Genomic DNA, 72089 nt, shown 5'->3' with positions numbered 1-72089 from the left:
ATATATACTTATTAAGTAAGACATTCTTACATTAAAAAGATTAATAGTTTGGCTAATTAATACTTTTAAATAGAGGGCCTAGAAGTATTTAAGATTATTATATATACTTATTAAGTGAGATATTCTTATATTAAAAAGATTAATAGTTTAGCTGGTTAATGCTTCTAGATAAGAGGTCTAGAAGCACCTAAGGTTACTAAAGATATAGATTTCTATATCTATTAAATATTATAGCACAATAATAAATAGATTAAGTTAATAAAATATCTAAATCAGCTATGTTCTCTTTAATCTACTCTATTATATCTTATGTCTAAATTATATATAGATCTAGTCTAGTTACTTATTATTATTTTTATTCTTTATTATCTACTTAGTATAAAACTAATAATTATATATAAATTTAAATATTGCTTCTAGTATTAGCATTTATAATAAATAATAAAGTTATGCTAAAATAAAAAAAGAAGAAATTTAGAAATAGATAGATATAATAGATATATATAAGAAATATATATATATAGATAATATATAAAAAATATATAATAAAATTATATATAATAAATAAAGTCTACTTCTAGAGTTCTAGTAGAGACTAGAAGGTATAATAAGTAATCTAGATAGTATTAGATTCTTTAATACTAAAAATAACTTATTTTTATCTAAGCCAGAGTATATATATAGTCTTTTTAGATTAAAAATACTTTTTATCTAGCTTGAAGAGAAATCCTTCTCTTTAGGTCTTTCTTTAATAAATAGCCTAATAGGCTTATATCACTAGATCTAGATACTAGTATATTCTCTAATCTTACTAGAAATATACTATTTATAGATTATAATAATAAAAATATCTAGCAAATTATTAGATCTAATTATTATATTAGGATTCTTTTTTCTATATTTACTTTTTTATTTAGAGAAAAGTCTAGTATTAGAGATTATAATATTAGATAAAGAAATAAAGGCTAGGATCTATAGATAATGAAGAAAAAATCTAATAGATTAGATAAATATTATAGAGTATTTAGAGATAATCTTTATAGTTATAGAGCTATTAATTATCTTACTATATCTATTATATCTACTAAAAAGATTTAATTATTAAATTTAGACTAGGATTATCACTAGATTTAGATAGATCTATTATAGTAGAGGATAGAGGATTAATATTATAATAGTAGTATTAGTTATAGAGAGGATTAAAAGTAGTATATATTTTAATAATTTTATTAAGAAAGAAGCTTATAATTATTATCTAGTATTAGGGCTAATTAAGGATAATATATATTATCTAGACTTCTTAGAATATAGCTTAGTCTAGTTATAATAAAGATTAAGTCTTTTATAATATAGGAAAGAGGATAATAGAATAATCTCTTTATTAATTTTATCTAAGATAATTAGCTTTTTATATAAAATTAATTAAGCTTAATAAAGTATTAAAATAAATTATTAACTAGATATAAAAATAATTAATACCTATTCTAAAGACTAAAGTGGTAATAATTTAATTAAATATACTATAATACTAGGCCTAGAGAATCTTAGCTTTCTTATTTTAGATTCTAGATTTAGTATAGTAGAATAGATATTATAAGATTCTAGTAATCTTTTTAATAATAGCTTAAATATAGCAATAGATAATTGTATAGTCTAAGAAAGGGAGTTGGATCTATTTATACTAAATCTATAAGATAATAGATCTATTAAGAAAGTCCTAGTAAGAGGGACTAAAAAATATATTATAGATAAGATTATAATAGATAGTTAGATTATAGATTAACTAGAGATAAGAGAGAAATATAGTATATTAGAATTCTTTTTTTATTATTAATAATAGTATATCTATTAAAAAAATTATAGAATATTAAATTTTTTATAAGATTAAGACTAGAGCTATCTGTTTCTAATATACTATGGCAGTTAGAATAAGATAATACTCATTAAAGATAACTTGATTAAGCTATTAGGTAAGTTATAGTTAAAGAAGAAAGATATAGAAATTTAGATATATAGTCTGTTTAACACTTATTAGAATAAGAGAACTAGACTTTAGATATGTTAATTTATAAGTCTGATCCTATAAAATAGCTTTAATCTTAGCATCTTAATATTGATAAAACATATCCTGTTTAAAAATAACTAATAGAAGGATTATTACTATAATTTATATATCTAGTAATTAATAGAATAGAAGATAGAGTAAACTTTTATCTTTATTTATCTAAAGTATTATAATTATTTTATTTAAGCTTTAGAGAATATATTTAAGCACTTAATACTAGTAGATAGATTAATATTATATTTCTAAACTATATATCTATTCTAGAATAGACTATATTTATTTTATTATCTATTAGCTCTATATAAGTTAAGGCTTTTAATAATAATAAAATTATTAGATAAGAATTAATTCTATTATCTAGCTTTAGACTTATTTAGTAGGGCTTTTATCCTATTTCTATTCTATAGCGGGCCCTAGTTTATGAGAGAACAAGATAAGTAACAGGCTAGGCCATAGTCTTTTAAAAGGATTGGGGATAGTATATAAGAAGGGCTATCAGATTAGTTAATATCAGGCTTTACTGGCTTACTAGAATTCTTAGAGACTAATATTAGTAAGACTAGCTTAGAAATTAATAGTACTCTTATATATCTGATTATTAGTATACAGTATATATATAGTTTAATAATAAAAAATAGCAGTTATACTACTATTATAATTTTTAGTCTAGTTATTATTCTTATTATTAAGGAAACCTTTAATAAATTATAATATAAAAGTCCTAAATTTCTTAATTATAATCCTAACTATAATTTAGTATTATATATAAATATAAATTTATTTATTAAGAATCTATTATCTAGTTTAAATTATTACTTTAGTAAGATAGTCTTTTGATTATAAAATAATACTAGATACCTATAAATAGTTATAAAGTAGAGTAGGTATATAAGAATGATTTTAATAGACTTTGTAGTATAGTTATTGTTAGAAGAGTATAATTAGGACCAGATATTAAATTATTAACTGGACTATCTCTAGAAGAAAGAATTAAGCAGATTAATAAAAGATATTACTATAATAATAAGTCTTATAATAATCTAGGATAAATAGTATTTAGTTATTATAAAGGAAGAGATTTTATATATAGAATAAGGTATTTTATTAATAAATCTCTAAAAACTTAGTCTATTATATCTACTAACTAGATCTAATAAAGAATAATATTATTAGTATCTTTAAAAAGTATTAAACTATAGCTTTATACTATTTCTTTATATTATATAAAATCTACTAAATCTAGTCTGTATCCTAGGTTTAAAAAAAAGGAAATAATATAGAATCTTAATTAATATAATAAAAAAGCTATTTCTAGTAAAGATAGATATAGATATAATTCTAAATATTAATAAGGAAAAAGACTCTTGCTTTTATAATATCTTAATTATCTATTAGCCTATCTAAATAAAATTGAGGGATCTCCTCTCTAGATTAAAATAGATCTAAGAGATAGAATTCCTACTTAAAAATTACTATTACTTAGAAGATTCCCTTTTATATAAATTAGAATAATTCTAATAAAAATAGACTTATATCTTAGAAAATAATAATCTAACCTTCTTAATCTTATTATATTTATATAAAGAATACCTCAGTCATCTTAATCTAGAATTTATAAAAATAATTCTTTAGCAATTTAGCTACAGATCTAGAAATATTATTTAATAACTAGTAATTTTAATATCTAATAATAATAATAGCTAGATTAATCTTTAAGTAATACTAGTATTTAAAAATAAAGAAAGTAAGAATCTAGATTTAATTATTATAAATTAGCTGTAATAAAAAAAAGATATAATTATTAATTATTATCTACTATTTCTAGATAAGACTTTAGAAGAAAAGTATAATAAAGAATATAAGAATAAAATTAAAGGCCTAAGATAAGATTAATTATTAAATAATTATTAAATAAAAATAAAAGATCTATTTCTCTAATCATTATTTATATTTAGAGACCTCTATATAATCTAGCTTTAATTTATTAGAGTTATCAAGCTCCTAGATTACACTTATTACATTATCCTAGATAGTTGATTAGCTCTTAGTAGGCTGAAATAATAGAATAGGCAATATATAGTTATTTATAATTTAGCTTTAGTAATAGATAAGCTTCTGTTAGATCTAGATATACTATATCTAGCTCTAGATATTTTATAATAGCTAGATTAAATCTTATAAAATCTCTTTATAAAAAAATATATTAATAAACTAGGCATTCTAATAGCTTAGCTATAATATATAACTATAATAAAGAAACTACTTAGTCTATCTCTAGAGTTGATCTATATAATGATAAATAAATAATAATAGTATTTTCTTTGATTTTAAAAGTTAATATAGATTTTTAATAATATTAGGATCTACTCTAGTAAGATAAGTATAAATATTTATAATTTATAACTAGGATATAATTTTAAAGATATACTAACTATTTTAGATAATATATAGAAAGAAATCCTGACTTTAGATTATATAATATTTATTTAGAAGTACTTCTAGAGATGATAGATAATTAATAATAATAAAAAGGAATAAAGCTTAATACTTAAGTGCATTAGTGTATAGATATATATATAGTAAATAGGAATATAAAGAGATAATAAATAATATAATTAAGTAAACTAAAATAATAATAAAGTATTAGATCTATTCTTTTTCTTAAAATAAGGTCTAGAGATAGATATAATATTAAGACATTAGTCTTTAAGACTTTCTCTATCTATATTTCTGATTATAATATTGTTATATATAACTAATATTATAAGAATAATAATAATAATGCTTTATATAATAGAGAAAGCTAAGATTGGTAGGAAGATTATAAATTTTAATAACACTATTGAAAGGCTAAATTATTTTATTTAAGCTATTAGTAATACTATAATATTAAGAGTGCTATTTAATATTCTATTATTAAGATTATCTAATATAATATTTTCAAAGAAGGTGTTAGAAAAGATTATAATAGGTATAGTATAAGTTATATTTAATATAAAGAATCATCTATTATTAAATAAGGATATAAAGATAGGATAGAAAGTTAAATTCTTTTATTAATATAAAAGATCTAGTTAGATTATAAGAGTGAGATATTTATAAAGAGAAAAAGAATATATTAATATAAAAAAATCTAGAAAATAATAACTATAAAAGAGCTTTAAATAAAAATAAATTATAATACTAATTTTCCTTAAACTATAAACAGAGCTAACTATATGCATTCTAGCTCCCGAGAACTTTGTTAGCCATAATCCTAAACTATCCTTTGGTTCAACGCAAACTAATGATAGTAATGCTTATTAAAATACTAGATAAAAATCTAAATCTATGTTTATTAATACTACTAAAAAAGTATATAATTTAAAGAACTTTTATAATATTTAGATTAATTTAATTATTTTTTTTAAGCTAGTAAATCTTATTTATTATATTTATTAAATTATAAAGAACCAGACTATATAGCTTAAACTATCTATTATTTAGAATAAGGAGGAGCTTATAGAAAAAAAATGCTATAATTAGCTAGATTATAGCTTTCTAATCTAGATAAGATAAATAATTTTTATTATTATCTTTAATACTTAAGTCTTTAAGAATTTTAATATTAGTATTTACTTTAATACTTTTAGTGGTATTTATAAAGACTTATATATCTCTAAATAGACTGTTTACTATAGTACTATAATTCTCTTAGATCTTTATTATATAGTGTAGTATTATACTAATTATAAAAATTAGAAAAACATTTATTTCTAGTAATAAGTTAATTATATTCTATTATAATTATATAATATAGAACTAGGCTATTTATATTAATTTATATTTAATTTATTTTACTGTTTTCTTAATTTTTTAATTTTACTTCTCTATTCTCTAAAAAATCACAATCTTATTCTTTATCTTCTCCATCATAATCATCATTATCATCCCTATCATCATCCCCATCCTCATCCCTATCATTATCCCCATATATAGACATAGTATCTATATCAATATAAGCAGGATCACCAGTTTTAATCTATTCATATTCCTTCTTAGATATAGACAACTCCCTCCTATTAGTAATATTACTAAAGCTTTATTTATAATAATATTTATCTTCTATGTGCTGAATTTTTATTTATTATATTTATAAGATATACTATACAAGGCTATGCTAATTTTATATATATAACTATATAGCATCATAGTTTAGCCTAAGTAGAAGAGTAATAATAGATATAATATTAGCTCTTTATAGCTGCTAGGCTAAAATAGTTTAATTTAAATTATTAATATTACTAAGAGGGATAAGATAAGATAATCTATAATAATTTAGTATCTCTATAAACTGCATAATCTATCTATTAATATTAATATATAATAAATGATAATTAGTGTAGGCTTTCTTTAATTAAGAGTAGTAGATTATATCTTTATATTCTAGATAAGTAAAATAAATCTAATATATAAAAATCTATTTATTCTTATAATTATAGGATTTTAAATATAGTATTATAAGAATATATTTATTCTAGATTACTATACTTAATATAGAAACTATTACTTTAGTAATAAAAAATATCTAGGTCTAAGACTAATATATCTTTATAATAATATTAAGATTTACTTAAACTAGTATAGAGGTAAATTTAAATAAATTATTTAATTTTTTATATTTTTTTATAAATTATAAAATAATTATCCTACTAGTTCTAAATAATATAGTATAATATTATATACTAGCACTATCCTAATTAATAATAAAGATAATATTATATAAAGAGATATAGTATATATCCTTGTCATCCTAGTTTAAATTATATATCTAAATAGATAAGAATATAGTTTAAAAATGTATATAGATAGTTGGTAGGGGAATTACTATAATATAAAGATTGAGTACATTCTTTTTATAAAAGAATAGCTGAAGATAATGCTATATAATAAAAAGAACTAGATCCATTTATATAAAATACTAGGTAAGAGTGTACTAGAAGAAGACATAGACTAGAGATATATTATTTTCTAGCTTATATTTAGTCTTTAAATAATATTTAAAAATATTAAATTTCTTCTAAATAATTTTAGCTATAATAGATATATAATTATTATTTTATTATAAAAATAACTTCTTTAAGATAATCAAGCTTTTAATACAAAAACTATAACTAAGATTATTATCTGTAATATAACACTAACAAAAAATATCTAATAGAATATCTACTAGACTTGCTTTAGTTACTATAATATTAAAGAATATAAAAGATAGTTCAGTATTAATATCTTTAATAGAAACACTATAAAAAGATTCTAATTTATTAATTAAAATCTTATAATATTTAATATAGCTATAATAGAATTATTTAGACTAAGTTATATAATAAATATTTTTTTAATATTACTTATCCTAATTACTAATATATTTAGTAATTATATAGAACTAATAGATAATTATAGAAAGCTTTTAATATTAAATATTTATATTAATAGCTATAGCTAATATATTTATATAATTATTATATATAATTTTATTTTTTTTAATTATTAGAGAATCTTTTATAATCTTAAGATTAGTAGTAATTATATAAAATATTATAATTATTTAAACTTTATTATAGAGATTCTATTTATTATATTTTACTAAGCTAGCTATAGCTTAAATATTTATACTATTTATTATTTATATATAGGTATACTAATCTTTTATATAATAGTTTTTATAAGATTTTATTTAGTTAATATTAGTTTTTATTATATTAATAGTAGATTACATAATAAAGGCCAATATAGATTATATATTAAAAATTAGTATAGATTATAGTTTTTCTCTCTATTTCTTATTTTAAAGTATATCTAATAACTAGTAAATAATATTAGTCTTAGAGATAAGATTATCTTCTTTATAATTCTATACTATATTATAGGTTAGTCTATTTCTAAGATACTCTAGGACAAGGGGTCTAGAAACACTTAACTTATTATGCTTAGGGTTTATAGATTTAACTATTAAAGTATTATCATTATCTATATACTCTAGACTAAAAGGCCTAAAAGCACTTAACTCATTATACTTAAAATTTATAGATTTAATTATTAGAGTATTATTATTACTTATATATTTTAAGATAAAAAGCCTAGAAACACTTAACTTATTATACTCAAGATTTATAGATTTAACTATTAAAGTATTATTATCATCTATATACTCTAGGACAGAGGGCTTAGAAGTACCTAACTCGTCATGCTTAGGATTTATAGAATTAATTATTAGAGTATTATTATTATCTATATGCTCTAAAATAGAGGGCTTAGAAGCATCTAACTTATTATATTTAGGATTTATAGAATCAACCATTAAAGCATTATCATTATTTATATGCTCTAGGATAAGGGGCTTAGAAGCATTTAATTTATTATACTTAGAATTCATAGAATTAACTATTAGAGTATTATTATCATCTATATGCTCTAAGATAGGGGGCCTAGAGTTTATAGTTAAATAAGGCTTAAAATTATTATATATTAATTTATAGTTAGACTAGATATTATTATTTTTAATTTTATCTATATTGATATTATTAATAAAATCATTATTATTATACTTAATTATAGTGTATTTAGATCTATTAGATAAGGATATAACTTATTTATCTCTTTTATAGTTAAATTGCTATAATAAGCCTAAGTCTATATAATCTAGTCTAAGGGTATTAGTTTTAGTAATTTTACTAATAATCTCTACATATCCTAATTCTTTATTATATAATAATATAATAATAAAGGAATTTATCAGCTATATTTTAATATAAGTATAGATAGTAAGTAATTTATATTAGTTAAAATTATATATTTCTTTAGTTATACTGTTTAAATACTATAATTTATTGCTATTTAATATTAATAGCTGAGTATTTCTCTAAGCTAGATCTTATATACTTTTAGTATTAGTAGTGCTAATAATTATGCTAAATAATTAATTATATTAATAGTTTATATAGTGATTATATCACATATAGTTAAAATAATGCTATATATCTTTCTATATTAAGTAAGTAGTTACTAACATATTATAATATATAACCTTATTCTTTAAGATATCCTTATTAATTAGATATAAACTAATAGCATCTTATATTATTATTACTTTACTTATATAATTGCTAGTCCTTTATACTTAATTTAATTAATATTTTCTTTTAATTTCTAATAGTTTTTTTCTATATATTATCTAACTCATATTATTTTTATTATTCCTTATTTTTAACTCTAAAAGAACCCTTTTACTAACTTCTATAAGTCTGATTATAAAGTTATTAATTTTATAAAATATATTATAGCGTCTATCTAAGATCTTAATTATAACTTATATAATAAAAGTATTTATTATATTATAATTAAAGGTCTTATTCTCTATAAAGTCAAATATCTAATTATTATTTTTAAATTTTTATCTTATTATTATTATTCTAATAGTACTAGATAAAGATATAATTATTAATTAACTAGATAAGTTAAATAACCAATAATTAGCATTTACTAATATTAAGTTGAATAAGATATTATCTTATTTTATATTAATTAAAAATAGCTTATCTTAATATATAAATTAAGATATAGATAATTAATCCTAGATTTTTACCTAAAATTATAATCACTAATATAAAGATTAAATATAAGGATTAAAGAAATTAAGAGATATATAATATTAGTTGATATATTATTAATTTAAGCTTATTTATAATTAAATCTAATATAGTAATATTTAATAATATATTTTATACTATTTATTTTTTATAATAATAAAAATAGGCTTATTCTTTTTATTAAATCAAGAGCTTTTAACTAAAGATAGATATATAATAATTAGATAAATATTATAAAAGATATTAAGATAAAAAATAATTAAGTCAAGAGGTAAAAGAGAAAAGAAAGAAAGATAAAAAAAAGATCTTATAAAAATTAATACTATTTTGTACTAAATCTAATCTAGTTTAGCTTATAATTAAGTTATTAATTATAATTAAAAATTTAGCAGAGAAATTTTTTAAGTAGATCCTATACTCTAATTTATATTTAAAATAAATAACTAATAAAGTATAATAACACTAGTTTATATTTAGATTATAATACTTTAATAGTTTTTTATATTATAGCAATTTTTTATTATTAATAATATTAGCTATAAATATATCAGTCATTTCCTTTAAAGCCTTAATTATTAGATTAATATTATATAAACTAAGATAAAGATATTAATTAAGTTTATAATATTTCTTTAATAATCAATCTCTACTAAATTTTAATATATACAATCCTATAATAATTAACTATATTTATAATAAATATATAATGCTTATTTTTACTAAATCTAAAATATCATTAAATCTAATTTAACCTTATTTCTAGGATTTATTTATTATCTATATTAATATACTCTCTTAAATTTTTTGTGACGGGGGTTGCAAGAACATAGCTGGGATTCAGCTTCAGCCTAGGAATAGATTCAAATATATAGCATATATACACATATACTCAGCAGCTAATTACTACTTCACAAAGGCCTAAGACCACCCACAGTTATAAGATAATATATGCCAAACCACTAGTCTAATTAGTAGTAAGAAACTAGACAAGATCATATACCCACTATACTTTAAAGCTATTCTTAACTCTATCTAAGATTCCATCTTATAGCTATCCTTCTCTTTATAAGGACATATCCCTAAGCCTAAAACTTTATAGACTTATAGAATTTAATGCATAGAATTAGTAGTTTAAGTTTCATAATAAAATCCTTGCTCTTAGTAGAGAAATTAAAGATAGATAATAGATATTAGATAAAGGATTAAATATATAAAAAGTAGTTAAAATTAATACTAGTAATAAATATATATAAATCTTTATCTCTCTTATTTTAACTTCCTCTTCTTTTCTTTTCTCTTCCTCAGCCTCATCTTCTTTCTTAATAATAAGTATTATTTTAATACCATATTTTTTCATCAAAATTTCATTAAATATGGATTTAATACATCTTATATTATTAATTTCTTACTTTTTCTATATTAATTTAATGCTTAAAGCAATAATAAGATGATTTTAACTATCTTACAATTAAATATAGTAGTTAACTTAGAATATCTAATTCTAATAATTTAAATCTACTCTAGCTATTCTCTTCTTTAAAAGCAGTGTTCTAATATTTAAGAAAATATTAATATAATAATAATTTATTATTATTAATCTAGATTTATTTTTATATTTAGAGTACCTCACAAAAATATTATTTATATAGGTAAGTTAGCTATATAAGATGAGTTATAAAGTTAGGTAAATATTAATATAATTATTAATAATATAAATAAATAAGTAGCTTAAACCTCTATATACTTCTAAAAGTCCTCTGGTTAAATCTTTTAATATAATCTCTACTTCTAATATTATATCTGACAACTCCCAGCCTTCTATATCTTCAAAAAGCATAGTAAGTAATAATATTTTATATATAGGGTTTTAATACTAATAAGATATAGGAATATGTAATTAAGTTTTTATATAAGCTTTTATATTTAGTCTATTTTTAATTATAAACTACTTCAAATCTTTATAATTATATTGAGCAGTAATATACTTATTATAATATTATAACTTAGTTATATATATATTATTAAATGCTTAAATATAAGTATATCTTTATAAATATATATTTATACTTTAATTTAGATATCTATACTATTAAACATCTCTTATTTTATAACTAATACTAATAATTTATAATATTTTAAATCCTTATTAGACTATCTAAAAGCTTTAGCTGATAAGTTCTATTAAGATTTAATAATAGAGGACTTTAATGATTAATACTATATATTAAATAAAGTACTTAAAGCTTTAAATCATATATCTAGAAAATATACTATTAAGATAGACTTTAGTGCTAAAACTAATAATAAAAATATAGCCTTAACTCAGCTTAGTCTATTTAAAAAGTATTTAATTATAACAATTTATATTATCTTATTAGAGGAACTTTATCCTCGCTATTCTTATTCCTAGTTAATATATTTAGCTAATAACCTTACTAATTTTAATAGAAAAAAAAGATCTTCTTTACTTCTTTTTATTAAATTTATTTATAGATAGATATTTATATCTAGACTTTTAGGCTCTTAATCTTATAATTTATTCTCTTAGCTTTTATAATTAATTAGTCAAGTTTTTATTAAATATATAATATAAGTTCTTTTTAAATCTTATTTTAAATAACCCTCACTAATAGTTTATAATATAAAATAAATCCTATATTTATCCTTAATTATTATAAATTAAGCTTTTCTTTATCTCTTTCTTCCTTACTTTAAGTCATGAATAGTCTTATAATTTTAAAAATAAATTTCAAATATAGTATAATCATTAATATTCTTCTTAAATTCTTATATATAATCTTCTTTAAGATAATCTATCTACTTAATAAGATATATTTTATTCTTTTTAAAGCTTTTTTCTATACAAATTTTTTTAATCTTATATTCTCTAATATTATTTATAACAAGACTATTAAATAGAATTTTATTTCTGATTATATTCTTAAATAATTCTAGTAAAAAGATATAGAATATTAAATATAATTATTAATATTATAAAGATATTTTTAGCTTATATATATTTATTCTCTATATATCTAGTATTTAGAAAAGTTTAATAAACTTAGAATTAAACTTTAATTTCTTTTTATCTGAAGAGTAGATATTTATGATTTATAACATCACTTTATCATTAATTCAAAACTACATTACTATACATTTCTTATTAAAATATTTAGACTAATTCTCTAATACTTTCTCTAATAGCTTTTAAAGTTCTTTATATTTAATCTATAATTAAATTACTTATTTAATTGCTAGTATTCAATCCTTTTTTATTCTTAAGATTTCCTTATTAAAACCTATATCTAGGGGATCCTAATTAATATTGATATAAATATCCCCCTGAAAGCCTATTAGTGCTTTGATAGATAATATCTTAATAATGCTATACATATTATTATTATATATATATTAAGCTAGCGCTAATCATTATATTTAGTTATCTTGTGATAAATTAATATATGATTAAAGGTAATATTCCAATGTCTGATTCTGTTATTTTATTTAGCTATCAGTTTAAGGATAATAGGCTATATTAATTCTTCTTTTTGTACTAAGATATTAACAGAGTATTTTTTAAAATATAGCTGTAAATATTATTACTTGATTATTTACAATATTTTTAGATATAGTGAAGTATTTAACTACTAATTTATATATAGTCTCTGCTAGTTCTTTTATTAATATAGTAGTAGATATAGATTTATATATAATATATTTTATTAATAATTCTATAATAACTATAATAGTATTATATATTTTTCCTCTCTAATTTAAAGATAGAAGCTCTACTATAAAATCCAAGATAACTAACTCCTAAGATTTTATAGGTTTTGGTAATAGCTTTATTAGTCTATATTCTTTATGCTATAGCATGTGATTATATTAGTATTTTATATATATTAAGTAATAGTATTAAACTATATTATAAAACCCTTACTAGAAATATTTTAATAATATTATTTTATATATTCTTTCAACACTAAAATAATCTTCTTATAGATTATTATGATTAACTTACAGGATTTCTTATCTAAGTGTATAGTTATATAATATATATATTATATCTTTAAATCTGAGTAGATTATTAACTTTAATATATTAATAGAAATAATCTATCTTTAAATTTAGATTTATTATCTATTTTTATATATTTCTAGTTTATATATCTACTTGCTGGCAATAATAAATAATAATAATAAGCTTTTTAGATATATTTAAATAAGCTATCTTAATTATAGTGATTATTATTATTTTAGACTTTAATATTAAGAGTTCTAAATCTTTTATAATGCTAATAATTATTCTTTTTTAACTGCTAGGTACATTTTAATATCTAGAGTTTAAATTATTATTAACTTAAAAAGTCTTTATTATCTTTTTTAAATATATAAGTTTTATACTATTAGAACTATATTTATATTTAAAGGATTTTATTCTTATTAAATAAAATTCTTAGCTTAATTTTTTCTTTAGCATTAGTAGTAAGATTTATTAATTATTTTTAATTTTAATATAATCTAGCCTTCAACTTAGTATATCTATAAAATTTCTATACTCTAGCTAATATTTAATATTAAAATTAAATACTATAAATTTTTCAGTCTATCAAGCCTATTTTTAATTTAATTTTTTTATAATTATAAAATATTAAAGATTATTATAATCTAAAAGAATAATTATAAACTTATTACTATTTTTTAGATAGTATCTCTAGTATTTAAAGACTTTAATAATAACTAATAGCTTTTTATTATATATTTTATAATTAAATTTAATTAGAATTATTTTTTAAGAGTAGAATACTATTAAATATTATAATTTATCAGCTTTTAACTAATTTAAGATTATTACTATAATAAAGTTTAATATATTAGTTTCTACTCTAAGTAAGAGTTCTAATTTAAAATATTTAAGTATAGATATTTATATAAAGTACTTTTTAAAGATTTTAAAGATGTTTTGTGCCTTTTTAATAAAAATAAATTTTATATTAGTTTCTTATTCTGCTTTTAATCTCTTTTATATCTATTTATGACTCTTAGTTATATTTAATAATGATATAGTAATTGCAGAGTATCTCTTAATAAATTTATAATAGAAGTTAGTAAAGTCTAAGAATTAAGTTATATCTTATATATTTTTAGGTTTGGGCTATTCCTAAATGATAATAATATATTTAGATTTTATTTAAATACCTTTTGTTCTAATTATAAAATCTAAAAAATATACTTTATTAATTTTAAAAATATATTTTAATAGTTTAATATATAACTTATACTACTATAAGTAGTTTAATATTTTATAAATATTTTTTTTATAGATAGCTTTATTCTTTAAATATATAATAATATTATCTAGATATATTATATAGCTTATATCTAGAAGGTTGCTTAGTGCTTAGTTCATATATAATTAAAAGATTATTAGGGCATTTACTAGTCTAAATAATATAATAATATATTTATAATGCTTATATTAAGTATAAAAAGTAGTTTTTTATTTATCTCTCTTCTTAATTTAAATATAATAATATATATCCTGGAGATCTAGTTATATAAATATTAATGCTCTAAAAAGCTAACTTAGGGTCTTTTTAATTAATAGCAAAAAGTATTAGTTCTTAATTGTAATAGTATTTATCCTTTAATAGTTAATATATAGCTATAAGCTATTATTCTTTTTAGATATAAATAAAATAGATGCTTTAGTAGGACTTTTTAACTTGTAAATCTAGCTTTTAGTTAGATTCTCTATTAGATACTTTTAAAATACTTCTTATTTTTTTAAACTTAGTTAATAAATTAAATAATATAATAGCTCTTTATTAAGCTCTAAATTGATAATATAATTATAGATTATATATTTAAGTAGTATTATTATTTATTTTTTTAAGAAGATATTAAGATATAATTTTAAGTATACTAGTAGTTTTAAAATATTAGTAGTTACTAGTTATAAAGAATTTTTAATTTTTTCCTTATCTAGGTTAGTTTTTTTTATTATAACTTTTCTTAGGTTTATAATGTAAATAGTCTCTTTATTTTTTATAATTTAGTAGAGTTCTTAGACTATAATCTGCTTTATATGTGGTTTTAGTATGTGCTTTATAGATATATTATTTCTGTTTTTTGTAGGGTTTTATTATTATATAGTTTTATAATTTATATAGTAAAGTATAAGCTTAGCTTTCTATTTAATAGGCTAGTAGTAATATTACTGTTTTATAATATAGTAGATATTAAGATTTATAGTTAAGTATTATAGTAATCTAAGTATAATATTGTATCTTTTTATATTAATAATATTATAGATTTATTAGGTGCTTCCTAGTCTGTCTTTTAAATTAAGAATAATGATATTTAGCAAAGTCTTTTTATATATTAATATTAAATATTTATTAATTATCTTTGTAATTATAGCTAGATTTATTAAAGAATATATATTCTTTTATACTTATTCTTAATCTATAAAGTTATTTTTAATAGCTTTATTAATTAAGGCAAGTACTTTTATGTAGTCTTTTAAAGTTTATATATAGATATATATACTAATATACAATCCTTGATTTAATTATATAGTATGCAGCTCTAATATTGTGGTAATATATTAAATCTTATTAGAGAGTTATTTTAAATCTCTCTTAGGTCTTTTACTAGGATTCTTAAAGTAATAGTTCTTTTTTATATGCTTTTTTTTACTGTAATAGGTATATATTAGTAACTTCTAAATCTTTAATCTATCTTTGGAATTTTTAGTTTTAGATTTCTTTTAGAAATAGTAACTATTATAATAATTACTCTCTTAATTAGATTTATTATTTTAATCTAAATATTAACTTAAAATTTTATTTTTTAAACTTAAATTTAGCTCTATAGCTTATTTTTAAGTAGCTTAAAGTTTCTTTTTTTATTTTAGTATAGAATCTTTTATCTTTTAAAGATATACTATATAATTATTATACTTTTTAGATTTATTACTCTATTATATAGCTTTAATGTATATAAATTTTATAATTTAATCTTTAAAGTAATATTTTTAATTCTTATTTGTATATATTTATTCTAAAAGGTATTCTAGTCCCTAGATATAGATATTAAATTTAGATATAGTTTAGTCTTTTTATTGTTATATCTATTAATATTACTTATTTATATCCTAGTATAATAGTTCTAAGGTATATATAATACTTATTAAAAAAGATTCAAAGTCTCTCTATATTATATAATTAATTTTTATGTCGGAAACTTCGGTTAGATTACCGTCGAGTATAGCTAGGATAGCTATTAACAGGCGAAGTTAATAGGCTTCTAAGATCAAAAGGTCTTGGTAGATGAAAGAAATAAGAATAAGATTATAAATATCTTAATTAATAAAAGATTGTATACTCAAGTTATTATAATTAATTTAAGACAATAGAAAAAAACTAAATATATAATAAATAAGCATCCTTATATAGCTTTCCTCTATTATAACCCTTATAGCTATTTCCTTACACCAGGCTCTAACAAGTCTAATTATATCCATTATAGCCATATACTAATACCTAGCTCTAATAGCTATAATAGCCCTAATCCTAATATATCCTAGCTCCACTAGTAGTATCTTCAGATAATCCTTTATTCTTATATATTAGCATTTCATATTTATTAGCTATAATATTCTAATTCTCTAATAATCCTCTCCTCTGAAGGCTGGCATCTCAATAGCTTAATAAATAGTCTATATCTTCTAAAGTATAAATAACTAATCCTTAACTTCCTAAATATCCTAAATATGCAATCTTATAGTTTCACACTAACTATATCTTTAAAAAAAAATATTTCCAAGAAGAATTTTTTTTTAAGAATCAAGTCCACTAAAATCATTCTTATAATTTTTTATTTTTATTATATTAACCTTAGAAAATTATATATAAAATCTAAAATTTTAAAATATTATAATAAGTATATTTATATAACCAACTATTATTATATAGATATATTATCCTTTAATCTTGCCTAAAAGAAGCTAATTAAAATATAAGATAAGATTTATCTTTAACAAAAGGAGACTCATTTAAAACTCTTAGAAATAATAGCCTATCTAAAGCAACTTAAGAAATAAGATAACCTTTTCTAAAAATATACAGACAAATTTATTCAAACCAATATAAAGAATATTGAAGAGCTGGAAAGATTAAAAAAAATAGAAGAAAAGATAAAAATAAAACAAGTAAAAAAATAATAAAAGACTAGAGAGTTTCTAACTGCTATTTTTACTTTATAAAATAATAACTTTATCCTTAATATTAACTTTAATTCTTCTATCTTTCTTAACTATATTTCTATTTTTATTCCTAAATCTTCTTAGAATAATTCAAGTACTTAATAGATTTTTATATATCTTCTTTAGATCTATATCCTTTCTATCTTATAAGATAGTAAATATATCTTTTTTCTAACTTATATTATAGTATTCTTTTAACTTTATATTCTTTATTATCTGCTACTTTATCTTTATTTATTAAGTTAATTATTAGTTTTAATAATAAGATATAAAATATTAGATATATTCACATTTTTACTAGTAGCTGAAGTTTATAATTATTATTAGTAAGTTTTTCTTTAATAGTAAATAGTCTAAATTTAACTATATTAAACTTATCGCTTAGTCTTATATTTTTAACATTAAAATTTTTCAATCCTAGTATTTATCATAAAAGATAGACTCTCTCTTCCTTTTTAAGTACTAGCACGTCCTTACACTTCTTATTATAATATTTCTTCATTTTTATTTCTACCTATTTAATATCTTTTAATAGGTTATTATACATCAATTATATATATATTACTTAAATATTTATTTCCTTTAATACTCCTTTTTATTTAATATTTTCTTAATTTATCCTTAGAATTCTTTCTAAATTGGTGAAATATGATACTTATTCTGTTAATATATTTATTATGTTATTTATTATAAATTAAGCAATTAGTAATAACTCTACCTAATTATTTTAATTCTAATCTAAGTAATATCTTAGATATTATTTAACTGCTTGAATCATTTATTCAGTCTAGCTATTAATCTATTAATAATATATAATTAATAGATTATATTTTATTCCATAATTTTTTATAATTATCTACTAAAATTTAGATATAAATAACTTATCTCTATTAGATGTAATTTCACTTAGTAATCTAAATATTGTAAATACTTCTTATAATATTAGTATTACACATTATTATGCTATTAAATTCTTTAATATTAACTTTAGAATAATATATTTTGTAAGCTTATCTATAATAATAATAGCTTCAGTATATATAATTCCTAAAATAGATTCTTTTAACTCTAGTAAGCCTTATATAAAATCTATTATAATTTTCTGCCATGCTTTTATTAGTGTTTCTAAAATCTATATTTTTTTATATAATTAATAATTGATTAGTTTATTATAATTATAATTATTATATTTCTTAATATAATCTTTAATCAATTTTCTTATTCTTAGAAAATAGTATATTTGCTATATCTTTTCTACTATTTAGTTAATTCTATAATATTCTTTAATTAATAAATCATAGTTCATTTAAATGATTTCTATACTCATTAAAAATAATATTAATATTAATCTTCTTTAAATAGCTAATCTATTCTCAATTACTGCTTTATTATTATATAGTGCTATCTATAGTATCTTATTGTTTCTAGTAACTTCTATTATCTTTTTATAAAAACCTTTACTTTCTATCATAATGATTATTGCTAGTATTACCTTGTAAATTCTATCTTTATCTTTCACTAATATGTTTGTTCATAATTATTATATTTTAATTACATAATCTATTCTTCTGCTTAATATATTAGTAATAACATTTTCTTTTCCTTTAATATATTTAATTCTAAACTTAAATCTTAATAGGTATTCTAATTATCTAACTTATCTACTGATAAGCTCTTTTATTATTATAAAGTATTTTAAATTATAATAATTACTTTTTATAATTATTTTTTTTTTAATCTCTTATAAGTAGTATCTTTATTATTTAAATACTTCAACTACTATGAATAGTTCTCTGTTATAAATATCATAATTTTTTTTTATAATAGTAAATTATCTAGAGTAAAAGATAATAGATCTTAATTTTTTATTATCTCTTAATTATTCTAAAATAATTTTTAATATATATTCTAATACATCTAGTCAAATTATATTTGGTTTTTCTAGATTATAAAATATAAGAATTAATACTTCTCTAATTAATTTCTTAATTTTCTTAAATGCTTACTATTATTATTCTATCTAATTAAATTCTTGATCTTTTTTTAATAATTCTATAATTAGTTATATTATTTTTATATAATTCTTTAAGTATCTTTTAATATATTCTATTACACCTAGAAACTACTATATTTTATTAACATTTATTAGAATAGACTAGTTGAATATTACATCTTTCTTTTCTAATTAAATCTTTAATCCTTCTGGCATATAAATCATTCCTAAATAATTAATAGTTATAGTATTAAACTCATACTTCTTGATTTTAAGTGTTAATCCTTTATTTATAAGTGCTGTCATAACTAGTTATATATATTCTTTATATTCTTCTAGATTTTATAAGTATACAATAATATTATTAAAGTAGATTATAATAAACTTATTTAAATATTTCTATAGAATATATATTATGTATTATGCAAATTATATTAGTAGATTTTTTAAATCTATAGATATAACTACCTATTTAAATAATTCTTTATTTATAAGAAATGCTATTTTCTAAATATTATCTTTAACTATTTATAGATTATAATAATTTTATTAAATATTAAAGATTGTTATGATCTTTGCTTTCTATAAAAGATCTCTCTTTTGTTTCTGATGAGGCACTTTGTTTATATTATCTACTATTTTATTATTTAATACTTTGTAATTAATAATTATTTATTTAATTATATCTTTCTTATTAATAAATATTAATTATGCTAATATTTTTCTATATCCTAGTTATATATATATTACTTTATAAAATTTATTAATAAACTTATTCTTAAGTTCTAGTTCATCTCTTAATTTATGGTATTGCTTAACTAAGAGTGGTGTAAATCCTTCTTTTAATTTAATTTATATTTTAAATTCTTTATTATATATTAGTAATTATTATTCTTTCTTTATAAATAGTTTAATAAACTTATAGTATTTTTTAGATAATTTTGCTAATATTTTTATAAGTTTCTTTTTATATAATTCTTTTAATTTTAGTTTTATCTTCTATATTTTTTCTGTAATTCTTATTTTCTTGATTATTTATGCTTATTAGATTATCTTGATTTCTTTTATTCTGTTGTTCTTGATTTATATTTTATTTTTATTATTTAAGTCTTTCTAATTATTTTGTGGCTTTCTTATGTTTTATACTTTATTTTTTTTATTAATATATTTAATATTTTTAGTAAATATTATTTTCTATTCCTGTTCTTTTACTCTTCATGCTAATCTTTTAGCTTTTGATAGTATACTAAGAATTTTCTTTGATTTCTTATATAATTATATGATTTCTTTAATACTTTTTTTGATTATTTGTATATTTAGTTTTATTTTATTAATAATTATTATTTTTTTTATCTAATCAATTATTGGATTTTATATTTATAATTATATCATTCTAAATATAATATTATAGTATTCTCTTAATACTGATATAATGTTGAGTATAACTATTATAATATATTGTCCTGATTTTATAATAATATTTAGTACCTATTTCTTATAGCTTTAACTAATTGTTTCTTTATTAATAAAGATAATTGTTACCTATTTATCAGTCTAGATTATAGATAATCTTACTTTTTTTATAAATTCTTTTCTAATATAGTTATTAGCTATTTCTAAATTTAATAAGATTCTTATATTTTTTTTATTAATCTTTACTAATATTATTACTATTTGACTGACTGCTTTTTATTCTATAGTTATTATAATAAGTTTAATCATAATTATATGCCTTTTCTAGTATCTTTATTAATATTTAAAATATTTTTTAATATTATAATAATACCATTTATATGGTTCTTTTATTTCATATTTAATAATTATAATATTGTTATAATAGAAGTGTGTAGATTCTTGATAAATATACTAATATTTTATCTATTTTTATAGATATTTAAGTCTTGATTCTTTAATTACTTCTAGGATTTTTAGAAACTATCTCTTTTGTTCTTTCTCTATAAGATACATTTCATATAATAAGTTATAATATATTATCTAATATACTTCCTAATATAAATTTCCTTCTAGTGCTAAATAATAATAACAAGAGCAATTCCTTATATATCTAATTATTCTATTATAAAAATATTATCCTCACTTATACAATATATATTTATATATATTTGCTAGGGGTGCATGCATTTGTCTATATTATTAATATATATAATATATTTATTCTTTATAGTGTTTGTATTCTTTAATATAATCTTTTTATTTCTTTTAAAACCTCTTCTAGTAAGTTATGTTTGCTGATATACAACTATACTAATTATTTTTTTAAGGCTAGATAATATTATTTTATGCTTCTTTTGGTTTTTTCTTAATAGGGTTTTCATCTAATTCTTAATATAGGTTCTTATAAGTTATTATTATTAACTTATCATCTTATAATATTAGTTAAATATAAAGCAACTCTTTTAATAAGGATTTTATTTAAGTATCTTTTATATTAAAATCTTCTACATTAATTTCTCCTAAATTGATATCTTTATTACATCTTTCTAATAAGTCTTTAATATTTTTAAGATAATATGTGAGAAATACTTGACTGATTAATTCTTCCTTTAAATTATAAGATTAGTATCTCTTTCTTATATTAATACTAACTCATCTTACTTATTTAATACTTTTTTTAAGGCTAAATTTCTTTTATTTTTATTCTTTATTTTTCTTGCTTAGATTACTAAGCATTTCTTTTAATTATTTTAAAGCCCTTTGTTTTTTAATTTATCATATTTATTCTACTTAGATTTATTTATAATTTATTATCTATTTTAATTATTGTTCTTTATCTTTAATTAATTACTTTAAATCTTTATTAAAATTAATTTTATTATCAGTTATTTTATTAGCTTTATTATTATTAATTAAAACTAGTAAGATTATTATCATAATTTACTCTTTTAAATCTAAAGTGGCCAGTTTTTAATTCTTTCTTAACTTTTAGTATTAATTTATAAAATAACTTAATTTTTTATAATTAAAGCAAGCTTTATTTTTTTTTAGTTTATCTTTTTCTTTTTTAGACAAGATTACATTCAATTATATTATTATATCTCTATCTTTATTTTTAGTTTATTTCTAATAAGAGTTTACCTTATTTCTTCTAAACTCTTCTTTTTCTATTCATTAGGTATAGATAGTTAAATTAATCTAGGATACTACTTTTATTATTACTTAAAATATTTTAGATTATAATATTATTATTAAAATTTAATCTTTAATATTATTTTTTAGTCCTTTATAAAACTAATCTTTAAATCTTTAATTATTCTATAATAGTTCTTCTAATATTTATAAAAATTTCAAAATATACTCTCTAACTAAGATTTATTATTTAATATATTATATTTTATTAATGGCTTTAATTTTCTTATTAATAATTCTCTATAATTAGTTAAGTTTTTCCTTATAATACTAGTAACTAGAAAATATTATAATTATCTTAAAGTTTCTTTATTTTTTATTGCTATTTATATAATATTAATTAATAATATATAGAGTAAACTATTTTATAACTTCTTTATTAAGAAAACTTAATACTGCTAATACTTTATTAGATTTATTTATAATTTATTTATTATTATATATAAAATAGAGTTATATCTAGACAAGATATATCTTAAGAATTCTATATTTTTCTTTAAATAAAGTCATTATTCTAATTTTAACTTCCTAAAATATATAATTTAATCTTTCTTTATTATTAACTACTACTTATTCTAGTTTTTTAATATATTATAATAATACTATTATATCTTTATTATTAATAATTATAGTATTCCTATTACTAGTATTAATAGTTTACAAATTAAAACTTAAAATTACTAAAACTAAGGTTTAAGATATTATTATTATTTATTCTTAAGACTTCTCTTTTAACTAAGGATTTTAAATTATTAGAAACTTTAATTAGATTATTATTAAGTATAGCTAGAATAACTATTAATAAGCAAAATTAATAGACTTTTAAGATTAAAAAGTCTTAGTAGATAAAAGAAATAAGAATAAGACTATAAATATCCTAATTAATAGAAAATTATATACTTAAGTTATTATAATTAATTCAAAATAATAGAAGAAAACTAAATACATAATAAATAAGTATCCTTATATAGCTTTTCTCCATTATAGCTCTTATAGCTATTTCCTTACACTAGGCTCTAACAAGTCTAATTATATTTATTATAGCTATATACTGATACCTGGCTCTAATAGCTATGATAGCCTTAATCCTAATATGTCCTAGCTCTACTAGTGGCATCTTTGGATAATCCTTTGTTCCCACGCATTAGCGTTTCGTATCCATTGGCTGTGACGTTCTAATTCTCTGACATTTTATTTTATTTTTTATAAGTATATCTTATTAGTTAAATATTTCTAGCTTAGCTTTTTAACTGTGATTAGTATTTTCTATTAGTTAGTACTTTTAAAGTTATAATAGTAATTATGTTTTATAAAATAATATTTAAATTAAAGCTTAAAAGATTCTAATTCTTTTATACTAGTATTATTATATTTTTTTTTAAATATTAGTTTTAATTATTTTAGAGGAATGACTTCTATGAGTGCTTATAGTCTTTTTTAATTTAATAACTTTTTCTTAGTTATTATTTTAATATTAATTATTCCTTACTCTTTTCTTTTTTTTCCTAGATTAGGATAATTTAAATCTTCTTATATATTAAAGCTCTATATTAATAAGCTTATTAATAATAAATATAGTAGCTATTGCTTTAGTTTTTTAAGCTTTTAAAGTATAGTTTAGATTATAATCTTTTAGTATTATATCTTTATAGCTTTAATCACTCTAGCTTTAAATTTAATAAATTTATCTATTATTATTATTAAAAGATCTTTCTTTGAATACTCTATTAATAACTTTAATAGAATTATAGATACTAAGGTTTTATTTTAAATTTCTATGATTATTAGCTCTATAGCTATAGCCTTAATATTTGCCTTGTCAGCTACTATTAAAGGTGTATTAGTCTTATCTTCCTCTTTATTGCTTAACTTTATCTTTATAATTCTTATTTTTTTTTTCTCTATTAAGATCTCTTTGATGTCTAAAAAATATTTAACTAGAAATAACTGTTTTTTAGGGACTTATCTTTAAGTATATAAAGAGATATGTTTTAAAGCTATTCTAGATAATAATTGCTGGGCTTTTGTGAAGTAAGTGATTAGACTATAATAGGGGTTGTAAGAATATAGCTGGGATTCGGCTTTGGCCTAGGAATAGATTTAAATATATAATATATATATATATATGCTTAACAGCTAATTACTATTTTATAAAGGCCTAAGGCTATCTATAGTTATAAGATGATATATGCTAAGCCACTAGTCTAATTAGCGGCAGGAAGCTAGGCGAGGTCACATATTTACTGTACTTTGAAGCTATTCCCAACTCCATCCAGGATTCCGCCTTACATTTTTTCTAAATATATTAATCTAGTAAAATTATAATTTTCTTTATATCTATAATCTTTATAATTATTATAGCACCCTCCTTTACTAATTAAAATATAGTATCACTTATAAGAGAAAAAAACTAATGATAAGTTAGCTTAAATAGAAAAACAATTAATAATAAGTCTATAAAAATATAGGCTAAGACTCATCATAATAAGGTCTAAGATTAAGATAAGATAAACTAAACCCTCTAGTCATATAAAATAATAGATAATAAGATCCTATTGATTAATAAGATCTTATAGCTAGTATAAATATATTATAGAAGCTCTAAAGAAAGAAATAATAGAGAAAGCTAACTAATAATTAATAACTTAAAGAGAATAGCTCTTAAATCAGTAACTATTATAGCTAGTAGAGAAAAATATAGATTCTTTTTATAATAATAAAAAATAATAGAAATATAGTAGCTATTACTCTTAAAAAGTATAATAGATTGGCTGATTAATATTTCTAGGTAGGGGGCCTAGAAATATCTGAGATTATTATATATGCTTATTGAGTAAGACATTCTTATATTAGAAAAATTAATAGCTTAACTAGTTAATACTCCTAGGTAGAAGGTCTAGAAGCATCTAAGATTATTATATATATTTATTAAGTAAGATATTCTTATACCAAGAAGATTAATAATTTAACTAGTTAACACTTTCAGATAAGGAGCCTAGAAGTATCTAAGATTATTATATATATTTATTAAATGAGATATTCTTACACTAGAAAGATTAATAGTTTAGTTAATTAATACTTTTAGATAGAAAACCTAGAAGTATCTAAGGTTATTATATATACTTATTAAGTAAGATATTCTTATATTAAAAAAATTAATAATTTAGCTAGTTAACACTTTTAGATAAGAGGTCTAGAAGCATCTAAGATTATTATATATATTTATTAAGTGAGATATTCTTACACTAGAAAAATTAATAGCTTGGCTGGTTAATACTCCTAGATAAGAGGCCTAGGAGTATCTAAGATTATTATATATACTTATTAAGTAAGACATTCTTACACTAGAAAGATCAATAATTTAGCTAATTAACACTTCTAGATAGGGGGTCTAAAAGCACCTAAGATTATTATATATACTTATTAAATGAGATATTCTCATATTAAGAAGATTAATAGCTTAGCTAATTAATATTTCTAAATAGGAAGCCTAGAAGTACCTAAGATTATTATATATACTTATTAAATAAAATGTTCTTATATTAGAAAGATTAATAACTTAACTAGTTAATATTCCTAGATAGAGAGCTTAGAAATATCTAAGATTATTATATATACTTATTAAATGAGATATTCTTATATTAAAAAGATTAATAGCTTAACTAGTTAATATTTTTAGATAAAAAGCCTAGAAGCATCTAAGATTATTATATATACTTATTAAATAAGATGTTCTTACACCAGGAAGATTAATGGTTTAGCTAATTAATACTTTTAGATAGAGGGTCTAAGAGCACCTAAGATTGCTAAAGATATAGATTTTTATATCTACTAAGTATTATAGCATAATAATAAATAGACTAAGTTAATAAAATATTTAAATTAGCTGTATTCTTTTTAATCTATTTCATCACATCTTATGCCTAAACCATATATAGACCTAATTTAGCCATTTACTATTATTCTTATTCTTTATTATCTACTTAGCATAAAACTAATAACTATATATAAATTTAAATACTACTTCTAGTATTAGCGTTTGTAATAAATAATAAGATTATATTAAAATAAAAAAAAAAGAAATCTAGAGATAGATAGATATAATAAATATATATAAAAAATATATATATATAAATGATATATAAAAAATATATAATAAAATTATATATAATAAATAAAGTTTATTTCTAGGGTTCTAATAGGGACTAGAAGGTATAATAGGTAATCTAGATAGTATTAGATCCTTCAATATTAAAGATAACTTGTTTCTATCTAAGTTAGAGTATATATATAATTTTTTTAGATTAAAAATGCTTTCTATCTAGCTTAGAAAGAAATTCTTCTTATTCTTTATTATTTTTTACTTCTAGGGGAAGATATAATAGATAGTATTTATCTAGCTTCTCTAGTACTAGCTTAAGTAGTCAAATTATCTTGATTTTTAAGTCTAGAATCTAGATCTTAATTTAAAAATAATAAAATAAGAAAAAAAATAATCCTAAATTAAGTACATTAAGTTATTTAAAATTAAGATATTAATCTACTTATAGATTTATAAAGATTAATATTAGTAAGTAAATAAAAGTTTAGTTTAATATAATAATATAATACTAAATCTATTTAATTATTAAATACAAAAAGACTAAATTAGAGAGAAAAAAAAAGAAAAAAATAACTATTAGCCCTCTTTTTTCTATTTATATTTTCTTTCATTCTAAATACTTATAAACTATCTTTATTGTGTGCTGGTACCTAGTAATCTAGATTTCTAGAAGATTCTAATAATATAGAATACTGGCTGACAAAGGCCATTTACCCCTTTTAATATTATATAGATCCTCTAGCAATCTGTAGCATGAATTAAAATATGGGGTAATCCCTATAAGATATATCTAGCCCCACATCTTCCCTGCATGTGATTCGTCCATAGGAGACGGCCCGCGGGTACTTCCGCAGTAACCGCGTGCCGCCAAGCCAAATCGTACTAGGCCGTCACAGTGTCAGAGAATCAGAATGTTACAGCCAATAGATAAGGGAACTAATGCATAATGGAACAAAGGATTATCCGCAACTGCCAGGATTAGGGTAATAGAGCCAACAGAGCTATAGCTATATTGATTATATCTATAAAAATAGAGCGAACAGAGCAATAGCTATATTGGCTATAATAGAGGAAAATTATATAAGAATACCTATTTATTCTATATTTAATTTTCTTCTATTATCTTAAATTAACTATAATAATTTAAGTATATAATCTTTTATTAATTAGGATATTTAGAAGCCTTATTTTTATTTCTTTTATTTTATTAGACCTTTTAATCTTAGAAGCCTATTAACTTCACCTATTAATAGCTATTCTAGTTATACTTAATAATAATTTAACTAAAATTTCTAATAATTCAAGACCCTCAGTCAAAAGAGAAATCTTAAGAATAAATAATAATAATATCTTAGACCTTAGTTCTAGCAACTTTAAGTCTTAATTTATAAACTATTAATACTAGTAGTGAAGATATTATAACTATTAATAATAAGGATATAGCAGCACTATTAAAATATATTAATAATATAAAAAAAGCTATAGTTAATAATAAAAAAAAATAAGTTATATATCTTAAAAAGTCAAGATTAGAATAATAACTCTATTTAAAAAAGAATATAAAACTTTTAAAATATACCTTACTTAGATATAACTCTATTTTATATAAAATAATGAATAAATTATAAATAAATCTAATAAAATATTAATAGCATCAAGCTTTTTTAATAAAAAAGCTATAAAGTAATTTACTTTATATATTACTAACTAATACTAAGCTAATAGTAACAAAAAATAAAAGAACCCTAAAATAATTATAATATTTTTCAGCTACTAATACTATAAAGAAAAACTTAACTAGTTATAGAAAACTATTAATAAGAAAATTAAAGCTATTAATAAGATCTAATATATTAAATAATAAACTTTAGTTAAAGAATATATTTCAAAATTCTTATAGATATTAAAAGGACTTTTATAGAATAATTAAAGATTCAGAGACTAGTTCTATAAAGGATTAAAGAATAATATTAAAGATTAAATCTTAATAATAATATTATAATTAGAAATATTTTAAGTAATAATAAAAGTAGCATTATAGATTAATTTAATCATCTATACTAGATAAATAGAGAAAGAAGAGTTTAGAAGAAATAAAATAAATTTATATTAGAAATAAATTAAGGATAAAGATAAAGATATAATAATATAATTAAATATAATCTTATCTAAAGAAGAAAAGGATAAACTAAGAAAGAATAAAGCTTATTTTAATTATAGAAAGCTAGATTATTTTATAAGTTAATACTAATAATCAAGAAAGAACTAAAAACCAGTTATTTTAGATTTAAAAGAACAAATTATAACTATAATTCCACTAGTTTTAATTAATACTAGTAAAGCTAATAAAACAGCTAATAATAAAATTAATTCTAATAAAGACCTAAAGTAGTCAGTTAAAGATAAAGAATAATAACTAAAATAGATAATAAACTATAAAAGAATCTAAGTAGAATAGATAAGATAAGTAGATAAAGAGAATATATTAATATAGTTAAAAAGTATACTTAATGATTTAAGCAAAAATGAGATACAATATTAAAATATATAAGAAGAAAAATAAGAAAGATTTAATCTTAAAAAAAATATTAAACAGATAAAATAAGTAAGTATTAATATAAAAATGAGACATTAATCTTATAATTATAAAGAATAAATCAATTAGACAAGCTATACTTATAAATTATCTAGAAAAAAAGGTCATCCTAGCAAAGAAAAGATAGAAAGAGAATCTAGTATAGAAGATATTAAAAGAGATTCTTCTTTAGAAAAGTCACTTTATACTTAATTAATATTATAGGATAATAGATCAAGGATAATAATCTATAAAAACCTATATTAAGAACAAATAGAAAACTCTATTAAGAATAAAATAAGAATAGAAATATAAAAAGATATTATAAATTCTTAAAGAGATAACTTATATAGTTATATATCTATTAATATAATCTACTAAAAAGAGTCTTAATAGAAATAAAAGAACCATATTAAAGAATATAAAAAATATAATAAATAGATATATTATATATATTAAAAGTATAGATAAATATATTTATCTCTAATAATAATATATAAGTATATTTTATATAAAAGAAGAATATGTTTTTATAATAGATAGAATAGATATATAAGAAATTATTTTTATTATTATTATCTATCTATTAGAGAAAATTTGTATTACAAAGTTCATTAAATAATATATTATAATAATTTATATAAACTTTATATTAGATTAAAAGTAATATTAGAATAGTTTTTAAATATCTTATCTATTATCTTAAAACTAAAATTAGAATATCTATAAAAGTGATTAGAATATTAATATATTTATAAAGAATCAATATATCCCTATTATAATAATATTATGACTATAGAATATTAGACAAAAGAGTTATATAAGTAGTATATAATAAGTATAAAAGAATTTTTTAAATAAAGATAATAATTTTAAGAAAGATATATAATTATAATAGAATTTATTATAATAACTATAGAACTAAAAATAGTCAGTTAAATAGTTATGATACTAGTAAGAATCAATAGGAAAGATATAAGAATCTTATTAGATTTAAAAGCAGCCTATAACTATATTAAAGAAGAATTTATGAAAGAAGCTGAAATATTTATTATATAAATAAATAAATAGGTAATAATTATTTTAATTAGTAGAGAAATAATTAGTTAAGGCTATAAAAAATAAGCATTAAATATTGTTATAAGATTAGGATAATATACTATAATAGTTATGTTTAACATTATATTAGTATTAAAAGAATACTATAATACTATGTTTAGAATAATATGGTTATAAATACAGAACCTAATAATTAATTGGATAAATAGAATGGTGGCAGTTAATAATATAATATTATAAATAAGGATTATTAAGAAGAAGATCAAAGAAATTGTATAGCTATGTGAGGAATTAGGGCAAAGTCTTAGTATATTATTAGACCTTGAAAGATTAGGATAGAAGGTAAATAAATAGAAATAAAAAATAACATTTATTAAAGATATTAAATATATTAATAATAGAAATAAAGCATAAAAAAAAAAGTTATAAAATAATTAAAAGAATCTAAATAATAAAATTAGAATAAAAATTAGAAATAATAAAATAAGAAAGATTAAGATAATCTAATAAGCATAAATAATTAACAAGATAAAAATTACTAAAAGAATATAGAAAATAAAACTAAAACTGAAAGAATTATATAAGAAAGAATTTATAGAAGTTTTAGTAAAATTATTAAAAAAGTACTATAAATTTATTAAACTATTTATAAAAAAAGAATAATAATTATTAATATATAATAAATAATTTAAAGTACAAATTAAATTAAAAAAAGGATTTATATTATTCTTAGTTAAGTAATATCACAAGTCAAGAAATAAACTAGAACTTAAGAATAAATTTATTAATAAATTTTACAAAGTAATATACATATAACTAAGATATAGAAAAGCATTAATATAATTAATATTTATTAATAAAAAAAATATAACCAAATAAATAATTATTAATTATAGAGTATTAAATAATAAAATAATAAATAATATAAACAAAACGCCTTATTAGAAATAAAAAAAAAATCTTTTATAAGAAACAAAGATCATAATAGTCTTTAATATTTAATAAGATTATTATAATCTATAAATAGCTAAAGATAATATTTAGAAAACAATATTTCTTATAGATAAAAGACTATTTAAATAAATAGTTGCATTAATAGATTTAAAAAATCTACTAATACAATTTATATAATATATGACACATATTCTATAGAAATATTTAAACAAGTTTATTGCATTTTATTTTAATAATATTATTATATATTTACAAAACCTAGAAAAATATGAAGAATATATATAATTAATTATAATAGTATTTATAAATAAAAAATTAACACTTAAGATTAAAAAGTATAAGTTTAATACTATAACTATTAATTATCTAGGAATAATTTATATACTAGAAGAATTAAAGATTTAATCTAAAAAACAAGACATAATATTTAACTAGTCTATTCTAATAAATATTAATAAAATATAGCAATTTTTAGGCGCAATAGAATACATTAAAAAATATTTAAAGAATTACATAAAAGAAATATAATTAATTATAGAGTTATTATAAAAAGATTAAGAATTTAATTGGATAGAACAATAATAGTAAGCATTTAAGAAAATTAAGAAATTAATTAAAGAAATACTAATTCTTATACTTTATAATCTAAAAAAACTAAATATAATTTAATTAGATATATTAGAATATATATTAGGAATTATTCTAAAATAATTAAAAGATAATAAAATATTAAAATCTATTATCTTCTACTCTAGATAATTTACTACCACAGAAAGGAACTATAATATTTATAATAGAGAATTATTTATAATAGTTAAAGTATTTAAGTAATAAAAATACTATTTATAAGGAATTAAGAAAAAAATAGTTATAAAAAGTAATTATTATAATCTAAAATATTTTATAATAATTAAAGAGCTTATTAATAGATAAGTTAGATAATCAAAGTATCTATTAAGATTTAAGTTTTAGATTAAATATATTAAAGAAAAAGAAAATATTATTATTAATATATTAAATAGAAGAGTAGATTATATAATTAGAATATAATAGCTATAAATAAATATATTATAGAAAATAAAGATAGAATTTACTATAATAATAAGGTAATACTAGTAATAATAATTATAATAAAGAGCAAAGACTTTTATAAAGAGATAGTAGAAACTACTAGAAATAATAAAATATTATAGATAGCACTATATAATAATAAAGCAGTAATTAAAAATGGATTAGCTATTTAAAGAGGATTAATATTAATATTATTTTTAATAATTATAGAAGTTATTTAAATAAATTATAATTTATTAATCAAAGGATATTATAGAATTAATTAAATAATAGAAAAAATATAATAAATATATTACTTTTTAAGAATAAGAAAATTAATTAAAGACTATATTAAGAAATATGATAGTTATAATTATAATAAACTAATCAATTATTAACTATATAAAAGAATATAGATTTTAGAGATATTAATAAAAGTATAATAGAAGATTATAATAGATTTTATATAAGACTTACTAGAGTTAAAAGATCTTATTTTAGGAATCACATATACTGAAGCTATTATTATTAAAATAAGCTTATAAAATATAATATTTTAAAGCCAATACTAAAGAGTTTAATAGCATAATAATATATAATATTATTATTATAAAAAATATTTATAATATTTAGACTATTAAATAAAATCATATTTAATTAAGATAAATTATTTATATCTAAATTTTAATAGATAATTATAAAAAACTATAAAATAGAATATAATCTATTAATAGTATATCATTAATAGACTAATAGCTAGACTAAAAAAATAATTCAAGTAGTTAAATAATATCTAAGATATTATTTAAATTAGAATCAAGATAATTAAGTAAAGTTATTACTATTTACTTAGTTTATAATAAATAATATTACAAATACATTAATAAAATAAATATTATATTTTACTAATCTAGAAAGAATTCCAAGGATGAGTTAAGAAAATATTAAATAAAAAGAAGTATTAAATAAAGCAAATATTTAAATAATATATATACAATTAATATATAACAATTTGTTAAAAGACATTGAATAGATAGAAATAAGAATAAAGAGATATTATAATAAGAAATATAAGGACACACTAGTATTTAAAAAGAGAAAGAGAGTTTACTTTTTATAATAAATACTAGGATTAAAAAACTTTAATATTAAAAGTATAAGACTAAATGATAAATTTAATATAATTAAATTTAAACTATTTATTATTAAAGAAAAATTTATAAATAATAATTATAAATTTTAGCTATTAGTAAGAATACAAATATATTTAATATTTTATATCTTGTTATTAGAACTAATTATTAATCTAATAAATAAAGATAAGGTAGTAGATAATAAAGAATATAAAATTAAAAAGATACTATAATATAAGTTAGAGAAAGGATAGATTTATTATTTTATAAAATAAAAAGAATATAGACCTAAAAAAGATATATAGAAATCTATTAAACATTTAAATTGTCCTAAGAAGATTTAGAAATAGAGATAGAAGTATAATTAAAAAAGATAGAAGAATTAAAATTAATATTAAGAATAAGATTATTATTTTATAAAGTAAATATAATAGCAAAAAGTTCTTTAATCTCTTATTATTCTTTCACTTATTTTACTTTTACCTTCTCTTTTACTTTTTCTAATTATTCTAACTCTTTAACATTCTTAATATTAGATTAAATAAATTAACCAGTATACTTCTATAATAACTTCTATTATTTATTAAGACAAGCCTATTTTACTAAAAAAGCTTTAATTTTAATATTTATTTTATTACTATCTTCTTCTAAATACTCTTAAGCATAAAAGAATTTCTTCTATATAAAATTAAAAGAAGTCATTAGAATATATTTATAATAATTATTTTTTATATACTTATTACAGTATAATAATATTTCTAATTTTATATAAATTTTATTTAAAGAAAAGTAATAAAAGCAAGATAAAAATAGCTCTATATTAGACTACTTAATATATAATATAAGATTATTCTTATTAATATTTTATTTTAAAGATATAATTAATATAAAATCATAAAGTTACATATTATAAAAAAATTAGAAATTAGAATTAGTTTCCTACACATCTAAAGACATAAGCTATTTATTAAGCTATTAAGATATCAGCTTTTAAAAAAAAAGATTATTAGAGAATTAGAATATTATAGCTAATAGATAAAAGAAATTAATATATAATAAAATAAAAAATTATTTATAATTATCAAGATTAGAGTTATAGAGCCAATAAAGCTATAGCTATATTAATTATATCTATAAGAATAGAGTAAATAGAGTAATAGCTATATTAGCTATAATAAAGAAAAATTATATAAGAATATTTATTTATTCTATATTTAGTTTTCTTCTATCATCTTAAATTAATTATAATAACTTAAATATATAATCTTCTATTAATTAGGATATTTAGAAGCTTTATTCTTATTTCTTTTATCTCATCAGATCTTTTGACCTTAGAAGCCTATTAACTTCGCCCGTTAATAGCTATCCTAGCTATACTCGACGGTAATCCAACCGAAGTTTCCGACATATAGCTAGAAATAAAACCTTATCTAATGGTTTTATTATAAATAATATTAAAGAATATAAAATTAAAGAAATTTGTATAGAAAAAGGCTTTAAAAAGAATAAAATATATTTTATTAAGTAGACAGACTATCTTAAAGAAAGATTATATATGAGAATCTAAGAAAAATATTAATAATTATACTATATTTAAAACTTATCTTTAAAATTGTAAGATTATTTATGACTTAAAGTAAGGAAAAAAGAGATAAAGAAAAGCTTAATTTATAGTAGTTAAAAATAAATATAAGACTTATTTTATATTATAAATTATTAATAAAGGTTATTGGTTATAAGATTTAAAAAGAACTTATATTATATAATTAATAAAGGCTTAGCTAATTAATTATAAAAGTTAAGAGGATAAATTATAAGATTAAGAGTCTAAAAGCCTAGATATAGATGCTTACTTATAAATAGGTTTAATAAGAGAAAGTAAAGAAGACTTTTTTTTTCTGTTAAAGTTAGTAAGATTACCAGCTAAATATATTAACTAGGAATAAGAATAGTAAGGATAAAACTTCTTTAATAAAATAGTATAAATTATTATAATTAAATACTTTTTAAGTGGACTAGGCTAAGTTAATTTATACTTAACTATAAGGTAGTTAAAATTACCTTATTATTATCTTAAGCATTAAATTAATATAAAAAAAATAAGAAATTAATAATATAAAATATATTAAATCTATATTTAATAAAATTTTAATAAAATAATATAATATTAAGATAATATTTACTATTAAGAAAGAAGATGAGGCTAAGAAAAAGAAAGAAAAAAAAAAAGAAATTAGAATAAAAAAGATAAAGATTTATATATATTTACTACTAGTATTAATCTTAACTATTTTCTATATATTTAATCCTCTATCTAATACTTATTATCTATCTTTAATTTCTCTACTAAAAATAAAGATTTTATTACAAAACTTAAACTACTAATTCTATATATTAAATCTTATAAATTTATAAAATTTTAGACTCAGGGACATACCTTTATAAAGAGGAGAATAGCTATAAGATAAAATCCTAGATAGAGTTAGGAATAGCTTCAAAGTATAGCGGATATATAACCTCACCCAGCTTCCTGCTGCTAATTAGACTAGCAGCTTGGCATACACCACCTTATAACCGCGGGTGGCCTCAGGCCTTAGTGAAGCAGCAATTAACTGCTGAGCATACGTGTATATACATTATATATTCGAATCTATTCCTAGGCCGAAGCCGAATCCCAGCTACGTTCTTGCAACCCCCGTCACAGTTTCTGAAGGCAGAGAGCTGGTACAGTCGCTTGATGAAGTTAATAACCTCTCTCCGCTAGTTAATCAAAATGATACTTTGCAGGCACCTTGGCGCGCATTTCCTAGATATAATAATTGCTGGCAACTAGGGCATAAATGTAATAGATGCCCTAATCCTCCTAGCTAGTTAAATCTATATTTTTCTACTTCTATATACAATTTATAAGGGTTGAAAAAATAATGTGGGTCCTCGGTGTCCGGTTTACTCGGGTGTCCGGTTTACTCGGGAAATACGTTAGATGCTGTCGATCGTTTCAGCTATTTCGCTTGACGTCAGTGTTTTCGCCCCACATGTCACGGTGCCATGCCGTCCCGCCCGTTCCTGTCGTCTTGACCTGTCTCGACTGTTCCTACCGTTCCCACCGTTCCGTCTATTCTTACCACTCCGCGTGTTTCTGCCGTTCTGCCTGTTTGTCCTGTTTACTCCGTTTGTTTTGTTTGCATCCGAGCCCCGTATATAAGCCCGTCCTATCTGTAGAGATTTTATGTAGCTCCTCGAGCTGCGTCCTGTATCTGACCTGTACCTGTATTGTCGAGATAACCTGACTGCAGTAATCTGAACCAACTTATGATCCTCCCTGTACTGCCTGTCCTCGCACCCTGACACCACAATCCCACAAGGCCGCCACTGCGAAGAGTCGATCGGATCTTGGAGGGTGGTATAAGTGAAGACTAAAATTGGCAGCAGAACAGAGTCCGCTGAAGATAATGCAGACAACAAGTTGTTACTCACAATATGCCTGATGTTTTGTATATGGAAAAATTAATGGGCTAAAATTAGTAAAAATATAACAGCAGCACGAACGCCTGCTAGTCGAAATAGGCTTAGTTTACTAGAAGCTAAAAACGTCCCCATCGTATCTGGCCAGAGAGCGCTTTTCGAAAATCGACTTTTGACCATCTTAAAGGGACCCACACCACAGTATTAAATTGTGGTCAGGGCAGTACTTAAGAAGTAATGTGCCTGCCGTTTAACATCTGTCAAAGTCTCAACAATAAGTCAATCATGGTACATAATGCGGATACTGCCTGTCAGAAGCAGCCTCAAATCTCTCAAGATGCCTTGTGGAGAAAGCAACAACGACAATAGCGCAACCGCCGTGGCAGTACACTCTTGAAAAAAGCCTACGAGCTAAGCGTTATAGCTGATGCCGAGGTCTTTATTGGCATCAGATTTCGAGATGGCCAGGTCAAGACATTCCACGCAGATAAGACGAGCTTTTGGTCTTCACAGTGTCGCACCTGGTACAGTACCATATTCCATTCATAAGAAAATCTCCAGAGTTAACCCGAACAGGATTCGTATTATCCCATCCCTCAACAAAAAACGCCGAGTGACTTTGTCTCCATGAAGACAAGAGGGGAGGCAGTCCAGGCGCGGATAAAAAATGAAATACTATTAAATTTCCTTTAGGTGTCGCTGTAATGGGAAATCGTCCGCCGTCAGAATTGCCATTTATGGATAAGCGCCTGGCCAGGAATGCTCAACTCCAGATTACTATGTAGTTCGAACAACCTCAATATATACTAACAAACTCACGTACAAACTAATGAGTGCCTGGGCGATAGCTTCCCTTCTTGGGAAACATATGTACGCACTACGGAGACTGACACTAGTTCAATATAAAAACAGGGTCTGATTAAGCCACGCTCTAGAGATAATGATGCAGGCTGGTCTTATCACACAACGTTCCTGCCCGGGGTCCTTGCGCACACTATCACTGTGGCGTTTTATTAACAGCCTATAAACATCTAGTCAGTTTCAATATCATTTTAGATTGAGAAAGCCAGGGTTCAAGTACCACCTCTAGCAGTGGCCAGCTACGCCAGCTCCACAGCCAACCACGGTCATCTTGCTGGGCAGGCCAGATAGAATTGAGCCAGATAGAGTTGAAGATAATCTCTATCAGCATATTGCCTTCAAACAAATCACGCTTGTCACCATGATCCTGAACACGCTTTACCGCTCTCAATCCAGTCAGGACATCCATCTCTACTATCCAAGTAGAACCCAGAACTTTAAAGATTTCGGCATGAAAAATGAATGCATCCAGTCTATAGTGGCAATTTTGCTGGGGTTCACAGTGCGGACGAAGGGTCAGCTTCGCAAGCCGCCTGCTTCCTCCCTGGTGGACGCGGATGTGAGTGAAGACCGCTTCAGATAGATCCTGATCGATGGCGTAGTTAATCATGGTGTCTCGAACGTACCATATAGGCAGGTCATAATAAGTGCGCGGTGTTCGGTCTTTTTCGAACTCGGTTAGGTCGCGCGGTGGGATGGGGGTTTCGTTGGGGCCTACTTGGGCCAGGCAGTTCAGGAGGAGGTCGAGTTCTGTGAGACATGGGAAGTTGGCTAAAGCAGTATATACGTCTGTTTCGAAACCTCGATTGCGTTGAACGCAGATCCGCAGTTTTTCGAGTGAAGGACACTGGGCTGCTAGGGACCGGATATCCTCAGCAGTGAATTTGGGGCCAAACGGTCCCCTTTGTGAAAGTCTGCGTAGGGCTTGTTGGTTCCATTTATCGGATTCCTCGTTCAGCTTCAGCTCGAGCAATGTTTGCCCGTGCTTGCGGAGGATTGCCTGGGTGAGGAAGCTTGGCTTGTAGGCGCCCAGGAGGCAGAGATATTTTAACAGGGGTAGTGAATCGAACATTGCCTCTGTGGCTGACCAGAATTCTAGACTGTCTCTCTGCGGTGGAAATAGGGCGAGGGTGAGCCCTGTCAATTGTTGGAAGGGACGGAGGTCTGTAATTGCCCTAAGTAGGCGGGAGTCTTCGACGCAGCCAACGGACCACGATTTCAGACAGCTATAATCAACAATCCGATCCCATTTGAGGAACTGCAGAGCTGGCATCTCGGTGTTAAGAGGCCAGGATAGTAGTTCGAGCTTCGCACGCACGGGCGTCGTGCCAGGCTCTCTTTCCACTACCACGGTCTCATTGTAGTCCGGCCGTGGACCAACATGACCGCCCGCAGAGATCTGCAAGGCAAGCTTCTTGACATGAGGTGCACGTGCAACAATCGCCTCGAGGAGTCTATCTGGATGTTCGCGGAACTTCCTGCGGTCCGGATTTTCGAAACAAGTAACATGCGCGGTGTGCAGCCGGGGCAAAAGGACCCAGTCGCCTAGTTTTACATTTCGGACTTGAGCCGGAGGGGGACTCGAGTAAACGGACAATCTACACGCAGGGTGGTAGTGTAAGATGGCTTGATGAAGCTCCACTGGGCCACCCATAGAAATAAGAAGATCGACAGCCCGCAAAGGAGGGAGCTGTCGAAGGAGATCAATCGCGGCAGCCCAATCTCCCTTTCGGCAGGGACTAAGTCGAGGGATATTCTGATTTTCGTCGTCTAGGGTAAACTGTTTGTGGCTGTAGGTATAATCTGGTTGGATTCCAGTGTCTGGATGCCATTGGGCGATGATGCTCAGTCGTTTCACGTGAGCAAGCACACGATTGGCATCTGGCAGCCAGAACAGTTTTTGAGGAACTCCCTCTTCCAACATATGTATGTTGATATGTTCGTACAGGAGCGGTGCAGCTATTCTATTCCATTCTCGGTTTACCTGGCAGAGTGCACGCAGGCTTTCCATTGGTGTCTGAAGCCACGATCAGAGGTCGAACAACAGGCCTAGAGGGAGATGACTCACGCATTCTGCAATGATATGCTTGATTTCTGCGGGAAGTCGATTCATGGTCTATCTGTGGACGTTAAAAGCCAAATTCAGAAATACTCTGCGATCATCATTTATCTCAGACGTTCTCTGCAGAGTCTGCACTAGCGCAAGAATTCTGCCTTTGCCCAATTAGGGCCTACTCCTACGCTCCTGTCAGATTAACCACTTGACAGCGGATTATGACCGCTATTCCGAATACAGCATGTAATCCACAACCAACACCGTATTTCACAGAGGTACACCTAATTGGCCAGAATAGGCATCGGATACGTGTCTTAGTTGACCCCTATTCTAATCATAAATATGGCCTCAAGTAACCCCCTGAATATTCTCTTTAGTTTGATATGCAGATTATATAGTATTCTCAATACTAGCTAATACAGCGTTCCGAATCCGTTGTTACCATTATACCAAAAAGGACGTCGGGTTATAGGGGCTAATCTTTCAATGCCCTGACTACCGATACATAATCTAACAGCTCCGGCACCAGCCGGAGCATCTGAGGAAAAAAGCACACTTCTATTAACATCCTCCTAGCAGTAGCCCGCCCTACTTCTAGCATACTCAATAGGTGTAGGCCTTTAAGCTGGTCAGATATATCTCATTCTTGATGAGTTGAGATACTATTACTTGAATCTAAAGTGAATAGCATAATTATGAATGAATCTTGCCTGCATCACATCGGCATGCCGCATTAATATTATTATGAATCTATGATAATGCTGGTAATTAATGACTCTGTAATGCTTGCAACTGCCCAGATCATCGGCTTATATGGATAATACGTCGTTGCATTCGCATAAAATGCCTTGAAGGCTTCGTTTTCTTCCTCTGTGAATGATGGAGGAACACCAACATTCAGAGACTCCCGACGTTTAGCGAGACCCTGACCTTGACAAGAGATCTTTGGACCACCTGCAGAGACAATAGCTCGTTCCACGCATCCAGCTTTGATAAAAAATGGTAAATTGAAGTAAACATATGCATCTGTGGTGGAAGTAGCAGCTGTCCAAGACCAGCCAGTCAATGCTCCACAGCCATCCTCTTGATGATGCAGTGAAGAACCTCCATCTGTCACCCAACCCGAGATGCCAAATACCTCAAAAGTATATCCCCAACCCTCGTCCCAGAAGTAACAGGTAGCCGATGTGGGCGTGGGTGTGACGGTTATCGTAGTGGGTGGCAGAGTAGTAGTCGTCGTTGAACCAGCATGCGTAGTTGAGACTGAAGACGTGGTTATGGCTGATGTTGTCCCAATGATGACGACGGTGATGATGGTCTCAACTGCTGGATCGACGGTGATTGTGTTTGAGCTGATGGTTAGCACAGTTGTGCCTGCTGTCTCAGTAGGGACGGTGATGATATTGCCGTTGCCAAGTGTGACAGCCCCATTGGCGCCGACTACGTAGGTTGTTCCAGCGGCCACAATCTCCTCGGGAATAGTTGTGGTGGTTGCAGTGTAATATTGAGCGCCGTCCTCGCCTTGATCATCTGTGGACCAAACATCGACGCCACTGGCCAGACAATAAGAGCCTGTGGTGGTTGTCATGGCTGTGACATCGCATCCGGTAATTTGGGCAGAACTGGTGGTCGAACATGCCGTACCATCGCAGGAGACCCAGTAGTCCGTAACTGCAGACTTAGAGATGCATGTGGTGGACGTCGATGTGGTGGACGTTGATGATGCATCGCAGTTGCTGGTGCAGAATTTACCGCAGGAGCTAGCGGTGCTGGGGGAGCAGGTGGGGGAGCTCCTTGCGCTGGTGTAGTGGGTTGTCTTTTGTGATTTGTCTTTATTGGGCGGACAGTCAATGGTGAATATATCGAACAGCGTGAAGCAGGGGGCGTCAGGGATTGGGGGCAACTCTGGGGGGTTCACCGTGGGCACCGGAATGTCAGGGTTCAACACGGGAGACCAGTAGAAGCCGCCGGTGTTGACGGGAATGACGATGGAGGTTGTCGTGGAGTCCCTTGTTGTGGTGGTGGTGATGGTGGTGGTGGAGTCAATGGTGGCCAGGCTGTTGATTTGCTCCTCCATCCAGGTAAACATGACGCTGCCCGAGGCTGATATCATGCTGGTTAGGGTATTCTCAGTCAGGGACACTGCGGGCGTTGTAGGGAGGATAACAACTACAACTATTGATATGGTGACTGTGCTGCCCTCTACAAAGACCATCTCAATGACTGTTTGGGTTGTTGTAGTGGGAGAAAGGAGGTCTATGACAAGAGAAATTCCTCCATCATTCAATGTGATGGTGCCGCTAAAGACAGTATACGACGAACCATTGACGACACCCACCTGCGGCGTGTAGGGAGACTCGATAGGCGGCGGGTACAGGGTAGTAGGAAATATATCACCGGGCAGGACGAGTATCACCAGTGGGGGGCTAAAGCTGCTAACCAGGTTGAACGTAGTGGTTGGAATGCCCAAGGAAGGGCCTTCCCACTGGAAGAAACTAATCTGTGAAACTATGATGGATGGAACTGCCACCCAACTTGTGGCTGAAACGCCTCCCTCGTAACTGATCAGTAGATATAGAGGAAAGTTAACAACCATGAGAGTAGCAAGAGAAGAGGTAGGCTATACCATAATGAAGGGAGGGTAGCCGGCCACAGTTGGGCTAAACTCATTAAAGATAATCGGGTTAATATAGATAACGCCCAAGCCATCATGATCCTCATTGCCGTCCTTAGACTACAGGTCAACGGCCCAGTCTACCAAGCTAAGAAATGTAAATAGCTCGTACAGGGCGACGCGCACCGCCTTATTCGTGTCGTTCATATATCCAGCCCATTAGGTCTCATTAAAGACCAGGATGTTGCTGTACGAGTCGTCGTCCCAATAAAGCTCCGCGGTAGGGTTCTCCGACATCACCAGCTCCAGCTCGTAGTTCGCAATATACCCGGCAGTATCTGTGCAAGGGCCTGGCCACGCCCCAGAGGAAGGACCGGTATAAGTGCACATGTCAGTCCAGCAACCTGCCTCGGTCATCTCGAAGGATCGGGCGTAACTGGCCACTCCAACAGCCACCTTGTTCGACGAGACACCGGCCTTGGTGATCATGGAGAGGGAGCTGAGGGTTTCAGTGAGATTAACGTGTGAACGCAGGCAGTTGCCAGTATCGCATCCGCTGTCCGCGAAAGCACTGCCGTAGTCCCATTGCCCATGTAGGTCATAGGTCATGTAAACAATGTAATCCACAACAGAGGCTATCGCCTCAATAGGGAACCGTTCCAGGTACCAGAAAGACGCAGGGGCGGTGATAGACAATGTCTTATCTGATGGCAAGGCGTCTTTGAGGACGAGCAGGGTAATGTAATAGTTGGTGGCGTCTGCAGTGGTACCTGCGGGAATGCCGGGGATATCAGGCTCATCAGGGTACTCCCAGTCGAAGTCCACACCGTCCAGGTCATATTCGTCTAGGAAGCTGACCACGTTGCTGACCAGTGTGTCCCGATTTGCCGAGGTGACAGCATCGCGGAAGATCATGTAGGTGTCAGCACCTGTAGAGAAGTCCCATCCACCAATCGACAGGATGCGCTTGACTCCTGTCATGTTGGATAGCAGAGAAAGCTGATCTTCCATGCCGTCTACGCTCAGGGTCATGTCACTGTTGATTGTGGCAAAGGCAAAGTGGATGTGCGTGTAGAAGGTGGTGTTGATCTGATCCACCGACATAGCCAAACAGGATCGGGTTTGGTCACTTCCTTCGAAGTAGGCAATCGAGTACGTTTCAGCCGGGGCATCACTAACGATGATATCTGTGCCACAGTTGGAGATGCAGCCATTCTCGCCGCTGGCTGCTGTCCCAGGGTTTCCAGTTGTCGAGTTCGATGGCGTGCAAAAGTCCGCGGTAATACCACATTGACCCCAGATATCACAGCAGGCGTTAAGAGGGCATTCGTTCAAGGTGCTGAGATCGGTTCCATGGGGTGCAGTACTGGTATTATTGACCTGAGGGCCACATACCGCGTTAGGAATATTGGCCGGCATCGGCGGCCATCCGTTACTAAGACAGATATAGCTGCCTACCAGCAGGTCACTGCAGCCCATCCAACCCCAAGTGCCATTACTACCGGTGTTCCAGGCCTCGATTTCATCAACGGTAATATCATACGCCGCGGCCAAGGCCGAGCAGGTATCCCCAGTCTGCACGGTATACGAATAGCAGTTATCATCAGTGTCAGGCTGGGGAGCATAGTTCGGCAGATCTCCGGCGGTGCAGCAAACATGTTGACCAGCGACCAGGGTTGAACAGAGATCGGACGAGGGATTGTATTTAGTGAACTCAGCAGCCGTGATACCACACTCGGTGGCTAGGGTGCTACAAGAATCGCCCGAGACAACTTGAATAGTGGTGCACTCGTTACTGTCGTCACGAGACTGCAGTTTCTTGGCTTCTTGGGCATGGCGCAGCTCCTTGTCGGAGTGTGTGCGGCGGTGCAATAGTTCTCGTGTAGCCAGACGAGTAGAGTTGGTGGCCAGCGAGGAGTTCAAGCGCGAGGACGGCGCCAGAAATGAGAGGGTATCCCAGTCTGGAGTCCACTCCTCCATGGTGGTCAAACAGCCGCTGTTACGCCAGGACTGAATGGCTTGTTGTGTAGAGGAGAGGTCAGCATTGGTGCTAACAAAGACACCCAGCGAGTACCTGGCCGTCGAATTATTGCATAACTGGACAATAGTCTCCTGAGCAATGCTGTTATCCGTCTGAACTTGAGTGATTAGCTTATCTAACACAGGCAAGATGACCCCCTGGCTGCTCAGTGCAGAGCCAAGATAGACGCCCACAGCCGCCTTGTCGGTGTAAGCAACTTGGATCCTCTCTTTGCAGTCGGATTGAGAGACGGCGAAGGCAGCTTGAAGCTGCTCTAGCAGATTGACCACGTCTGCGGTGGCAATGGAAGAGGTAGAACCAGACGAGGCCATCTGGATGGAGGAGGTGACAGTGGACGGGCTAACAGAGTTCGACAAACAGCTGGTATTATTAGTCGTCTCTCGATTCGCCAAAGAAGATAATTCAAAATCTGCAGAGCAAGCTGCAAGACTGAGATGTGTTCTTGGATTGTCCAGCTCATTGAACAGGTTGAAGTCTAACAGCATAGGGCTGTCACACAGATCCAGCCGTTCCAAGCGATGATAAACAGACCAAGCAGTGGAGTCCAGACCACTTTCACTGCAGCTTACAGGACACCGGCTTCTCGCTGCGTGTGATATGGGCGAGGTGGCGTTTGCCAAAACAGCTGCCTTCAAACTGGCTGTATCCGGAGTTTGAGAGGCCTTGCGTGTAGAGATAGGATGTGCTGCCAGGTAGGCACTGACAGACGAGGAGACTTCAGCTGGGTCCACGTCCGCCATGTTTGCCTGGCCTGGCATCGCCTGGTAGACAAGTGACCCGGCAAGGGCACCTGCCAGACCACCAGTCCATCGCATGACAGGTGGCAAGAACAAAGACAGGTAGGATATGAAAAAATGATTGGAACACAAAGAAATGAAGCCAAGAGAACAAAGGAAAAAAGGGACGGCTTAAAGTCAGGAAAGAGCGACTGTACTCTGCGCACGGAGGATGGGTTGAGTCCTTCAGAAAGACGGAACGATGGAGACCAGGCATGTCTCTTATGCTAAACTTCGGGTCGAGGAAGCCTCGCGATCACATAATAATTTCCGAGGCATCTCTCCATGATTCGATAGTGCTCTGCCATGAGGTAGAGTCAACAACTAGACTAGCTAGTGCGTGGCATATGTACCTAGCCGAAAGGAGACAAGGTACTAGTAGTTAGGGTTACATAGTAATGGGCAGTCCTAGGTACAGCCCGATGTTTTCTAATGTGACGTTGATCTAGGTACTCATCATAGCCTTAGGGTACTTGTATTGGAGTACATTAGATTTGTTTGGAAGCGTTTTTGTTTTGGGACTACCTACTGCCAGCATTATCGTCGAATCATAACAAATCAAATGACCAGATACTAGTTTAGCAAAATCAATTGGTTGCATAGTATCCTTGTCTTCACCTTGATTGCAAGCTCCACATGAGAATACCTAGAGCCCTATCGCGGCGTTTGAAAAATTGAAAAATGGGTGATACCTTGGTCACTATAAAGCTGTACTATTTCCGCAGTACTAGCTACATAGTTTATCATAGGCTCAGATACAGGGTCGGGGGAGTCACTGACACCTGCTGACGTGACTCTTTGTCTAGTCAAGTCTTGCATTCAACTACTCCGGTTGACCCTGGTGATCTCCCTAGTACAAGGTACAGGGAACTAGCAAGGATTGCGTTCCTTCGGAAGGTTAGGCCCACCTGGCTATGCGTACATCAGGTTAAATTGCCCGGTGGTAGATAGAAATAACCACTTGCTTGTTAGTACGCCGGGCTTGCCATATAATTATATTGACCACCAGAAATCGTCTTCTTTCTTAGGTAGTGGCACTTCTAGTAATACTCAATTTTATGCCGCGTATTCCGCTGTCACATAACTATGGTAACAATGTTATATATCAAAGGAAAATTATAATCTCCATACTACAAATAAACAGAGAAGCCAAGAAAGATTCAATCTAAACACTACATAACTCCTTAATATAGGCACTTCTATACAGAAAGCTAGAGATCGTATCGGGTGGAAAATTGAGCATTCTAGTCAAGATGTTGGTTCTGCATCATTACCTTTAACCACGCCAAGATGAGCACCTACGACCTATAGGATTCAAGGCCACACTAGAGCTAGATATTCTAATCAATATTTACATCTTAATGAAATACGTGTATTTAGGTTGCTGGGAATAGCTCCAAATATTCAAGACGCGGTGAACGTTATCTAGCTTGACGTGCCCACTAAAGCATAACGAAGTTGGACATGTCGCTTTCTCAGATACATATATGCCACAGCTTATTTTCTCGCTACTTTCTAGAAATTGTAGCTTCTGCACGCAGGGAGAATCCAGGAAGGGTCCATACATGTTCAAGTCGCAGTGTAGGTAGTAATGAAGAAAAGCATGTGGAGGCATAGTCCATACTCCTCAGTTATCAGAATGTAGCATTTCTCTTCTTTCTTGGTTCCAGCGTTCTTCCAGACCCAAACCTTAGAGATTGTCTTCAGGCCAGTAATGTTATCTTCATCAATCTGGTCAGCACCCAGTGCGCCTTTGTGATTGATCAGAAACCATGCCTAGGCATTCCCATTAGGAGTCCCAAGCAGAGCCTAAGCAGCCTCGTTACTCGCATCGAAATCCCAGTATCCCCCAACAGAGTCGGGTGTGGAGGGGATAACCATTAGTATAACGTTTCTGATATCAACATTGACAACATTCATACAAAAGATATATTGGATGTTGCTCGGTTCCACACCATTCACACTCGCCTAGTTGGCCCATTCAATCCACATCACGTCCAATAACTGTTGGATTTCGGGGAGCACTCCATCCGAGGGCCATGAGCCATCAGATAACAGTTCCTGCTTGATATAAGCTAGCCTATAAGTTGAATCCACAATAATAGCACCTGCCTGAGCGTTGTACCAGCATTGATAGAAGGCTTCGTCAGACTATTATTAGAAAATATTTGTCGTTAGCCTTCAGATTCTGTTGTCACCTCGAGCGGTGTCTAGGGCAGATATCTCAGGAGAACGAGATAAAAACAAGGGAAGAAAAGAGAAAGAAATGTACATACCTCTATCTGGTGCATCTAATTCACAACTTCAGACTTGTCCAGAGAAATTCTGAGACTCGACAGCGTTAACAGGCCCAGGTATTTATCAATAAATCCCACTAAACTATCATAACCAGGTTCTCTTTGCCAGCCATCGGCGATTAGTTAGTTTGTGATAATATATTATGCTACAACACTGCCATGTCCCAGGAAGGTTGTTGCCTCTATATCTGACATCTGGATCGCACATAGCAATCTGTTGCCTGCTGCCATGCAATAGCCATAAATATATTTCAAAGCCCTCTTGGCCAAGATATGGCCCTGTGAAACGCCATGCAAGAAGACTTTAGAGGGAGATGTTGGAACCCATGCCCATGCATTATTTGCAAAGAGTATGTTATGAAAGAGAAAAAGAATGGCTAGAGCGAAGCTGAAATTAAGGACAGCTATAGTGGAGCGAGATAAAAGACTAACAGTTAAAGAGTGTGTATGAGGTTAAGAAATAGGAGGAAAGTTAACAGATGAAGGGCGGTCCTGGTTGATTATGGAAAGGGTGATCCAGATTGAATGCAGATGGTATAAGATAATAATAAGTAGCTTGGTTAAGTCTATCTCTATACCATTACTACAAATTCGCCCGTGTCAGCCTCCAATGCTGTCAGTTGACATGCTTAGGGCTAAGTACCCATTGTTTCCTCCAGTCCTAGCTCTCCTGGCTAGCAGCAACTAAATCGTCTGATTTCCGAGTCAAGTCTATGCACTAGCTAGTAGCTACAGGGTCTAGGAATTAGAGCCAATTCAGGAAGTTCAGAGCGCAGATGATAAGCCCTAATGCAGGTATTGTATGCAGCCACCTAAATACGACACGGATAGATGAAATACGCCACAAAATTATACTGCATTAGCAACCTTGGAGGCTGCGACCACAATTATATTGTCTTTTTTTTTTTTAAAAAAAAAGACAATATAATTGTGGTTGCAGGATAATATATAATTTGCCTTAGCCTGGTTGTCTGATAAGTTTTTAGCTATAGGGCACTGTACTCTATATACTAAAATAATATCCCTCTCTGTTAATAGAGAAATAATGCTCATATTCATACATTTGGTCCTTTTGGTAGCTTGTGTGATCTTCTTTAACAATATATATTTGTCTTATCTGTTAGTTTCTAGTTTTGTTACTCGTCTTGTGGGAGCATATCTGATATTGCTTTCTGGGACTGCTGCCCCCAGAGCAACTGCTGATTGCAGCGAATGGGTTTAACAGTCCTATGGCCTAACATGTGCCATCATTGAGGAGTTTTATGGGATGACCGAGGCTCAGTTTGAAGCATGGGTAAGTAAGGTTCATTTCTAAATACTAAATCTATTATGACTAACATTGATAGAATCTAAGCACCACTGAACTGGGTCCCGGTTGTACCCTAATCTTGGGACTCTATTACTGTGTGCAAATTAATTTCTTTATAATAACTATGTTGTCGATAGGCCTGTTAATAGCTAGTGTTATAACCTCCATGACTACAATCTCTATGATTATTGTTGCAACCATAACTTTCATGGGCGATAGAATATTAACTCCCACGCTATATTAAACAGGCATGGCATCTAACTGTAATAGTTTCTATCTAGTAGTTAGTGGAGATACTTGTGATATGATTACTGCAGAATATAGAATATCCCTTACCCTATTCTACACCTGGAATCCTGCAGTTGGATTAGATTGTCAGTTTCTAGATTTGGGTGACTATGTCTGTGTTGATGTTATTGGAGTAATACCAATGGCAATTGTTATATCAACAATAAGCCAATCTAATGGTATTACGATTCCTACACCATATTAAGCAGGGATGGTAACCAATTGTGATAGATTCTATTTGGTGGCTAGTGGAGATCAATGTGGTGATATTGCTATAAAATATGATATATCTCTTGCCTAGTTCTATAGCTGGAATCCAGCTGTTGGCTTAAGCTGCTAGTATTTAGATCTTGGTGATTATGTCTGTATTGGTGTTGAAATGTGTACATCAGCTTCAGTTCTAGCCGGTGTACCTTAAGGTGGAGTAATCTGTGGTGCTCCTGGAGCTTCACATGATAATTCTGGCTCATTTCTAATTATTTCATATACTTCTGGTTTCTATGTGCAGAGTGCAGCTGCTTGCGGAGCATAATGTATAGCCATATCTGGCTGTACAAATCTCTATTTTATCCAAGGAAGCTATTGCAACTTGTATGAAGGAGCAAGCACTTTTGTAGAAAGTACTGTATCCCCATATTATATATGGTATGATGCAGCATGCTTTGCTGGGAATAACACTTGTGGTATTCCTGGAGCTTTACATGATAATTCTGGCTCACTTCTAATTACTTCATATACAGCTGGAAGTCTATATGTTGAGAGTGCAGCTGCTTGTGGAGCACAATGTCTAATTACACCTTCCTGTATTAATCTTTATTTTATTGAAGGAAGCTATTGTAACTTGCATAAAAGGATAAGCACCTTTGTAGAAAGTATCTCTGTGTCTCTAGTCTACTATTGGTATAGTGCGTCTTGTTTCTCTTCTGGGGATGCATGCGGTTCATATGGTTTCTCGGATGATAATCCTACCACCTTGATTATCTTATATACTTCTGGTTCCTATGTACAGAGTGCTGCTGCCTGTGGAGCGCAATGTCTCTCTACATCTGGCTGTACAGATCTCTATTTCATCCAGGGAAGCTACTGCAATCTGCACTCACCAAGTTCATTCTACGCCTCGACTGCATCTGGTTACTACTCTTGGTACCAATCGGACTGCTTTGCATGTAACGCATTAAGCGTATGAATAAACTGGAGAATAATCAACTAACAATGAATACGATCTGTTGTCTTTTTCTTTTCTATCTTTTTTTGGTATAAATTATATTGGTGACGTCCTCGCTGATAACTTCCTGCTCTTAGTGCAAGGGAATTATGAAGGAGCCCATACACAATAGTCATAGTACAGCTTACTTGGTGGGATTGCAACAGAGCAGGTATATATCCTGACTGATTTCTACAGCTGGAAGTCAGCAGCTGGCCCAAACTGACGGTATTTGGACATGGGAGACAGCGTGTGTATTGATATTTGGAGTGACACCAAGTGCTATTATTACTATTATTGGGGATAGTATCAAACGCTCTACCTTCTACCAAACAGGCATGGCAACAAACTGGGTTGACTTTTTTACGTTATGTGTTAGTGGCGATCAATGTTGTAATTGGAGCCAACGGTCCGGTGGCCCAAGCTTGTTGGCTATGTTCTATGAAGCCTACTAGCCTATGGGCCAATACTAGAGGGAGTGAATTTCGGTGGTTCTCTAATAATATTACTACTAAATGGAAAAGCTGCCTTTGTAAAAGCGCCAACTAATTGGCAGGGCTTAGTAGGCTAGTCCTAATTTATTGGCTACTGATGTACCACAAACCCCCATAGGCCTAATAAACAACGAATTAGAGAGAGTTAAACGCCGTCTCAGCGACTATCTAATTATAGTACATCAAAAAGCTACTTTTCACTTTAGTGGGCCTAAGTTATTTTTTAAAAAAGCGCCAAGCCGCTGCTCCACAGCCCCATGCGATGCCCGGCGCCAAGGGCTCCAGTATGATGTTGTAGTTATCCAATATAGGCGCACGGCCTATGGAGGACCCAGCTTAATGCTGCTTTCCTATCACAGAACCACGCGACATATCATGATACGTCAAGGGATAGCTGGGATATGTTTTGTTTTCTTCTCTTTGTATTACGTCTTGTCTCTTACTGTTCTTACTGTTCTTACTGTAATCCTTAGATTCGCTAGTTCTATGTACAAATCCTTACAAGCCAGCATGTTATCTAGTGGCATAGCCAGGGCTGGCTCATATATGCTGCCAATGAAGATAAAACTAGCCATTTCTGGAACATCGTAGTACAGATCTCATATATGATGATTCATGCTCGAAAATAGAACGCTTGTTTAGGCTCTTACCCTAAGTACTAGACTCTTGCTTCCATTTCTGATTAGGAGAGAAAAGGCCCAGCGGCGCCCGCACATTCTGATACTGGGCTCGCTCAAAGTCAATAAATATAACCTCTTGAGTCTCTTCATTCCACATCATGTTCCCTAGGGTGGGGTCGCTGTGAAGGATGCATGGCTGTGAATAGCATATAGTGCTATCTGGGCTTGTTCAATAAGCTGAGTCTGATTAAGATTGTATTGTCCAGCTAGTGTTCTTCTAGTGTAGTTTATCAAAGTTAAATGAACCATCATGGTGATTCTATTATAAGAGAATGGTCGATAAATGTTTAGATTATTAAGTACCACTAACACATATTTTCTCTAAATAGTAGTAAGATGAGAGTATATTATCTCTTCTTATTTAGTATACTTAATAAATTTAATTAATATATCCTTTCTAATAAATATATAACTATATGATTAGAGAGTAATCTTAAAAAGAGCCCTATATATGCTATGAATATGAAGTGATTTGTATTTAAGCTCTGTATTTAGATCTAAGTTCTTTAAAAGCTGTTGATCTAATAATTTTATTAGTATTTAAGTATTTAGTTAATGATAATTAATTTTATATTTAGTTACATTTGGATATTTATGATTTAGCAGTCTTTCTTGGTGTAAGCCGCAAAGACATTGTTGAGAATAGTATTTTTAAGTCTTGCTTTTTAAAGTTGAATGTTATGATCTTGTAGATATTTGGGATACTATAATAGTGATTTGAGGTGGAGAAAACTAAGAGTTATGTGGTCTCTGACTGGGAGTTTGGTCTTAGTGATTATTAGTATCTTTATTATGGTCTAATATAGATGATCTTAGTAATGGCTAGTAGGATAGAGCTATTGTTGACTTTGATCTGGTCTTGATGAGAGATATATAATAATATTTAGTTTGGCTTGATGGTAGTTTATAGGTAGAAATAGGAATATTTTTCTTTTTAATTTCCTTTAGAAGATTATTATATACTATTTCTTATATTTATAGTTGATCTATTATTTAGTTTCTCTAATTTATATCTTATAAAGAAGTTTGTAAAGCTTATAAGATAAAGATTAAAAGCTGGCTGATAGTAATTAGATATAACTAATTATTATTGTTTTTATCTTTATTTTAACTAATAGTATTACCTATATCTTTTTTTAGCATTGATAGAAAATATTGGATAGTAGAAGAGTTATGATAGAGTACTTGAAAAAATATAAATACTTTCCTGATGTAGATATAGCTATATTTATATCTATTTTTATATATATAATATGTAGCTTGTATAATTACTGCAGCAATTATATAGTGGTAGATATTTTCTAGTGATTTATCTTTCTAGTATTGTAGAATATTGTCAAGAACTATGTTCTATAATCTGGTTTAGATATGGGCAAGAGAAAACTTATGCGGGGTCTTGTTTTTAAATATTTGTCGGAAACTTTGGTTGGATTACCGTCAAGTATAGCTAGGATAGCTATTAACAGGCAAAGTTAATAGGCTTCTAAGATCAAAAGATCTAATGAGATAAAATAAATAAGAATAAGGCTTTTAAATATTTTAATTAATAAAAGATTATATACTTAAATTATTATAATTAATTCAAAATAATAAAAAAAAACTAAATATAAAGTAAATAAATATTCTTATATAACTTTTCTTCATTATAATTAATATAACCTTTACTCTATTCACTTTATTTCTATAGATATAATTAATATAACTATAGCTCTATTAACTTTATTATTTTAACCTTAATAATTATAAATAATCTTTTATTTTATTATATATTAGTTTCTCTTATCTATTAGTTATAATATTCTAATTCTCTGATAATCCTCTCCTCTAAAGGCTAGTATCTTAATAGCTTAATAAATAGCTTATATCCCTTAGATATGTAAGAAGTTAATTCTATCTCCTAATTTTTTTTTTATATAATTCTATAATTTTATATTAATTATATCTTTAAAATAAAACATTAATAAGAATAACCTTGTATTATATATTAAGTAATTTAATATAAAATTATTCTTATTTTATCTTTATTACTCTTCTTTAAATAAAATTTATATAAAATTAGAAATATTATTATGTTATAGCAAATACATAAAAAATAGTTATTATAAGTATATTTTAATAGCTTTTTCTAATCTTACATAGAAGAAACTTCTGTGACGATGCAATGCCAAATCTATTTGGTCGCTAAACACGAAGAGACTAAACTGGAGAGAAGAAGAGGAAAGAATAACTACCGGCCCCTTTTCTTCTACTTATACTTTCTTCTATTCTAGATACCTATAAGCTATCTCTATTATGTGCTGATGCCTAGTAATCTAGATTTCTAGAAGATTCTAATAATATAGAATACTAGCTGGCAAAGGCTATTTATCTTTTTTAATATTATATAGATCTTCTAGTAATCTACAGTGTAAATTAAAATATAAAATAATCTTTATAAGGTATATCTAGTCTTATATCTTCCTTATATGTAATTTATCTATAGAAAATAGCCTATAGGTACTTTTATAATAATTATATACTACTAAACTAAATTATATTAAATTATTATATTATCTTCTATTCTAAGCAATATTTATTCTAAATATTAAGTTAATAATAATATATTATTTTTATTATAATTAAATAAGAATTTATTCTTCTTAGTTATATATAGCTAATTCTTTAAATATAATAATAATCTAAGTTTTTTTAGATAAAAATTATAGAATATCTTTATAATATTTAGTATATTCTTAAAATTTCTTATTAGATATTATATTATATTATTATTATAATTTTATTATTAAATATAATACTGTAATTTCTAATAATATATCTATATATTAAGAATCTATTTAATTTTCTATTTATTATAATTATTGATTTTAACTAGTAATAAAGGGTTCTTAATTTATCTTAATAGTAGTTCTATTAAGTATATCTTTTAAAGTTTATCTAATAAGAAAACTAGATATATTTAAAAATATTTAGAAAGCTTTAATTTAAATATATTTCCTTTCTTTATAATAATCTTAAATAGATCTAAATTCTAATAAGAAAGCTTCTAGCTAGATTATCTATTATCAAGATACTTAATTATTAATATAATCTTATTCTTAATATCAAAATTTATCTTTTATTAATATTTATTTGCCTATATTTTCTATTATTTCTATATTTGTATTATATTTTATCTTATATAATCCTATATCTATTATAAGTATTTTATCTAGATTTAGACTTGCTTCTAATTCCATATAGAATTCTTATCATTTAATAATAATTAATTAAATAATATTCTTAATATAAAACCTTTTTTAATCTTAAATAGCAATAGTCTAATTAATTTTTAAGATAAAAATACTATAGCAAAGTCTATTATTAATAATTATTTAGATCAATTATCTTAATAAAAGCTAATATAAGATTATAAATAAATTAAAAAATATTAATTTATAATTTTAATTTACCTATCTATAGATATATAATATACTATTAATAGCTTCAGCTTAATCTTTAAAATATAATATATCTCTATCTAGAATTCTAATACAAATTGTCCTTTTTAATCTAATATTATTAAATCTAGCAGGCTAGTCTTAGGGAATATATATCTAATTTATAGTCTAGCTATCTTTCTAGCTATGACATTCTTGATATAAAGAATTAATCTTAATTTTTTACTCAATCAGTTTACTATTATAAAGATTATATTAAAATTATGCTTGTCCTCTAGATAAAATATAAAATCTATTAATATATACTACCATAGTCAAATAGATATAGGCAGTGGCTTTAGTAATTCTAGTAATAAGTCTTTATATATATTTATCCTCTTACATATAAAATAGTTATTAATATATTATTTAACATCCTAATTCTATATCTTCTAATAATATTATTTTTTTAATAATTTCTTTATTTTATTTTTTCCAAAATAAGTAATTGTGACGGGGGTTGCAAGAACGTAGCTGGGATTCAGCTTCGGCCTAGGAATAGATTCGAATATATAATATATATACATGTATGCTCAGCAGCTAATCACTGCCTCACGAAGGCCTGAGGCCACCCGCGGTTATAAGATGGTGTATATCAAGCTGCTAGTCCAATTAGTAGCAAAAAGCCGGACAAGGTTATATGCCTACTATATTTTAAAACTATTCCCAACTCTATCTAGGATTTTGCCTTACAGCTATCCTTTTCTTTATAAGAGTGCATCCCTAAGCTTAAACTTTGCAGACTTATAGGGTTTAGTATATAAAATTAGTAGTTTAAGTTTTATAATAAAATCCTTATTCTTAATAGAGAAATTAAAAATAGATAATAGATATTAGATAAAGAATTAAATATATAAAAAGTAATTAAGATTGATATTAGTAATAAGTATGTATAAATTCTTATCTCTCTTATTCTAATTTCCTTTTTCTTTCTCTTCTCTTTTTTAGCTTTATCTTCTTCCTTAATAATAAGTGTTATTTTAATACTATACTTTTTTATTAAAATTTTATTAAATATAGATTTAGTATATCTTATATTATTAATTTTTTATTTTTTCTATATTAATTTGATACTTAGAGTAATAATAAGATAATTTTAACTATCTTATAATTAAATATGGCAGTTAACTTAGAGTGTCTAATTTTAATAATTTAAACCTACTCTAGCTATCCTTCTCTTTAAGAGTAGTATCTTAATACTTAAGAAAACACTAACATAATAGTAATTTATTATTATTAATCTAGATTTATTCTTATATTCAGAGTATCTTGTAAAAATATTATCTATATAAATAAGTTAGCTATATAAAATAAGTTATAAAGTTAGACAAATATTAATATAGTTACTAATAATATAAATAAATAAGTAATTTAAACCTCTATATACTCCTAAGAATCTTTTAGTTAAGTTTCTTAATGTAGTCCCTACTTTTAGTGCTATGTTTAATAACTCCTAGTTTCTTACATCTCCAAAGAGTAAGATAAATAATAATATTCTATATGTAGGATTTTAATACTAATAGGATATAGAAATATATAGTTAAATCTTTATATAAACTTCTATACTTAATCTGCTTTTAATTATAAACTATTTTAAATTCTTATAATTATATTAAGCAGCAGCATACTTATTATAATACTATAACTTAATTATATATATATTATTGAATACTTAAGTGTAAGTATATCTCTATAAATATATATTTATACTCTAATTTAGATATTTATACTATTAAATATCTCTTATTTTATAATCAATATTAATAATTTATAGTACTTTAAATTCCTATTAAACTACCTAAAAGCTTTAGTTAATAAGTTCTATTAAGGTTTAGTAGTAGAAGACTTTGGTAATTAATATTATATATTAGATAAAATATTTAAAGCTTTAAATTATATATTTAAAAAATATACTATTAAGATAGACTCTAGTGCTAAAATCAATAATAAAAATATAGTCTTAACTTGGCCTAGTCTGCTTAAAAAGCATTTAATTATAATAATTTATATTATTTTATTAAAGAAGCTTTATCCTCATTATTCTTATTCCTAGTTAATATATTTAGCTGGTAACCCTATTAACTTTAATAAAAAAAAAGAGTCTCCTTTGCTTTCCTCTATTAAGCCTATTTATAGATAAACATCTATACCCATAATCTATCCCCTTAGCTTTTGCAATTAATTGGCTAAGCCTTTATTAATTACATAGCATAAGTTCCCTTTAAATCTTACAATTAATAACCCTCATTAATAGTTTATAGTATAAAATAGATCCTATATTTATTCTTAGCTACTATAAATCAAGCTTTTCTTTATCTCTTTCTTTCTCACTTCAAGTTATGAATAATCTTATGATTTTAAAAGTAAGTTTTAAATATAATATAATTACTGATATTCTTCTTAAATTCTTATATGTAGTCTTTTTTAAAATAGTCTATCTACTTAATAAGATATATTTTATTCTTTTTAGAGCCTTTTTCTATATAAATTTCTTTAATCTTATATTCTCTAATATTATTTATAATAAAATTATTAGATAGGGTTTTATTTCTAGTTATGTTCTTAAATAATTTTAGTAAGAAGATATAAAATATTAAATATAACTATTAATATTATAGAAGTATTTTTAGCTTATATATATTTATTCTTTATATATCTAGTATTTAGAAGAGTCTAATAAATTTAAAATTAAACTTTAATTTCTTTCTATTTAAAAGATAGATATTTATAATTTATAATATTATCTTATTACTAATTCAAAACTGCATTGCTATATATTTCTTATTAAAATATTTAAACTAATTCTCTAATATTTCCTCTAGTAGCTTTTAAAGTTCTTTATATTTAACCTATAATTAGGTTATCTATTCAGTTACTAGTATTTAATCCTTCTTTATTCCTAAGATTTCCTTATTAGAATCTATATCTAAGGGGTTCTAATTAATATTAATACAAATATCCTTCTAAAAGCCTATTAGTACTTTAATAAATAATATCCTAGTAATACTATACACACTATTATTATATATATATTAAGCTAGTACTAACCACTATATCTAGTCATCCTATAACAAATTAACATATGACTAAAGGTAATATTCTAATGTCTAATTCTATTATTCTATTTAGCCATCAGTTCAAGAATAATAGACTATACTAATTCTTCTTCTTATACCAAGATACCAACAGAGCATTTTCTAAAATATAGCTATAAATATCATTACTCAATCACTTATAATATTCTTAAATATAGTAAAATATTTAACTATTAATTCATATATAATCTCTATTAGTTCTTTTACTAACATAATAATAGACATAAATTCATATATAACATATTTTGTCAATAATTCTATAATAATTATAATAACATTATACATTTTTCCCCTTTAATTTGAAGATAGAAGCTCTACTATAAAATCTAAGATGACTAACTCCTAAGGTTTTATAGATTTTAGCAATAGTTTTATCAGTCTATATTCTTTATGCTATAACATACAATTATATTAGCACTTTATACACATTAAATAATAGTATTAAACTGCGTTATAAAGCCTTCACTAAAAATATTTTAATAATATTATTTTGTATATTCTTTTAATGCTAAAATAATTTTTTTATAAATTATTATAATTAACTCACAGGACTTCTTATCTGAGTATATAATTATATAATATATATATTATACCTTTAAATCTAAATAAGTCATTAGCTTTAATATACTAATAAAAATAATCTACCTTTAAATTCAGATCTACTATCTATTTTTATATATTCCTAACTTATACATCTACTTGCTGGTAATAATAAATAATAATAATAAGCTTTTTAGATATATTTAAATAAGCTATTTTAATTATAATAGCTATTACCACTTTAAATCTTAATACTAAAAGTTTTAGATCTCTTATAATGCTGATAATTATTCCTTTTTAATTATTAAATACATTTTAATATTTAGAGTTTAAATTATTATCAACTTAAAAAGTCTCTATTGTCTCTTTTAAATACGCGAGTTTTATATTATTAGAACTATATTTATATTCAAAAGATTCTATTTTTATTAAGTAAAATCCTCAGCTTAGCTTTTTCTTTAATATTAGTAGTAGAGTCTAATAGTTATTTTTAACTTTAATATAATTTAGTCTTCAACTTAATATATTTATAAGATTTCTATATTCTAGCTAATACTTAATATTAAAATTAAATATTATAAGCTTCTTAGCCTATTAAATCTACCTTCAATTCAGTTCCTTTATAATTATAAAATACCAAAGATTATTATAATCTAAAAGAACAATTATAAGCTTATTATTACTTTCTAGATAGTACCTCCAATATTTAAAGATTTTAATAATAGCTAATAGCTCTTTATCATATATTTTATAGTTAAATTTAGCTAGGATTATCTTTTAAAAATAAAATATTATTAGATATTATAATTTATTAGCTTTCAACTAACTCAGGATCACTACTATAGTAAAGTTTAATATATTAGTTTCTATTCTAAGTAAGAGTTCTAGTTCAAAATACTTAAATATAAATACTTATATAAAGCGCTTCTTAAGAATTTTAAAAGCATTTTATACCTCTTTAGTAAAAATAAACTTTACATTAGCTTCTTATTCTACTTTCAACCTTTTTTACATCTATTCATAACCCTTAGTTATATTTAACAACAGCATAGTAATTGCAGAGTATCTCTTAATAAACCTATAATAAAAGTTAGCAAAGCCTAAGAATTAAGTTATATTTTATACATTCTTAAATTCAGATTATTTCTAAATAATGTAATCCACCCCCGAACCGCCACCACCACCGACCCGCCACTTTTCTCCGGAAAACGCGCTATATATTAATTTTAACCCGAAATTTCAACCTAAAATAATAATTATATACAAAAAATTAATTACTAGTACAATTAGGACATTAAGGCCTTCTATACCTAAAAATTCCACACTCACTATATTGAAATTGACAGCGTACACATAATTAAGAGGGTGGAAGCTCAGGCTTAGCCAGAGTAGTAGTAGTAGCTTGAGATGCTTCAACTGGCCTATTTATAAGTGTCTATATTTTCTTTTTAGTGATTTCTTGCTCATGAGATATCTGCTTTTTAGATTATATATGTTTTTGCTTCTCTTTCTTATTTATAATACATAAATCATGAACTTTTTTCTATATAATAAGAAGCTCATTAATACTAGTCTTATAGGCCTTTAACATGCAGCTAATTGCTTCATTAATGATTTTAGATGGGCTCCACATACACTAACTGATTCGCCGCTTAATCATACTCAACTAATGCTTAAATTAATACAGATTTTAAGATATTTATAAGCAAGATGATTGTGAATTACTAGATAGATAAAAAAATAATATTAAGGTCTTTAATTAGATAGTAATTTGTTAATAAACTTACTCTAAATCTAATAGCACTAATCCAGTTGCTTTAAAGTCATTCTAAATAGTCTTAGCTTTATATATCATTATATAGGTCTCTAGAAATGCAGTAAGAAAGTTAATTTTATTAATATAATTGAAACTAAGTCTTATCCACTGCTCAACAAGCTTTCTATATTATTACTTTAAAACTACAAAATAGCTAATATCAAGAGGCTATAATAAATACAAGAAATATAAAGATATACAAATTGGAATAATATTATTCTCAATGTATATATAATCAAATTAAACAATTAAATAGCTTCCATAGTTATCTAAAATCAACATATAATATTGTCTAATTATCCAGCCATTTATATAAGAAATAAAATAATTAATAAGCCAATTCATGCCAATCTAATCTATAGTCCACCTATTATCACTAATATTAATCTTTTAATTATCTAGAAGAGTCTTAAACCAGTCTTCCTAAGAGTATTTAATAGCTTTAAAAATCATATACAAGAATAAAGCCCAGCCAGTAGAGTTGACTGCCTTAATTATAGTTACCTATTCTCAATTACCAGGTTATAGTAGATATAGACAGCTATATCAATCACTTCCAGTAATGACCTTTACACTTACACAGAGACTTATTACAAAACCAGTCTCATCAAAGTTGTAAATATCCTCTAATAGGATTCTATACTTAATTATAACCTCTCATATATAATCAAAATATTCCTCAATTATCTTTAAATCTTCACATTTAGCACACTTATAGTTATATCTTCATGAATATCATGATTTTAGCTCCAACCAATGTTAAACTAGTTTATATACCCAATTCTCACCAACTATTTGATTTCCATGCTAAGAAAGAAGAATATTAACCATATCTCGTACCATAGAAGGTTAGGAAGATAAACCTCACTTATCTAGATCCAATATCCATTTTATAAGCGATTCCTCTTCAAACTAGGTTAATTTATATCCATTAGCACATATTTAAGACCGTTGTTAGGTACCTTTTAGTCAATCTCAGAGAGTTATTCAAAAAATATTATAAATCTTTACTGCTCATCCAATATTAGGAATTTTTTTATTCTATAAATCAAAAATAGCTAATACGATTCGCCCTTCTTATTCTTCCGATTTTGTACACTTTATATCTCGAATTAGTGGCATATTGACGTATTGAATATAGAGGATTGAATATTTTGACGCGTTTTCGGCGGAAGTGGCGGGTCGGTGGTGGTGGCGGTTCGGGGGTGGATTACGTTAATAATAATACATTTAGATTCCATTCAAATGCCTTTTATTCTAACTATAAAACCTAAAAAATATACTTTATCAACTTCAAAAGCATATTTTAATAGCTTAACATACAACTTATACTATTATAAGCAGTCTAACACCTTATAAATATTCTTTTTATAAATAGCTTTATCCTTTAAATATATAATAATATCATCCAGATATACTATATAGCTTATATCTAGAAGATTACTTAGCGCTTAATTCACATATAATTAAAAAATTACCAGGGCATTTGCCAGTCTAAATAGCATAACAATATATTTATAATATCTATATCAAATATAAAAAGTAATTTTTCACTCATCTCTCTTCTTAATTTGGATACAATAATACACATCTTAGAGATCCAGCTGCGTAAATATTAATATTCCAAAAAACTAACTCAGAATTTCTTTAATTAATAATAAGAAATATTAATTCTTAACTATAATAATATTTACCCCTTAGTAGTTAATATATAGCTATAGACTATTATTCTTCTTAGATATAAATAAGATAGATACTCTAACAAGACTCTTCAACTTATAAATCTAATCTTTAGCTAAATTTTTTACCAGATACTTTCAAAGCACTTCTTATTCTTTTAAACTTAATTAATAAATTAAATAATATAATAACTCTTTGCTAGACTCTAAATTAATAATATAATTATAAGCTATATATTTAAATAATACTACTATCTACTCCTCTAAAAAGATATTAAGATATAATTCTAAGTATACTAGTAATTCTAAAATATTAATAATCACCAACTATAAAGAATCCTTAATCTTCTTCTCATCTAAATTAGCTTTTTTCATTATAATTCTTCTTAAATCTATAATATAAGTAGTCTCTTTATCTTCTATAGCTTAATAAAATTCTTAAACCATAATCTACTTTATATATAGTTTTAATATATATTCTATAGATATATTACTCCTATTTTTTACAGGATCCTATTATTATATAATCTTATAACTTATATAGTAGAGCATAAGCTCAGTCTTCTATTTAATAGACTAGCAATAATACCATTATCTTATAACATAGTAAATATCAAGATTCATAACCAAATACTATAATAATCTAAGTATAATATCATATCTTTTTGCATTAATAACACCATAGGTCTGCTAGATACTTCCTAATCTATCTTCCAAATTAAGAATAATAATATTTAGCAAAATCTTCTTATATATCAATATTAAATGCTTATTAATAACCTTTACAACTATAGCTAGACCTATTAAGAAACACATATTCTTTTATATCCATTCTTAATCTATAAAGTTATCTTTAATAGCTCCATCAATCAAGATAAGCACTCTTATATAATCTTTTAGGATTTATATATAAATATATATACTAACATATAATCCTCAATTTAATTATATAGTATACAGCCCTAATACTATAATAATACATTAAATCTTATCAAAGAGTCATTTTAAATCCCTTTTAAATCTCTTACTAAGATCCTTAAAATAACAGTTCTCCTTTATATATCCTTTTTTACTATAATAAATATATATTAGTAACTCTTAAATCTTTAATCTATCCCTAAAACCTTTAATTTTAAACTTCTTTTAAAAACAGTAACCACTATAATAATTATCTTTTTAATTAGATTTATTACTTTAATCTAAATTTTAATTTAAAGCTTTATTTTTTAAATTTAAATTTAACTCTATAGTTTACTTCTAAATAGCTTAAAGTTCCTCTTTTTATTCCAGTATAGAATCTTTTATTTTTTAAAAATATACTACATAGTCATTATACTCTTTAGATTTATTACCCTATTATATAGCCTTAATATATATAGACTTCACAATTTAATCTTCAAGATAATATTTCTAATTCTTATTTATATATATTTATTCCAAGAGACATTCTAGTCCCTAGACATAGATATTAAATTCAGATACAATTTAGTCTTTTTATTGCTGTACCTATTAGTATTACTTATTTATATCCTAACACAATAGTTCTAAAACATATATAATATCTATTAAGAAGAATTCAAAATCTCTCTACATTATATAATTAATTTTTATCTTATTCTTTATAAGTGTACCCTATTAGTCAAATACTTTTTAGCTTAGCCCTTTAATTATAGTTAGTATTTTTCATTAATTAATACTTTTAAAGTTATAATAGTAATTATACTTTATAAAATAATATTTAAGTTAGAGCTTAAAAAATTCTAGTTTCTTTATACTAATATTATTATACTTCTTTTTAAGTATTAGTTTTAGCTATTTTAAAGAAATAATTTCTATAAGTACTTATAATCTTTTTTAATTCAGCAGCTCTTTCTTAATTATTATTTTAATATTAATTACCTCTTACTCTTTTTTTTTTTTCTCTAGATTAAGATGATTTAAACCTTTTTATATATTAAAGCTCTATATTAATAAACTTATTAATAATAAATATAATAGCTATTACTCCAGCTTTTTAAATTTTTAAAGCATAATTTAAACTATAATCCTTTAATACTATATCTCTATAACTTTAGTCATTCTAGCTTCAAACTTGATAAATTTATCTATTATTATTACTAAAAAGTCTTTCTCTAAATACTTTATTAATAACTTTAATAGAATTATAGATGTTAGGGCCTTATCCTAAATTTCTATAATTACTAATTCTATAGCTATAGCCTTAATATTTATTTTACCAGCCACTATCAAAGATATATTAGTCTTGTCTTTCCCTTTATTACTTAATTTTATCTCTATAACTCTTACTTTTTCTTTCTCTATTAGGATCTCTTCAATATTCAAAAGACATTCAACTAAAGATAATAGTTCCTTAAAGGCTTATTTCTAGATATGTGAAGAGACATATTTCAGAATTATTTTAAATAACAATTGCTAGGCCTTTATAAAGCAAGCAATTAGATTATAATGGGGGTTGCAAGAACATAGCTGAGATTTGGCTTTGGCCTAGGAATAGATTTGAATATGTAATATATATATATATATACTCAGTAGCTAATCACTGTCTCATAAAGGCCTAAGGCTATTCACAGTTATAAGGTAGTATATGCCAAGCCACTAGTCTAATTAGCAGCGGGAAGCCGGGCGAGGTTACATGCCCGCTGTACTTTGAAGCTATTCCCAACTCCATCCAGGATTCCGCCTTACAGTAATAGTAGGTTATTAGTATATCTTATCTAGTAATTATACTCTAAGATCTCCTTTATCTGGCATATAAAGTCTCTTTTTAAATATTAATTAACTATTAGTTAAATCCCAGTTAGATCTAGGATCTTTAGCTATCTTATAATATTCTATAGCCTTCTGACTTTTCTAATTACTCTTTAAGATTCTAGTAATAATATATAGTATATTATCTATAATAATTAAAATTTCTAACTTAGATTTTACTTTCTATATATAATTTTATTCTTAGAATTCCTTTATAATCTAAGGATTAAGTTAACTAAAAAGTAATAATAAGAAGTCTTTTTCTTTAGATTATTAATTATTCTTTATATATTAGATTAAGGTATTAACTCTCTTATTTAAGGGTTTAGATTAATATTTAATATAAAAACTATATCTAGAAAGAGTTTCTAATTATTATATTTATCTACTATTAAACTTCTTTATTATTATAAAATATTCTAAGGTTTAGTAATTAGTAAGAATTTAGATAGATTTATTTCTAATTAATTCTTAAAATTCAGCTTACTATATTTTTAAGGCTTATATTATTATTAGTATTTCTTAGTTATAAATATTATATTTAACTTATATAAAGTTTATTATTTTAGAAAAATAGACTACTAGATGCCACTTGCTATTAGTATATTATTAGAATAATACTATTATAATTGTGATGATGCAATGCTAAATCTATTTGGTTGCTAAACATGAAGAGACTAAATTGGAAAGAAGAAGAGGAAAGAATAACTACTAGCTTTTTTCCTTCTACTTATACTTTCTTCTATTCTAGATATCTATAGGCTATCTCTATTATGTGTTGGTGCCTAGTAATCTAGATTTTTAGAAGATTCTAATAATATAGAATACTAGCTAGTAAAGGCTATTTATTCTTTTTAATATTATATAGATCCTCTGGTAATCTATAGTATAAATTAAAATATAAGATAATCTCTATAAGATATATCTAGCCCCACATCTTCCCTATATGTGATTTATCTATGGGAGATGGCCTGCAGGTACTTCTATAGTAATTATATACTATTAAGTCAAATTATACTAAACTATTATATTATTCTCTATTCTAAATAATATTTATCCTAAATATTAAGTTAATAATAGTATATTATTTTTATTATAATTAAATAAGAATTCATCCTTCTTAGCTATATATAGCTAATTCTTCAAATATAATAATAGTCTAGGTTTTTCTAGATAAGAATTATGAAATACTTTTATAATGTTTAATATATTTTTAAAATTTCCTGCTGGATATTATATTATATTATTATTATAGTCTTGCTATTAAATATGGTACTATAGTTTTTAGTAATATATCTATATATTAAGAATCTATTTAACTTCTTATTTATTATAATTATTGATTTTAATTAGTAGTAGAGGATTCTTAATCTGTTCTAGTAGTAATTCTATTAAGTATATCTTTTAAAGTTTATCTAATAAGAAAACTAGGTATATTTGAAAATATTTAAGAAGCTTTAATTTAAATATATTTTTTTTCTTTATAATAATCTTAAATAGGTTTAAATTCTAATAAGAAAGTTTTTAGCTGGATTATCTATCATCAAGATACTTAATTATTAATATAACCTTGTCTCTAATGTTAAAATCTATCTCTTATTAATACTTATTTGCCTATATTTTCTACTATTCTTATATTTATATTATATTTTATTTTACATAATCCTATATCTATTATAAGTATTTTATCTAGATTTAAGCTTATTTCTGATTTTATATAGGGTTCTTATTATTTAATAATAATTAATTAAATAATATTCTTAGTATAAAATCTCTCTTAATCTTAAATGGTAATAATCTAGTTGATTCTTAGAGTAAGAATGCTATAGTGAAGTTTATTATTAGTAATTATTTAGATTAATTATCTTGATAGAAGCTAATATAAGGTTATAGATAAATTAAAAGATATTAATTTATAATTTTAGTTTACTTATTTATAGATATATAGTATGCTATTGATAGCTTTAATTTAATCTTTAGAATATAGTATATCTTTATCTAGAATTCTAATATAAATTATTCTTCTTAATTTAATATTATTAAATCTGATAAGCTAGTCTTAGGGAATATATATCTAATCTATAATCTAGCTATCTTCCTGGTTATAATATTCTTAGTATAGAGAATTAATCTTAATCTTTTACTTAGTTAATTTACTACTATAAAAACTGTATTGAAATCATGCTTATCTTTGTCGGAAACTTCGGTTTATTTACCGTCGAGTATAGCTAGGATAGCTATTAATGGGCGAAGTTAATAGGCTTTTAAGATCAAAAGATCTCAGTAGATAAAAGAAATAAGAATAAGGCTATAAATATCCTAATCAATAGAAGATTATATACTCAAGTTATTACAGTTAATTCAAGATAATAGAAGAAAACTAAATACATAGTAAATAAGTATTCTTATATAGCTTTCCTTTATTATAGTCTTCATAAAAATCCTCTAATTTCTCTAATCTATAGATTATAGCTATCATAGAAATTCTCTAATTTCTCTAATCTATAGATTATAGCTATTATAAAAATCCTCTAATTTCTCTAATATCCTAATCCTAAGGTTTTATGGATAATCTTTTGTTCTGAAATATATTAGTCTTATAGTAATTAATCTAATCTATTAGTTATAATATTCTAATTCTTTAATAATCCTCTTCTCTAAAAGCTAGTATCTTAATAGCTTAATAAATAGCTTATATTTTTTAAAGTATAGATAACTAATCCTAACTTTTTAAATATTCTAAATATGTGATTTTATAGTTTTATACTAATTATATCTTTAAAAAAAATAATTTCAAAGAACTCTTTTCTCTTATATATTGAATAATTTAGTATTGCTTATTATTTTCTATATAATTAATATGGTAATCTAAGAAAGATTTATATTAAAGTAGAGTTCTCTAAATATTATAATAAGTGTATTTGCGTAAATAATTATTATTATATCAATATATCTGTATCTAAAGTAGTATAGAAGTATCTTTTTAAGACTTAAGAGCGTCTTTAAAAAGAAGAAGAATAAGCCCTGGTTAAGATTCTTTATTTATAAAAATAGTAAAAACTATTAAAAAAATAAGCTAGAGAATTCCTTTAAAAGAATATAAAAGATGTTAAAGAGTTAAAGAAATTAGAAAAAGTAAAAGAAGAGGTAAAAGCAAAATAAGTAAAAAAATAATAAGAGATTAAAAAGCTTCTAGCTACTACTTTTATTTTATAAAATAATAATCTTATCTTTAATATTAACTTTAATCCTTCTATCTTTCTTAATTATACTTCTATCTTTATTCCTAAATCTTCTTAAGGTAATTTAAGTGTCTAATAAATTCTTATATATCTTCTTTAGGTCTATATTCTTTTCATTTTATAAGATAGTAGATATATCCTTTTTCTAACTTATATTATAGTATTCTTTTAACTTCATATTCTTCATCATCTACTGCTTTATCTTTATTTATTGGATTAATAGTTAGTTTTAATAATAAAATATAAAATATTAGATATATTCACATTTTTACTAATAGTTAGAATTTATAATTATCATTTATAAATTTTTCCCTAATAACAAACAGTCTAAATTTAACTATATTAAATTTATCACTCAATCTTATACTTTTAACATTAAAACTTTTTAATCCTAGTATTTATTATAGAAAATAAATTCTCTTCTTCTTTTTAAGTATTAGCACATTCTTACATTTCTTATTATAATATCTCTTTATTTTTATTTCTACTCATTTAATATCTTTTAATAAATTGCTATATATTAATTACATATATATTACTTGGATATTTGCTTTATTAAATGCTCCTTTTTATTTAATATTTTCCTAACTTATCCTTGAAATTCTTCCTAGATTAACAAAATATAATACTTATCTTATTAATATATTTATAATATTATTTATTATAAACTAAGTAATAGATAGTAATTTTATCTAATTATTTTAATTTTAATCTAAGTAATATCTTAGATATTATTTAATTATTTAAATTATTTTTTTAGTCTAGCTATTAGTTTGTTAATAATATATAGTTAATAAATTATATTCTATTTTATAATTTTTTATAATTATCTACTAAAATTTAGATATAAATAACTTATCTTTATTAGATATAATTTTACTTAATAATCTAAATATCATAAATACTTCTTATAATATTAGTATTATATATTATTATATTATTAAACTCTTTAGTATTAGTTTTAAGATAATATATTTTATAAATTTATCTATAATAATAATAGCTTTAGTATATATAATTCCTAAAATAAGATCTTTTAACTCTAGTAAACCTTATATAAAATCTATTATAATCTTTTATTATACTTTTATTAGTATTTCTAGAATCTGCATTCTTTTATAGGGTTAGTAATTAATTAGTTTATTATAATTATAACTATTACATTTCTTAATATAGTCTTTAACCAATTTTCTCATTCTTAGGAAATAATATATTTATTATATTTTTTTTACTATTTAATTAATTCTATAATGTTCTTTAATTAATAAATCATAATTTATTTAAATAACTTCTATAATTATTAAAAATAATACCAATATTAATTCTCTTTAAATGATTAATCTGTTCTTAATTACTGCTTTATTATTATATAGTACTATCTATAGTATTTTATTATTTCTAGTAGCTTCTATTATCTTTTTATAAAAATCTTTACTTTCTATTATAATTATTGTTGCTAGTATTATCTTATTATTATAATAAATTCTATCTTTATCTTCTACTAATATATTTATTTATAGTTATTATATTCTAATTATATAATCTACTCTTCTATTTAATATATTAATAATAATATTTTCTTTTCCTTTGATATATTTAATTCAAAACTTAAATCTTAATAGATATTCTAACTATTTAACTTGTCTATTAATAAGCTCTTTAGTTATTATAAAGTATTTTAGATTATAATGATTATTTTTTATAACTATTTCTTCTTTAATTTTTTATAAATAGTGTCTTTATTACTTAAATACTTTAACTACTGTGAGTAGCTTTTTATTATGGATATTATAGTTCCTTTTTATAGTAGTAAATTGTCTAAAGTAGAAGATAATAGGTTACAATTATCTATTATCTCCTAGTTATTTTAAAATAATCTTTAATATATATCCTGATATATCTGGTTAAATTATATTTAGTTTTTCTAGATTATAAAGTATAAAAATTAGTACTTTTTTAACTAATTCCTTGATTTTTTTAAATACTTACTATTGTTATTTTATTTAATTAAATTCTTAATCTTTTTATAATAATTCTATAATTAGTTATATTATTTCTGTGTAGTTCTTTAAGTATCTTCTGATGTATCTTATTATACTTAAGAATTACTATATTTTATTAATATTTATTAAAATAGGCTAGTTAAGTATTACATTTTTCTTTTTAGGTTAAATCTTTAATCCTTTTAGTGTATAAATTATTCCTAAATAATTGACAATTATAGTATCAAACTCATATTTTTTGATTTTAAATGTCAATCCTTTATTTATAAGTATTGTTATAACTAGTTATATATATTTTTTATATTTTTCTAAGTTTTGTAAGTATATAATAATATCATTAAAGTAGACTACAATAAACTTGTTTAAATATTTCTATAGAACATATATTATATATCATGCAAATTGTGTCAGTAGATTCTTTAAACTTATTAATATAACTACCTATTTAAACAGTCCTTTATCTATAAAGAAAGTTATTTTCTAAATATCATCTTCAGCTATTTATAGGTTGTAATAATCTTATTGAATATTAAAGACTATTATAATCTTTGCTTTTTGTAATAGATCTCTTTTCTATTCTTGATAAGATGCTTTATTTGTATTATCTATTATTTTATTATTTAGTGTTTTATAATTGATAATCATTTATTTAATTATATTTTTTTTATTAATAAATATTAATTGTGCTAATGCTTTTCTGTATTCTAGTTATATATATATTACTTTATAGAACTTATCAATAAACTTATTCTTAAATTCTAATTCATCTCTTGACTTATAATATTATTTAACTAATAATAATATAAATCTTTCTTTTAGTTTAATTTATACTTTAAATTCTTTATCATATATTAGTAATTGCTATTCTTTTTTTATAAATAATTTAATAAACTTATAATACTTTTTAGACAACTTTATTAATATTTCTATAAATTCCTTTTCATAAAGTTCTTTTAATTTTAGTTTTATTTTCTATGTTTTTTCAGTGATTCTCATTTTATTAATTGTTTATGCTTACCAGATCATCCTGATCTCTTTTATTTTATTGTTTTTTATTCTTTTCTCTTTTTCATCACTTAGGTTTTTCTGATTATTTTATGGTTTTTCTATATTCTATACTTTATTTTTCTTATTGATATATTTAATATCTTTAGCAAACATTACCTTTTATTCTTGTTTTTCTACTTTCTATACTAATCTTTCAGCTTCTGATAGTATACTAAGAATTTTCTCTAATTCTTTATATAGCTATATAATTTCTTCTATTTTATCAATAATCACTACTCCTTTAATCTAGTCAATTATTAGATTTTGGGTTTATAATCATGCTATTCTAAATACAGCATTATAGTACTTTCTTGATACTGGTGCAATGTCGAGCGTAATTGTTATAACATATTATCCTAATTT

The 72089-nt window shown here is 25.1% G+C and overlaps 4 protein-coding genes across 4 annotated transcripts, besides 18 other annotated features; all 4 read right to left on the bottom strand.

Moving 5' to 3' along the window:
* Nucleotides 1–1022: part of a repeat region (Identified by RepeatMasker using a combination of RepBase library and repeat library created with RepeatScout) that runs on past the window's edge.
* Nucleotides 1014–5358: a repeat region (Identified by RepeatMasker using a combination of RepBase library and repeat library created with RepeatScout).
* Nucleotides 5359–10496: 5138 nt separating this feature from the next.
* Nucleotides 10497–16932: a repeat region (Identified by RepeatMasker using a combination of RepBase library and repeat library created with RepeatScout).
* Nucleotides 16930–24342: a repeat region (Identified by RepeatMasker using a combination of RepBase library and repeat library created with RepeatScout).
* Nucleotides 24292–25391: a repeat region (Identified by RepeatMasker using a combination of RepBase library and repeat library created with RepeatScout).
* A 282-nt stretch (nucleotides 25392–25673) lies between these two features.
* Nucleotides 25674–27444: a repeat region (Identified by RepeatMasker using a combination of RepBase library and repeat library created with RepeatScout).
* Nucleotides 27442–28098: a repeat region (Identified by RepeatMasker using a combination of RepBase library and repeat library created with RepeatScout).
* Nucleotide 28099: 1 nt separating this feature from the next.
* Nucleotides 28100–35384: a repeat region (Identified by RepeatMasker using a combination of RepBase library and repeat library created with RepeatScout).
* Nucleotides 35381–36677: a repeat region (Identified by RepeatMasker using a combination of RepBase library and repeat library created with RepeatScout).
* Nucleotides 36678–36957: a repeat region (Identified by RepeatMasker using a combination of RepBase library and repeat library created with RepeatScout).
* Nucleotides 36958–38436: 1479 nt separating this feature from the next.
* UA08_04986 (hypothetical protein) lies at nucleotides 38437–40413 on the bottom strand (the record flags this gene model as incomplete). The annotated part of the gene is made up of 3 exons (XM_020267317.1): nucleotides 38437–38460; nucleotides 38521–40317; nucleotides 40369–40413. 3 exons carry the CDS (start codon nucleotides 40411–40413, stop codon nucleotides 38437–38439), a joined length of 1866 nt encoding a protein of 621 aa, XP_020119932.1.
* Nucleotides 40414–40562: 149 nt separating this feature from the next.
* Nucleotides 40563–40797: a repeat region (Identified by RepeatMasker using a combination of RepBase library and repeat library created with RepeatScout).
* A 301-nt stretch (nucleotides 40798–41098) lies between these two features.
* UA08_04985 (hypothetical protein) lies at nucleotides 41099–42952 on the bottom strand (the record flags this gene model as incomplete). Its single annotated transcript, XM_020267315.1, has 1 exon — nucleotides 41099–42952. The coding sequence occupies one exon, from the start codon at nucleotides 42950–42952 to the stop codon at nucleotides 41099–41101; it is 1854 nt and encodes a 617-aa protein (XP_020119931.1).
* A 237-nt stretch (nucleotides 42953–43189) lies between these two features.
* On the bottom strand, nucleotides 43190–45826 carry UA08_04984 (hypothetical protein; the record flags this gene model as incomplete). Its single annotated transcript, XM_020267314.1, has 1 exon — nucleotides 43190–45826. The coding sequence occupies one exon, from the start codon at nucleotides 45824–45826 to the stop codon at nucleotides 43190–43192; it is 2637 nt and encodes an 878-aa protein (XP_020119936.1).
* Nucleotides 45827–51881: 6055 nt separating this feature from the next.
* On the bottom strand, nucleotides 51882–52156 carry UA08_04983 (hypothetical protein; the record flags this gene model as incomplete). Its single annotated transcript, XM_020267313.1, has 2 exons — nucleotides 51882–51956; nucleotides 52039–52156. Coding segments are annotated over 2 exons (193 nt in total), but the record flags the coding sequence as incomplete, so codon positions are not given.
* A 1314-nt stretch (nucleotides 52157–53470) lies between these two features.
* Nucleotides 53471–54209: a repeat region (Identified by RepeatMasker using a combination of RepBase library and repeat library created with RepeatScout).
* Nucleotides 54209–60320: a repeat region (Identified by RepeatMasker using a combination of RepBase library and repeat library created with RepeatScout).
* Nucleotides 60321–62204: a repeat region (Identified by RepeatMasker using a combination of RepBase library and repeat library created with RepeatScout).
* Nucleotides 62205–65373: a repeat region (Identified by RepeatMasker using a combination of RepBase library and repeat library created with RepeatScout).
* Nucleotides 65372–66064: a repeat region (Identified by RepeatMasker using a combination of RepBase library and repeat library created with RepeatScout).
* A 1-nt stretch (nucleotide 66065) lies between these two features.
* Nucleotides 66066–67626: a repeat region (Identified by RepeatMasker using a combination of RepBase library and repeat library created with RepeatScout).
* Nucleotides 67627–72089: part of a repeat region (Identified by RepeatMasker using a combination of RepBase library and repeat library created with RepeatScout) that runs on past the window's edge.

Source organism: Talaromyces atroroseus (assembly GCF_001907595.1).
Source record: "Talaromyces atroroseus strain IBT 11181 chromosome Unknown scaffold_5, whole genome shotgun sequence".
Lineage (NCBI taxonomy): Eukaryota > Fungi > Ascomycota > Eurotiomycetes > Eurotiales > Trichocomaceae > Talaromyces > Talaromyces atroroseus.
This window is presented reverse-complemented; position numbering and strand designations above follow the sequence as displayed.